The sequence below is a fragment of the Eumetopias jubatus genome, unplaced genomic scaffold (genome assembly GCF_037043125.1).
Source record: "Eumetopias jubatus isolate StellerSeaLion01/CBP00866 unplaced genomic scaffold, mEumJub1_p1.0 scaffold_8, whole genome shotgun sequence".
Lineage (NCBI taxonomy): Eukaryota > Metazoa > Chordata > Mammalia > Carnivora > Otariidae > Eumetopias > Eumetopias jubatus.
The window spans coordinates 116,708,802-116,773,594 of NW_028274814.1; the positions used below are offsets into that span (position 1 = coordinate 116,708,802).

The 64,793-nt window shown below is 41.4% G+C and overlaps 1 protein-coding gene across 1 annotated transcript; it reads right to left on the bottom strand.

Annotated features, from left to right (window-relative positions):
• Positions 1-29,861: 29,861 nt before the first annotated feature.
• NDUFA12 (NADH:ubiquinone oxidoreductase subunit A12) lies at positions 29,862-59,430 on the bottom strand. Its single transcript, XM_028105384.2, has 4 exons — positions 59,266-59,430; positions 58,085-58,167; positions 55,572-55,659; positions 29,862-30,144 (listed from the first exon to the last, which is right to left on the bottom strand). Exons 1-4 carry the CDS (start codon positions 59,349-59,351, stop codon positions 29,964-29,966), a joined length of 438 nt encoding a protein of 145 aa, XP_027961185.1. The 5' UTR covers positions 59,352-59,430; the 3' UTR covers positions 29,862-29,963.
• Positions 59,431-64,793: the final 5,363 nt, after the last annotated feature.

The following is a 64,793-nucleotide window of genomic DNA, read 5'->3' on the forward strand; positions in this document are numbered from 1 at the left end:
GCCTGTCTCGGGGCTTGATCCCACGACCCTGAGATCGTGACCTGAGCCGAAATCCAGAGTCGGACGCTTAACCGACTAAGGCACCCAGGCGCCCCCATAATTATTCTTATCACTGTCCTGCACAGCAGGTGCCCACTCTTACCTAGAATTAGCCTGGAGTCATCGTCACACTCGGGTAAATCTCTGTCTCATTTTTATGTCTCATAGACGAAGACGGCTAGCCCGATGTAATGGCAAGAGGAAGGATGTTAAGAGCCAGTCTTGGAGATGAATGCTGCCTCTTTAAATTACTGGCTGAGGAATTACTTAACGTCCCTGAGAGTCCATTTTCTCAGCCGAAGAACAGGTTCCCAACAACTTATTAAGGTAACACCATAAGCCCTGTAATACCTATTAGGTAAGCAGGTAATACGGAACAGATAATCCCTATCAAGGCGATACCTACTAGCATGTCTGGAGCAAGGGTCCCTGTTCCCCACGTGTTGGTTTCCTTCCCTCCTCCACGATTCTAGTCCTGCACTCTGCCTACCCCCATGTGAGCAGAAATTGCTGAGTTGCATTCATTCTGCTGTGTGGATTTGAGCTGTCAGAGGTCAACACCCTCCTTTCTTTTGCTAGCACTGTTACAATTTGCATCCTCTAGTTTTGTATGCCCCTCCTCTGAGACGCTCTGAGGACCTGGCTGATTCCAGAGGGAAATGTGAACCATTTTTATTTTACTAAGAGGAAAGCTGAGACACAATGCAAGATCAATGGTTTTTCCAGAAAAGTTTGAGAGAAATTCCAAATTTTCTTCCTTTCCTGCAGTCCTTCCCAGTGTTCGAACTGCTCCCTCTAGAAACCAGATGGCGGCAGCTGGTAATCAGGAACCCCTGCACGACCCCCAGTGTTCAGCAGGAGCCAGCTGGGCCTGGATTTCCAGTCATCACATCTTCTGAAACCCCCTCAAACTGCCTCTCCTGAGGGACGGCAGTTTTAGCGCAAGAATCCATTTTATTCTGAAACAATTACCAAGCAGGAGGCGTACCCAGCCTGTGGCACTGGACAGGAGTGAGTGACGTGCTGCCTCTGATTTATGTCCATCTGTCCCTTTGAGAAAATGCTCATTGCAAGGTGATGTTAACCTCTTGTATCAGCCTCTATTTTTAGCCTCCAAGTGAGCGATGAATCAGGCTATAATCCGACAGTGTGCTTACAGGCACACTTAAGGCAAATTAAATTACGGTGCCTCAGACATCACATACATTTCTAAAGACTAGAGCCAGAATGCATTAGAGCCTAAATTTTTTTCTAAAGGACCCATTATACATCATAAGGTCGAATGTGACTTTAAAGTTTCCTCCAATTTTATTTGTATTTACTTACTTGTTTATTAGATTTATTTATTTGTGAAAGAGAGAGAGCAAGCAAGGGGTAAGGGTAGAGGGAGAGGGACAAAAAGAACCTCCAGCAGACTTCCTACTGAGCGAGGAGCATGACACGGGGCTCGATCTCAGGACCCCGAGATCATAACCTGAGCTGAAATCAAGAGTCAGATGCTTAACCGACTGAGCCACCCAGGAGCCCCAAGTTTCCTCCAATTTTAATCAAGCCTCACATGCCCACGCAGCTTATTCCAAAAGCTGGAGCTAGAAATGATTTCTCTTGGATATTATTATGCTGTGAGCTCAGACACTGCTGGTAGAAACAATATTCTCAATCATTCAGATACATATGGAGCACCTACTCTATGACAGGTATTGTCCTGGCACCGGGGAGACAATGGTGAACAAAAGCAAGACATAATCCTTACCCTCGGGTAGCTGGTTTAGTGAGGAGATGGATGTTAACCAAATAATCAAATAAATAAATGGTAAGGACTGAGTGCTGAAATTACATTATTAGGTCTCTGATTCTGTCTCTCTCCATCCATCTCTTAGCTCTGCTGTCTTCTTCTTGGCTTCCTCTTCCAGCATCCTCTCCCGATGTGACTAAGATGACCACTTGCAGCTCCTGACTACTGTGGTGCTAATAAATAACGATCCCAGAGGAACGATTAACCCCCAAACTCCAGCAAAGTCCCAGGGAAGATGATTGGTTTGGTTGAGATCACATGCTCATTCCTATACTTGTATGGAGACTGGGAAAGGAATAATCTGACTGGCCAGCCCAGGTCCCATGTGTGCTCTCTAGGTGGGGAAGGGAGGGGCAGGGTTAGTCTCCTTGGCACCGTATGGCTGAGCAGGATTCCTACGGCATGGGAGAAGGTAGTTTCCCCAGTGAAAGAATGATGGCCTAATCGATGTTTGTCCACCAAAATGTCAGAGGGATGATGTTTAAAGTCAGTCAAGTAAAAGAAGAAAAGAAGTAGCATTGTAAGTTATGCTTTTTCTGTGTTGCATTGGGCTCCTCTGAGGCACACAGAACGTTAGAGAGAGGCTTTCAGAACCACCCAGACATGGACTCAAATCCTGCCTCCCTTACGTCTTAGTGGCCTTGGACAAGTCATCTACCTTCTCTAAGACAGTTTCTTCACTGGTAGCATGGGGATAATAATTCCACCTACATGAGATTGTTGGGGAGATAAAATGATACCATGTAAACAAAGAAGTACAGTGCTGGGAGAATTGGAGGTGCTTGGTGGATATGGGTATTTAGAAATCTCCCCGAGGTATCAAGTTGTACAACAAATATTGTAGACAGGCTCCTAACTTGTGGGGTGGAGGGAGGGAATGCTGTTTGGCGATAAAAGGAAGAAAAAATATATAAACAAATTAATAAGCATAGATTCATATTCTGAAAAGTGCTCTGATGGAAGTAAACAAGAAAACCACCAACAAAAAATCTGATAATGAGTGGAAGCCTCCTTTAGATAGGAGAGACCAGGATGGCCTCCCTAAGAAGGTGACATATGGACTGAGTCCTGAAGGCAGAGAGATTACTAGACGAAGAGTTTGGGGAGGGGGTTCTAGAGAGAACAGCAAGGGCAAAGGCCTTGAGGCAGGAAAGGGATGGGCATATTCAAGGAACAGAGGGAAGACCAGTGGCTGGAATGGTGAGATTAAAGAGGTAGGTGGGAAACAGATCAGAAAAGGCCTTGCAGGGCGCCTGGGTGGCTCAGTTGGTTGGGTGACTGCCTTTGGCTCAGGTCATGATCCCCAGGATCAAGTCCCACATCGGGTTCCCTGCTCAGCAGGGAGTCTGCTTCTCCCTCTGACCCTCCCCTCTCTCATGCTCTCTCTCTCTCTCAAATAAATAAATAAAATTTAAAAAAAAAAGAAAGAAAAAGAAAAGGCCTTCCAAGCCTTAGTAAGAGTTTCAAGTTCCATGCTCAGCGATATACCTGGTTAAAATTCTAGTAAGATCATTAGAATTATCCAGTAGAACATAATGGATAAGGGCATGTGAAGGGACACCAGCTAGGAGACCATTGTGATAATCTGTGATAGACAGTGGGGACGTAGCCTAAGGCAGTGGTAGCGGAGACGGGGAGAAATGCATGGATTAGAGATATGTTTTGGTTGCCTACAATCCAGGAAGCCCCTGCGATGAATTTGTTACGTGGGAGAGGAGGGAAAAGGAGGAATTAAAGATAAATCTTGACTCTGAGGTTTGAGCAACTACTTGGGCGAATGTGGAGGCATTTACTGAGATGGAAAAATCTTGGGAAGAAACAGGCTTAAGGTACTGAGTTTGAGGTGCCTATAGGGACCAGGTGGCAGTGGATTAGATAGTCAGATGAACAAGGCTGGGTCTCAAGGGAGAGCCCAGGGCTGGGGTACAAACCGCAAATCATGGGACTAGATGAGATCATCAGGAAAGATGGGAAGAAGGGGGAAAGCCCCAGCCCCCAGGCTCTCCCGCATGAGCCTTGAGACTCATAGAGGAAGAGTCAGCCAGGAAGAGAAGCCATGACCCAGGAGGGGAATGAGAAGAGTTGAGGTGATAGATAGTAAGGGAGAAAAATATTTCAAAAAGAAGGAAGCAGTCGACTCTGGTACGAGCTGTGAGAGGTTAGTGAAATGAGCTTTACATTTAGAAGGAAAAAAAAATCTACCCTTTACAGCATTGCTAGCAGACTGATCTCTTTCTAAAACAGATCTGATAATGTTACTCCCTTGATTACAAAATTCAGTGGCTCACCACCAACTCCTCAGCAAGACATATTGGCCTGCTTCTTCCCAGCTCGGCCTCCATCTGCTCTCATTCCCCACTCCTTTGCCCGAGCTTCCTCTGAGCAGCAACCACGGGCTGGTCCCACCTCTCTTACCAACACCGCGCTCTGGGTCTGTGCGGTTTCTCGGACCTGCGTGGACCTGCCTGTCTCCTGATGGATGTTGCTCCCCTGACCCAGCCCTGATTCTACCTCCAAACCATGTTGTTTGAGCCATTCTCTAAGATCTCACAAAAACCCCCTGCTTGGATCTCTAATACAGCACTCCTCAGGTTGCATTAGAATTGTTTCTCAGTTGGGGTACCTGGGTGGCTCAGTCGGTTAAGCATCTACCTTTGGCTCAAGTCATGATCTCAGGATCCTGGAATCAAGTCCCACATCGGGCTCCCTGCTCAGTGGGGAGTCTGCTTCTCCCTCTGCCCTTCCCCTTCCTCTGCCCCTCCCCTCCCCCCCATCCTCCCCTCCCCTCCCCTTGTGTGCGTGTGCACTCTCTCTCAAATAAATAAATAAAAACTTTAAAATAAAAAAAAAGAATTGTTTCCCGATTGATCTCACCCATTAGACTATGAATTTCTTTATAGTTGGGACTGTGTTTTGTGCATCATTAGTGCCCAGCATAATACCTAATCTACAAGAGATGCCTACTAGGTATTTGTTGAATAAATTTCCTAAAGACTATTATTTCAAATAGAAGTTCTAACAATCCTTAAAGGAAAAAAAAGCAAAGTTAAAATGTATCTTCTGAACCTGAATACACATACAAGTCCCCTCGCTCAAAAACTCATCTTAAAAGGTACCAACACTCCTGGCTGTGGGCTGAATTGTGTTCCTCACCCCCAAACCCCCAAATATGTTGAAGTCTTAACTCCCAATACCTCAGAACAGGACCTTATTTGGAAATAGGGTCTTTATAGAGGTAATCAAGTTAAAATGAGGCCCATAGGGTGAGCCCTAATCCAATATAACTGGAGTCCTTATAAAAAGGAAGAATTTGGACAGAGACAGACAGATACACACAGAGGGAAGCCACAGGGAGAATGCCATGTGAAAATGGAATATCTATAAGCCTAGGAGTACCTGAGGCTGCTGGAAGCTAGGAGAGGCCTGGAATGGTGCCTTCCCTAGCACCTTCAGAGGGAGCCCAGCCTTGCTGACACCTTGATTTAGGACTTCTGGCCTCCAGAACTGTGGGATAACACATTTCTGTTGTTTTAAGCCACCCAGTTTTGGGTACTTTGTTATGGCGCCCTGGGAAATGAATACACTCCCCAACATGGAGAGAGCCCAAATTTGCTTTGTCACTTTGGCACTCCATAAACTTAACTCTTTATGCTAAAGAATGAAAAAATATAGGAAAAAAAAAAAGAGCACTCTCCTCAATTTTGCCTAAGAGGGAATTGAAAAGACTCTCCAAAGACTTCTTTTAATCAGGTTTAAATTAATCTACATTTTATATTTTTAGTGATACTAAACTAACTCAATGCATTTTGATAATAATAATGTATGTGGAAACTGATTATATTAATTTGAATGCTCTATTTTTATTCAGTAAAAGAAAGTTAAGCATTTTCTTCTGCTCATTTTATAAACTTGGATGAGTCTCATTATTAAATAAAATAGTGTATTAAAGAAAAAGTTATGGGGGCACCTGGCTGGCTGAGTCAGGGGAGCATGCAACTCTTGATCTTGGGGTTGCAAGTTTGAGCCCCACACTGGGTGTAGAGATTATTTAAAAATAAAATCTTCAAAAAAAATAAAAAATAAAAAGTTATTTATAAAAACTGTAAAGGTCTGGACTGAAACAGTGAGATGGTAGATAGTTAAGTTTGTATCAACTTGGGGCGCCTGGGTGGCTCAGTCGGTTAAGTGGCTGACTCTTGATTTCGGCTCAGGTCATGATTTCAGGATCCTGGGATGGAGCCCCACGTCAGGCTCCACACTCAGAGGGGAGTCAGCTTAAGATTGTCTCTTTTCCTCTCCCTCTGCCCCCCCCACTCTCTCTCTCTCTCCCTCTCTCTCTCTCTAAAGTAAACAAATAAATCTTAAAAAAAAAAAAAAAGGTTGTGTCAACTTGACTGGATGCCCAGAGAGCTGGTAAAGCATTATTTCTGGATATGTCTGTGAGGGTGCTTCTGGAAGAGATTAGTACTTGAGTTGGTAGACTGAGTAAAGCAGTCACCAAAGCAGGTGGGCATCATCCAATCTGTTGAGGGCCTCTGTGAAAGAAAAAGGCAGAGGAGGGACAAATTTGCTCTTTACGGGAACTGGGACATCCATTTTCTCCTATTCTCAGACGTTGCCGTTCCTGGTTCTTGGGTCTTTGAACTCAGACAGTGGCTTTCTTGGTTCTCCAGCTTGCAGACAGCAGGACTGGGGACTTCTCAGCCTCCATAACTGCATAAGCCAATTCCAACAATAAATCTGTTATATATATCTTTATATATATATCCTATTTTTTCTGTTTCTCTGAGAACTCTAATACATATGGGGAGGTGAAAGTTTCCAGAATCCATGGGGAGATGACAGAGAAATTATCATTGACTGATTTGAATAGAGAAGAAGAAAGAAAAGAAGTTCATACTTTGGGGAGGCATTACTCACTCTAACCAAGGAAACAAGCCACTTTGAGTGTTTACAATAGAGAGAATTTAATACAGGGAACTGATTACACATAATGGGAGAGCTAAGCACCAAATAGGACAGTGAGGCAAACCTGAAATTAACAACCAAAGGAGCCACTACTGTCTCAGGCTGGAGCAGGTTTCTCAGTCTGGGCACTACTGACATTTTGGGGTAGATAATCCTGTTGTGGAGGGCTGTCCCGTGCCTCCTCATAGGATGTTTAGCCTTTATCTCTGGCCTTTATCCACTAGGTGCTAGAAGCATCACCCATGCAAGTTGTAACAACCAAAAAGTTTTCTGGACATTGCTAACTGTCCTTTGAGTTGTAGGGAGGGAGGAGCAGGGAGGAGGGGTAGACAGAAATGTTCCCGGTTGAGAAACACTGAGCTAAAGGGACGAAAGGAGGAGGTGGTATTACCAGAACCCAGGGTCATCCAGGGTCACCCAGGAAAAGCTGGAACCACGAGGCGGAGGGGTCTGTCCAGTGAGAGTTAGAGGCAGGAAGAAGAGGCCCCAGGCAGAAAGGGAAAGGGAGAAATACATTGGCTTCTCTCTTGCCCCTCGGTCTCCTTCAGGCTCATGCTGCCTTCCTGGCGTTCAGAGCAAATCAAAGGCAAGGAATGGTTCTGAGCATGCAGGCCCAGAATCAGGACAAGGATTACCTTAAAACTTTGATTCTAAATGAGGATAAAAATATAAATCTGAGGTCGAACTTTGAGACTGGTGCTCATTCAATGTGCCAGATCACCAGATGATTGCTGCACATTGTCCATAGGCATCTTATTGTGACACCAAAGCAATCCCTCACTTGTACAGGTACCTTCCAAGCCCCTGAAGGGCCCTAAGAATGTGTTCAAGACACTCCCATGTTCTAGTAAAATTTGTATCACACTTCCCGTCATGTGGGGTGGAATGGAGAGGGTGTGGATATTTTGAAGATCTGGTTAAAGGAAAGCTGAGGTAGGGTATCAGCTCTATCCTTGGACCTGAGCAACAGGGGCTCCTGTCCTGGGCCCCACATTTTAGAGGGCCTCTGGCTCTCCTCCTGCTGCACCCCTGCCCTTGAGATGAGATGCAGTGTCAAAGGGACATGCCCACTCAGAATTTATGCCCTCCCATTCTTGCCCATACTTTGAGTACCTCAGACCCTAGAATTCCCTGCCCAAATGGCCCTGGGCCTGCTTCCAGGATCTTCATGGGCCTCTCCCCTAAGTCCAGCCTTCTGAGAGTGGACCATGCTGTATGCAACCATACCTCTAGGTCCAAGAGGTGGCCAAGACATGGCTGGTTGCTGGAGGTTATGGATATATCCTGGATGTGTGGACTAGATTGTCACAGATGTTTGTGAGAGATTTCTCATGGTATGGAATGGAGTTAGGAATGGGAACAGAAGGGGGGTCATAAACAAGCAATAAAATCAATAGAAACCATTCTGACACTGAGAAGCACATTATAAGCCAAAATAGTAAATTGTTTCAAATTATACCCAAGTAGGAATTCATTAAGAAGAAGAAATACATTTTGAATAGAAGTAAAGAATAGGCTTTTATATTGTTTGATAATCTATTCTTGATCTAACATGAGATACTGACATTATAAGCCACCAGCACAATGGGGTTACCCTGAACAAACTGGTTAATGAGAGTCATCAGTTCAAAAAGTATCTAAGTTTAGTTCCTGTGCAAGAAAACTTGAAATGTGCATGAAATCTTACAGCTCATATAGGAAAGAAATTTGATAGAGGGTTTCCCAAATTTGACAATAATTTTAAAAATTTACATGACTTACCAATAACCAGCTGAAAAACCTTTTCTAATATAACAACAATAAAAAAAATATTCAATCACACTAAAGGAAAAACCGATTTATCTTTCAATAGAAAATGCTATTACAAAATCATTGTCATATAAAGAAGTATATACAGGATACCTGGGTACCTGGGTACCAGGAGTATGGGCCGCTCAGTCAGTTGAGCGGCCAACTCTTGGTTTTTGGCTCGGGTCATAATCTCATGGGTCATGAGATGGAGTCCCACATCAGGCTCCACCACGCTCAGCAGGACATCTGCTTGAAGATTCTCTCCCTCTGCCCTTCCCCCCCACTCTCTCTCTCTCTCTCTCAAATAAATAAATCTTTTAAAGCAAAAAGAAGTGTATACAGGTATGTCACAAAAAAATATAGAGATAAAGGTATTAAAGAGCTATATCAAGCTGTCAAATAATAAAGATTATTTTTCTAGATTTTTGTAGCATTTGTGATCTTTTTAAATTTTGTCATTTGCTATAATTTCTCTCCTCATTTTAAGTATTATTCAACTTCATACTTAATTTTTTTTTTTTTTAGAGAGGGAGAGAGAGCGAGGTGGGGGAGGGGAAGAGGAAGAGGGAGAGGGAGAGAATCTTAAGCAGGCTCTACACCCAGTATGGAGCCCAACATGGAGCTTGATCTCACAACCCTGTATCATGACCTGAACTGAAATCAAGAGTCAGGTGTTTGACTGAGGAAGGCACCCAAATGCCCCCATACTCAATTTTATATTCATAATTTTCCATTCTCTTTCCTAAGGAAGGAACCCACCTATCCCCAAATTGTATAAGCTTAGTGTCCACAAAATCTGAATCTTTCCCCAGCATCATAATTCATTATGAGGTGTTTGGGTGTGGAGCGGTAAAGTGAGAGTGTTGTCAAGAAATGACCTTGGTGCTTTGGAGTCAAAGACACAGTTTGGATAAAAGAGGACCAATAGCTTTATTGTTTTGCCGAAAAAAAGGAGGCTGCAACAGGATATGGCCTTCTAACATTACAAGCCCGCCCAGAGGAAGGGGCTGGGAGGGTATTTATTTATCTATTTATTTGAGAGAGAGAGAGAGAGAGAGGGAGAGAGAGAGAGCAGAGTCGGGAAGGGCAGGGGCAGGGAGAAGGGAGAGAGAATCCCAAGCAAACGCCCTGCTGAGCATGGAGCCGAACGCGGGGCTTGATCTCATGATCCTGAGATCAGGACCTAAGCCAAAATCAAGAGTCTGACCCTCAACAGACAGTCACCCAGGTGCCCAAAGGCTGGGGGCGGTGATGGTTTAAAGGGAAATACAGGATCGAGCCAGTTTGACAGGAATTGTGTGAGTGCTATCAGCCCCATTGTTTGTTTTCAGGGTGGTACTGGGTTCCTGAAACAAAAGGCTAAGGGAGGTGGGGAGGTTTGTGGAAGAGAGAGGGAAAAGGTTACTTTAAAATGGAGCTTAGCTGAAGCATCAGTGCAGCCATTTTGATTTTTGTTCCACTTTATCCTTGTAAGCGGCTTCCAGAGGGGCTTGGGGGTTTTGTCTGGGGAAATGGATAGAAAATTATCTGAGTGGGCAGCTCATCCTGACCCCCAAGATGTCAAGATGTATTATTGCAAGGTAAACGAATCAGCAGCTGCGACTTCCGGAATGCCATTTTCAGATGACTGAATTTTGTCCCCGTTTCTCCTTGTTTTTGTCCTGTAGTCATGGTGGCAGCTGATACTGGAGGGAGACCTGGGCAAGGGGCAGATGACTGTTAGCCTGACTCCACAGTTTCTCACACAGTAGAGAGCAAAGAAAGACAATGGTTAAAAAACAAAGCCAAAAAATAAACCAGCGGTCTATCAGAACGCGCTATCAATCCTGACAAAGAGCTGGTATCCGTTTGGGAGCCCCAAGGACAATCCCTGAAGCAGACAAAGCAGGGCTGGTTATAAAGCAACAGGAACCCAAGCACTGGTTTTGTTGGCAAGAATATAGGCAGCAGCACCAAGACCATTCTTCTCGTTGAACAAAGCACAGGGACTCATTCTTACTGTGTAATTTATTATTCCTTTTAAAGTGAAGACATTTCACCCTGAAGGGTGTTATGTTTCTGGGTGCTCACGTTTCCTCAGAAATAGTTACCAAGATTTGTGGATGTGATTCCTACCTGAATTGGTATAGTCTGGTAAATTGGAGGACTGGTAAAAGGTGGGCTGCCCTGGGCAATACCACCTGACCATTTTCCAGCCAAGTTCTTTTCATGGCTCAAAAACTTTGTGGTAAAATAAAGTGGGTTGAACACTGGCTTTTATCTCTTCTCCCTTCTGAAATCCCCATAACATCACTGTAAAAGAATAAAATAGGTCTAAATCTATAAGGACAAAAAGAATGAGAGAGAAGATGACAGCAGGCTGAAGACTCAACAACATCTGGAAGTTGTAGCCCTGAGAAGCGGGACTCAGCAGGGCAGAGAAAGCTGTGTCCGCAATACTGGCTCAGCTCCTATCACTTTAGAGCAGAGCAGACAGCTTCCACAAATTAATTCTGAATGTACATATGATGGGAATATTTTCTTTTATAAGGTGGATCACTTAAGTTAATCGGAAGCAAGTCAGTTGTTACCCAGATCCACTCCTTGGCCAAGAAGTGTTCTTTCTGGAGAGCCTGGGCTTGGGAACCAGACCTCGAGCAGAGGTAAAGGAGAAGCAGCTCTCTCACAGAGGCTGAAGGAAGGACAGAGCGGTTTCCCCAGGGGAGAACTGGGGGAATAGTAATAAAAGCTCCTAAGTAAACTCTGGGTCAAGCAGTGTTCAAAACACTTTATACACACTATCTCAATTAATTCTCATAACAATCGTGTGCTGGAGGTACCTGTATCACCTTACTTTACATATAAAAACCTGAGACACTGAGTTTAAGGACATTCCCCCAAGTCACCTAGTTAGTAAGTGGCAGGGCTACAGATGAGCCCAGTCTGGCCCCAGTGAGAGGGAGACATGGATCCCAAGTGGCAAAACCATTACTCGTCTACTACTGAGAGAGCCATGATTTATGTTCCAAAATTTTCATTAAATTGCATGGGCTGTATGCAGCATTATCATATTTCCAACAGGTACAATGTGGGACAAGAAAGTGATGTAATGCCAAGCTCGTTCCTTTTGAGCCCCAGCAGGATCCCTATAGATACAGGTCTGTGATAGTCTGAATAATGGCCCCCTCAAAAGATGTTGTGTCTCAATCCCTGGACCTACTACCATATATGGTGAAATGGACTCTGCAGGTGTGAGTGAATTAAGGATCTTGAGATGGGGATTCTCTAATCCTCACAGAAGACTCTGGGCCTCTTGTACTTCCACAGCACAGACCATGAGGTAAGGAGCCCCCAGACGAGACACCCCTCTGCAAATGCTACATCACTGTTCCAGTCACTAGCAAGAACTTGTTGACAGAGGTGAGTGGGCCCTCAGACAAATCTGTCCCTGAGCTGAGATATTAAGTGAACTTTGACGCTGATCATACACTATATTGGATACCCATATAAGAAGTAGTTTATAATCATAGGACGTAAAGTTATCCCATTAAAAACAGGATAAATATACTAAGGTATTTGCAGGGCTCAAATAGCGATACAAATGGATTTTGTTTGGGGATCAGGATTTCTACAGTGGCAAAAGACTGTGCTGCGGTTTTGAGGAGAGAATGATGAATAAAGTTTGGCTCGGATAGGTCTATAAAAAGGATGAAACCTTATTAGTCATGGATGGGAGTTGGTGTGTGATCAGCAGTCCACATGTTCTCTTGGTAGAAATCATATCTACCTGTGCCTAAGCTGGATTTATATTATAAATTTTTCATTCTAAAATGACCTCTGTAGCTGGGGGAAAGGGGGGGGGGACCCCACTGGGACACTTGAGTGAGCCGTCAGAGACTCGAGCAGGTGAAAGGAGCAAAGAACACGCGCCAGGAAGGTCGCTGAGCGAATCATTTGTCTTAGGGGTAGGTCAGTCACTTCAGGTCTCTAAAAGGACCGAGAACTCAGTGCGTTCCTGAGACAAGGAAAGCTAATTGGGTGTACACGTAAGAGTCATGAACCAGAAAAGGACACATTTAGTCACTGGGAGGCCATGTGACTACGACAGGAGCTAGGCTCAGACCTTGACTTAGAACAGTGATACCAGAAACATGAGGTACACGGTCACTCTCCACTCGTCGAACACGGCAGACGTCCCTAAGTGATCATCATACACTTTCTTGCTGAAGCCAGAGGCAGCCTCAGAATCCTTCTCGGCACAGATCCCAGAGAATGAATACTGACGGCTCAGAGTTGACCCACAAGGGCGCCTGGGTGCCTCAGTTGGTTAAGCATCTGCCTTTGGCTCAGGTCATGATCCCAGGGGCCTGGGATCAAGTCCCGCATCAGGCTCCTTACTTGGAGGGGAGCCTGCTTCTCCTTCTGCCTGCCACTCCCCTGGCTTCTGCGCTCTCTCTCTCTCTCTCTGACAAATAAATAAATAAAATCTTTTTAAAAAAACAGAAACGAGGGGCGCCTGGGTGGCTCAGTCGTTAAGCGTCTGCCTTCGGCTCAGGTCATGATCCCCAGGGTCCTGGGATCAAGCCCCACATCGGGCTCCCTGCTCCGCGGGAAGCCTGTTTCTCCCTCTCCCACTCCCCCTGCTTGTGTTCTCTCTCTCGCTGTGTCTCTGTCAAATAAGTAAAATCTTTAATAAAAAAAAACAAAACAGAAACAAAACAAAACGAAAAACCAATTTGCTATCCCTGGTTTAGAACAAGAGGTAAAGGAGCCAAATTTTACTTTGAGTACAATCCGCATTAATATCTATCTTGAGAGAGCACTAGAGAGGCACATTCAGGAGGACAGAGAGATCTGGACACGGAAAGAAGGGAGGACTTCCAGGGTCTGAAGCCAAGAGAGCACCGTGAAGTTGCAAAACATGATAAAGAACTTTAACTTTCCTCATGTCTCTTTGGCCTCAGTGGGGTCACGCGCCCATCCTGAACCAATCACTGTACTCCGATGTGTGGGGTTTACTGCTTAGTTCAAGTTAATCAGAGCCCACCTGTGGAGCCAAGGGCATTCCTGCCCAAGCTACATGCCTATGCGGGGGAGAGGTGGCTCCTGCGAGGTAACTGGGGTACTCTCACCATGAAGGAAGAGACAATGCTGAGGAATAAACAGGTGTTATTTACAGTAGGGTAGGATTTCCAAGGGTCAGGGTTGGAGGCTGTCTTAGAAGGGCAGATGAGGTATCTACAAAGTAGGTGCAAAGTGGCCTGACAACCAACGTAATCATGTGTGGGGATGAGGTAGGAAAGGCTTTCCTCCTCTTAGGAGACCTTTCTAGTTCTCCTAAGAATCCATACCTGCCGCAAAAATGAGGAAGCAAGTTTAGGCGGCAACTTAAGATGTCCCCAAAACTAGCAAAGGCATGAGCTTGAATTATCCTGAGCTAATTGGTTTCAGACAATTATCTAACGTCATATGAGGGAGAAACCCCGGAACCAGCCAGGAACTAGGTCCGTCAGCAAGTGCTTTCTGCAACTCGCGGAAACACCCCAGGTTTGCAATTTTGTTTGCCTGAACGTTTACCACCACCCCCGCCCCGCCCACCGTGGTTAGCAACAACTCCTGAAGTCAGAAAGATGCCGAGTGCCGGCCTTCTAAGAAAGGAAAGAAGAAGGAAACTGGGAGGATCGTGTCCCTTTTCTTTGTTCTTCCTGGAAACAGAAGATCTCCCAGGGAGAAGGGGATGGTGGCTTGGGGAAAAAAAAGGGAGGCTGGCTGGTTGCTTGGGACCTATGGAAAAGAGAAGAGGTGCGGAAAGGCAGTGATGAGAAGCAGCTGTGGAGGCTTAATGGGCAGGAAACCCATGGGTTACGGAGGAGAAGGAATTTGTAAATAAGAAGGGTGTCAAAGGAAAGAGAGGGAAGTCTGCTGTAGATTCTTCACAAATGGCATCAATTGGTTTAGGGATCTTTCAGCTGTAAGCATTAGAAAATCTTTCCCAAACTGGCTTAAACAGAAAAAGAATTTATTGGCTCACATATCTGAAAGGGACAAATGTAAAATGGACTCGGGCAAGATCTGATCTAACAACTCAAAGGATTCAGTTTCTGCCCTTTTCTAGTCTCTTCATCCTAAGGCTGGCTCTCCTCATTGTTGCAAGATGGGTACCATTAGGGCGGGGGGCGGGCAGGGAGCATTCTTCCTCGTTACATAGTCCCCTCTTATCTGGAGACGAGACACCCCAGTCGATGCCTGAAACTGCAGATAGTACTGAACCCTATATATACCATGTTTTTCCCTATACATACACACCTGTGATAAACTCTGACTTATACATTAGGCACCATAAGAGATTAACAACAATAATCAACAATAAAATAGAACAGTTATAACAATATACTGTAATAAGAGCTATGTGAGTGTGGTCTCTCTCTCTCTCAAAATATCTTACTGTCCTGTACTCACCATTCTTCTTGGGATGATGTGAGATGATAAAATGCCAGTGTGATGAGATGAAGGGAGGGAAATGATGTCGGCTGTGACACAGCATGAGGCTACTCCTGACCTTCTAACAATCCATCAGAAGGAGGATCATCTGCTTCCAGACCACAGTCTGGGGTAACCGAAACCTTGGAAAGTGATAAGAGGGAGGACTACTGTACCATTAAATAGGAAAGAAAGGACTCTGTGTCCCAGAAGCCCTGTCAAGGGACTTCTGATTGGACTGGCTTAGGTCTTGTGAGCAACTTTGAACCAATCACTGGGTCTGGAGGAAGGGAAATCAGGTTCTAATCAGAGGTGGCTGTGGAGTCCCTCACATAAACTCTTGATGGCTGAAAAATGGTGGGAGTGATGGTTTCCCAAGATAAATAGGATATCATTTTCATTATGAAAGGGAATAATGGCTGGAGAGCCGACAACCGGTTGCTGAGTATCAGATGTACAGGGAAAGGTGAAATGTATGTAATGTATATTCTAAATCAAAGAGAAAGGCAAATAGTGAAAGTTTCTCTCTTGGAAGCGGCTTTTGCTTAAAAAAAAAAAAAGAGAGAGAGAGAGAGTGTGCATGGGAAAGGATGACTGGAAAGAAGGCTCCCATGGTATGATTGTGGCCCTGCTCAGCTGACCAGCAGCTGTTCCACCAAATGAAATGAGACACAGGAAAACAACTCACATGAATAATCTCTGAAGATGGACCTCGATACCTGTACTTTACCCAATGTTCTTGGAAGGACTCATGGGGCACACCCTAAAGAGTGAGTTAATGTTCTGTTAAGTTCTTGTTTTATTCATTATCAAGGATGGTTGCTTCCTGAAACCCAGCACTCTATTAACATTCTGCGTGTCACTTTGGTTCAAGTAAGCCACAGGAAGATGGATCACTGTTCATTCCCTGAAGAATTTCCCAAGTTAGAGATATAATTAATAATGTTAGGGTAGCCCAGTTCAAAACTCTAGCAAGTTACATAACATGGAAGATAGAAAATAATGAGAACAATCATTCTTTTGTGCTTAGACGAGAATAGTAAAATAGTTTTGGTGGCATGATTATTCAATAAATTTTTTCTTACCTCCTGAGCTACTTGTCCTTGATTCATGCCAGGGGTCCGGCAGGCTGAGAGAGCCAATATATTTATCTGAAATAAGTTTCCAACTGGTATGTTGGAATATAGCAGTAGATTTCAAAGTTTGCCCGGTAATCAGGTAATTGTTTAAATAAACTATGACATATCTCTACAATGGAATTCTATTCATTCATTTAAAATGATGCTGTAGATGAAAATATGTTTGCATAATGCTCACAATATATTGTTGAGTAAAAAAAAACAAGTTACAAAACAACATGGAGGTTATAATTACACTTTTATAAAATACTAAAATATTTACATTTTTGCATAGAAAGAATGAGAAGATATCCTATAAGATGTTTCTAGTGGTTTTCTCCAGGTGGTGGGATAATAATGAATATTGTTTTTTTTTAATTTTAAGCAATTTTTAAATTTTTTATGAATATTCTTTTTGAATCATTTTCTTCTTGTTTATAATTGTCTAAATTTTCTACAATACGCATTTATTACTTTTGTAATAAGCAAAACACAGCAGGGGTGCCTGGGTGGCTCAGTCGGTTAAGCAACTGCCTTTGGCTCAGGTCATGATCCCAGGGGCCTGGGATTGAGCCCCGCATTCATCTCCCTGCTCAGCAGGGAGCCTGCTTCTTCCTCTCCCTCTGCCTACCACTCTGCCTACTTGTGTTCACTCTCTCTGTCAAATAAATAAATAAAATCTTAAAAAAAAAGAAAAACACAACAGAGATATTTTTAATTAAAAAATTATACCCACTACATCTGTAGATCTCTAATTGTCCTTATATTTTCTTCTTGAAAAATTTCGGTATTCTTCTTGTAAGCAGCGACATACCCTCTGTGGAATGAGGTAGGGGAAGAAATGCATACACGCACGTATAAATGAGTGAATGAATAAACACAGCACCAATTAGAGCAGTAAAGGAAACTCTGGGGAATCCCAAGGCTGACTGGCTGTTCCCTTACTTGGATTCAGTTAACATCTAAATGAGATCCCATCGTAGGAGAATAGTACCAGTCCCAGCCACACGGGGCATTTTAGTATTTCTAGGTCCAGAGGTGAAGTTTTCTTGCTCCCAGGAGTGATGTCTCAAGAGTCTGGATTCTCATACTCTAGTAAGGGATCAGTCACCTTCCCCTTCAAACCCCTGTGGAATTTTTCGTCTCATGATCCCTAGATCCTTCCAGTACCCCCTAGGTGGGGCGCATTTGGTATTGGAGGGAATGCTGTCACTGCTGGACCTCAGGGGCTCCTTGACCATTCATGCTGGGGTTTCAGGTGCTGTCCACTGCTTCAACCACCTTCTCCAGCACTGGCCCCCCCATATAGCCCTCATAAGTGGCCACCTTCGCTGCAGCCACTATGCTCCTCCAGATATGTTAGAGATCACTCCCTTCTTCTTGAGTTCTGAGCAGAGACAAAGAAACGCCCTCTCAACAGACTCCAGGGTCTAGAAATGCAAATATCCCACCATAGGGCTTTTCCCAAGTAGGGAAGGAGATGGACGCATCAACCTTCTTCCTCAGTCCCCCAATACCTCTCCTTTCTGCTCACCAGCCTGCTGGACTGGGGGACACAAAGTGACAAAGCCTATTAAGTAATATAAATGAGTTATCCACTAGTTGTCAAGCTGTAGTGGATTGTTGCCAAGGGTAATACAGGTCCCATGTTGAAAGGTTTATTTTTCAAGAGAAAGCAGAAATCTAGATTATTATGTGTAATCCCCCAATTTTTAAATATTGACAACTAGTTTATTTTTTTAACCCCAGTATAGGTTAGGAATTCTGTTAGGGATAGGTTAGGAATTCTGTTCAGCTGCTAGTAAAAGAGATGAGAAATAATATAGCTTAAGATAGAGACTTGATACTCTCTTTTGCTGACAACCTGCAAGTAGTTCAAAGGTGGGCAGTCCAGGGCTCTGGGCAGCTCCAGGAGGCCATCATGTTCAAATCAGCTGGCTTGGGGTTCTTTCTAGTGGTTGCTAGACTACACTGGAACTTGCATTCAAAATCCACTAGCTGAGTGTCCCTGGGCACAGCCATTTCCCTTTCTATGCCTCTGTCTCCTCATTTGTGAGGTGGGCACAAACAGCACCTGCCTCACAGCGGGGTTTTGAGAATTGAATGAGATACACACGGAAAGCACTCAGCACAGAGCTTTACAGAGTACTTAGCACAGCAACCCCCAGAATGCTGGTGTGAGACAGAATGAACCCATACACACTCTTTGATAACCTGGGCCCTTACACACTGTTAGGACAAAGCAAAATCCTGAGATATACAAAGAGAGTTGGACATCGGATAGATGAAAACTGAATTGCCTTATATTATGTAAGTGAGAACTCCTTTTCCTTTTTTTTTTTCGTTACAGAGCAGGAAATAACAGGAAAGTGAGGGAAGAGAGGAGAAGCAAAGCAACACAGTGGAGTGCAGGAGGACATTTACAAATACCCGATATTAATTTTGAGATTGATAATCTTTTTCAAAAATAAGACCATGGGTCACCCCAAATACTCTTTTTAAAGTTTGCCTGGCACAAAAATATCTACTGTAATTTTTGATGTTAAGTATGAGAAGGGGCTAAGTTCCATATTTGTGTTGATGCAGAAGAGCAATGGAGAGCATATATTCTATTGAGTGGACTAATTCTGAATATATTAGTTCAGCAGAAATGGGAATCCGGAGCCAGAGCTTAATCTGTAAGCACATAAACTGTACCCTTCCCTGAATCTTTGGTTAGATCATTGGGCTTTCTTCAAATGTGAAAGGAGCGGGGAGAGTTTGAATCCATTTTATCCAAATCTAAAGGTGCAAGAAGACCCTACCCAATATGTGAGTCGTGTGGCCAGCACCTACCCTCCCCGAGGCCCCAGCAACATTCCGCATGACCCTCCACAAAACCCGAATGGGAATCTTCCGACATTGCCTCTGCTTTTGCAATACTGAGAAGTCAGGAAAAGCTGGAGTTGGCTGTAATTCTAAAGGATGAATGGATGCTGATGGCGTATCCTAGCAACGGCTGAAAAGAAATCAACGTGAAGTGATGGAGGCCATGAGTAGAAGCAAAAGATCCGCTGAAGCACGGTCAGAAGTAACATGGCCTAGGTAATGACTGTCAGACCCAACCGTGCAGTCATAAGCTGACCTTTTGTTAGGACGCTGCACAGATAAAGCAAGAGCAAAAGGCTGAGTTAGGCTAATGGAGGCCTCATAAAAATGACCCAAAATAACAATGTTCAAACAAAGTCCAGGTTCGAAGCGACAACCTTAGCCAGAGAAAGCCATTTCATCTGTAGAAAACTGAAGGTCAGTGAAGGCTGTCAAATAAATCCCTTTAATCTAATTACAAATGACATTTATTCCTTTAAAGCCACATAGTATTAAATAAGACACTAATGATCATATCTCACAACAGTAAAAATTACTCTCTTCCATAACCCTTTTTATAAGTTTGGAAAGCACTGATTGTTAGCCAAATGCCACAGAAGACTACTAATGTCCTACTGCATTTGTCAGGGCTGTTTTTACTGCCAATAAGAGAAATTCATCTTGAACTTCACTTGAGCAAAAAGGGGACTTGTGGGAAGGAGGAAGTCATAGAATCAAAGGAAGACATCTGGGAATCAGGCAGCTCTCTGGGGCTCTCCAGGGCTAGGCACCATGGACCTCACACACCCGGGACCCTTTCTCCCTCTCTCTCTCTCTCTCTCTCTCTTTTTAAGATTTTATTTATTTACTTGAGAAAGAGAGAGCAGAGAGAGAGAGAGAGAGAGAGCACACGAGCAGGGGGAAGCGGGGAGAAGCCGACTTCCCACCGAGCAGGGAGCCCTACCTGGGGCTCAATCCCAGGACCCTGGGATCATGACCTGAGCCAAAGACAGACGCTTAACCAACTGAGCCACCCAGGTGCCCCTCTTTTTTTAAATTAATTTTTTAAAATGGAAGTATAAAAAAATATTGAAGTATAATTGACATACAATATCCTGTACACTTCTGGTGTATATCAGGGATCCAGTATTTTTTTAAAAGATTTATTTATTTATTTTAGAGAAAGAGAGAGAGCTGGTGAGTACGGGGCAGAGGGAGAGGGAGATAGAATCCCAAACAGACTCTCCGCTGAGCACGGAGCCCGACTGGAGGCTCAATCCCACAAATGGTGTTATCATGATTGGAGCTGAAACTGATGCTCAGCCAACTGAGCCACCTATGTGCTCCTCGATTCAGTATTTTTATCCATCATGAAATGATTCTCCACCATGAGTTATTACCACCTGTCACCATACAAAGTCATTACAAATCGTTGACTATATTCCTTAGGCTATATGTCACATTCCCATTACTTAATTTATTTTATAAATGAAGGTTTGTACCTCCTGATCCCCTTCACCTATTTCGCCAGCCCCCAACCCCTCCCCCTCTAATAACCAACAGTTTATTTCTTGTATCTGTGAGTCTCTTTCTGTTTTATTTTGTGTGTTTGTTTTCTAGATTCCACATATAAGTAAAATATGATACTTGTCTTCCTTCTGCCTGACTTATTTTACTTAGCAAAATACCCTCTTGGTCAATCCATGTTGTTGCAAGTGGCAAGATTTCATTCTTTTTTATGGCTGTGTAATATTCTATTATATACACAGTATATATATTTCTCTCTGCTTTTCTATGGGTGTTACCTTCTCTATGGCTTTCTTCTTGAGGCTAAAAACATGGCCACCTACAACCCTAGTGCTCTATGTAGTTTTGTGGCCCTGGTCAGACAGAGCACTTTCTCTACAGTTTTACTTAGAAAAAAAAACCCTAGAGAAGGATTTGGTTAGCCTGGCATGGGTCACACGTCTATCTGTGGGCCACCAACTGGGGCCAGGAGGATGGTCCTCGGATTGGCCAGGCTTCTGTCACATGCTTACTCTTGGTATGAGGATAGGAGGTGGGGTACTCTAGTTAGCAGGACTGGGATGGGAAGGAGACGTTCCTTGAAGGAAGGGGATGCTATTTTCAAAGAGAAAAAACTGGTGCTGAGCAGACAAAGAACAAATGTCGCCCACATTTATTGAAATAGTGAGGAAAGTCATTTTCATAAACTGCTAGTCTCTGTAGCCGGCCTAAGTTGTCTTGGCAAAGGCAAAACATTACAGAATCTCAGCTGTCTGGAATGTACTTGGATTTGGTTTGATCTTCCGCAATCATTTAATTAGCCCCCATAGGAGGGGGGACATTAGCTGTACATTACTGAAAATATAAAATATAAATTTCCCATTAATTAAAGGAAGATAGTATAAAGATAAAAGCTAATATCATAGTTATATTTTTAGCTTTGTTTCCAAATATGTTACATTTATTAAGGATTTTTTAATCAGTGAAATAGTAATTCAAGGGGCACCTGGGCAGCTCAGCTGATTAAGCATCTGACTTCGATTGAGGTCATGACCCCAGGGTCCTGGGATTGAGCCCCATGTGGGGCTCTGCATTCGGTGGGGAGTTTGCATCTCTCTCTCCCTCTGCTCCTCCCCCCAACCCATGCATTCTCTCAAATAAACAAAATCTTTTTAAAATAATAATAATAATTCAAAATTAAGTTTTTATTAAAACTTAAGGAAATACTGCATAAAATAACTTTATTTTTTAAAGTTTTTTATTTATTTTGAGACAGAGAGTGCGTATGCACATGCGCGTGCGTGCAAGCAGGGTTGGGGGAGTGGGCGGGTGTGTGCGGAGGGGCAGAGGCAGTGGGAGAGAGCATCTCAAGCCGACTCCATGCTGAGCTTAGAGCCCAACACTGGGCTTGATCTCATGACCCTGAGATCATCACCTGAGCCAAAATCAACAGTCAGATGCTTAACTGCCTGAGCCACCCAGGTGCCCCATAAAATAACTTTTAAAAATATCTCTAAGTCATTCTTGTATAATGACCTACACTTTTTATTAAGTTTTTAATTTTAATTCCAGCATAGTTAGCATCGTGTGATAATAATTTCAGGTAGACAATATAGTGATTCAATAATTCTATACATTACTTAGTGTTCATCATAGTAAGTGTACTATATAGTGACCTATATTGACACCTATTATAAGGTTTAGTTGAACTAGTATTTATTTGATTCTATTTATTTACAATAAATAATGGTAAAGAGGCCTAAAATTGATCATGCTTTTAAGAACTATAAATCAGTAAACTAAATTACCATTATTCTAGATTTTTTAAAAAAGATTTCATTTATTTATTTGAGAGAAAGAGAGAGTGAGAGAGACATGAGAGAGGGGGGAGGGGCAGAGGGAGAAACAGACTCCCCGCTGAGCAGGGAGCTGGATGTGGGACTCGATTCCGGGACTCTGGGATCCTGACCTGAGCTGAAGGCAAACACTTAACAGACTGAGACACCCAGGTGCCAGTATTCTAAAATTTGTTAGGTTTTGGGATCTTTTGCCTATGAGCCTATCAAAATAATTAAGGTATGTCCTCTGGAGATCCAGTATATAGCACAGAGCCTATAGCTAGCAATGCAATATTGCATACTTAACATTTGTTATGCAAGTAGATCTTATATTAAGCATTATTATCTCAAAAAATTATAATAAAGAGTTGGGAAGTGATGGGTATGTTTATGGCCTTGAAGATGATGATGGTTTCTTGGGTGTATACTTACTGTCAAGTTCATTGAGTTGTATACAATAAATATGTATAGCTTTTATACGTCAATCATACCTCAGTAAAGTGGTTTAAAAACAAATAAAATTAAAATTACCAAAAAATTAAGGTATGATAATAATAGTAATGACTACCATGTATCAGATGCTTTGCCTGACAACTCTGTGAGGAGGGTTTTATTATCAATATGCTATAGATGAGGAAACTGAGTTCCTAGAAGTTTGTTCCAAGCTACACAGCTAATAACATCTAGGGTGGCCTTAGGTCCACTCTAGAAACAATTACCTTTCCAATCTGTCACATTGCTTCCCTGACTAAGCATTGCTGGAGAGAAGAACAAAACTGTGCAGGGTGTTTGTTAATAAAATAGGAATCTAACAATCAAATGTTCTGAAATAATCATTGACTCATAAATTGTATGAATATGCTATAAAGTTGGTCAAAGAAGTTAACTTCTTAGATTCCAAAATGTTCTTCAAAATCAGAAGACAAATTTGCAGTGTGCAAAATGAGTGGCTAATTCTAGGGCCCTAAAAGATATCTCGACATCGAACTCAATGAGCAAACACACCAACAAGAAATGAAGGCAAGGCAGCCATTGTTCAGTCAAAAGTCAGGGAGAAAGTATGCTCTAAGGGACGATGAGGGAAAATATGAGAAGATCGTAGCTCTCTTCAACAATGGAAAATTAATTAAGGATTTTAATTAGGGGAGCTGAAGCAAACATAGTTATATGACAAATATTAATGTCCATCTCAATTCTCAAACTGAAAAATCCAGGTCAACCTGCAGGGCAAGCTGTCTCCAAATGCAACAGACATTTTTGAGATTCTCTAGTAAAGCCTACCTAAGTAAAGGAGGTCATCTGAGGTTGAATTTAAGTACATAATTCAAAATACAAAGAGGTTTATCAAAAGAGCTTTACATTTTTGTACAAAGTCTCAGTAGGATTGTATTTTTTCCAGCAGACAAGGCCACTTTTCTCCACTGGGGAATATTGATCATGACACCACTAGAGTCAGCTGGCATCACCAAGCTCAGATTAGGATTCTCCATGACAGATATCATTAATGCTGGTCAACAGTTTTCCTCCAGCCTTTGCTAACAGAACCTTTTTTCTTTTTTCTTTCTTTCTTTATTTTATTTATTTATTTTTATTTATTTATTTGAGAGAGAGAGAATGAGAGATAGAGAGCATGAGAGGGAAGAGGGTCAGAGGGAGAAGCAGACTCCCGGCTGAGCAGGGAGCCTGATGCGGGACTTGATCCCGGGACTCCAGGATCATGACCTGAGCCGAAGGCAGTCGCTTAACCAACTGAGCCACCCAGGTGCCCCCCTTTTTTTTCTTTTTTAAAGAATTTTATTTATTTGACAGAGAGCGACACAGCGAGAGAGGGAACACAGCGAGAGAAGGAGTGGGAGAGGGAGAAGCAGGCTTCCCACTGAGCAGGGAGCCCGACTCGGGGCTGGATCCCAGGACCCTGGGATCATGACCTGAGCCAGAGGCAGACGCTTAATGACCGAGCCACCCAGGCACCCCTGCTAACAGAACCTTACCTTTGTTTGCCTTTCATGTCTTTCAACAAGATTGAGTCCCTGTCTGGCCCTCTGGAGATGACTGTTGATAAATAAATCAAACTTGGTCATCTTATGATCCTTGTCAAATGACTGGCTTTGACATGGCCAAGGGACTGCTGGAAGTTTCTGGTAGGATTTTTGTCCTCTCAGAAAGGATATAAGACAGGGGCATCCCCCTTTTCCTGGTTCTGGATGTTGTGATCTTCGTGTGATGCCTAGAACTGCGGTAGCCATTTTAGGACTATGAAAGGAGCCAAATTAAGAGAATAAACCACCATACTGAGGATGGGAGAGTGGAGAGATGGGAAAAACCAGAGTCCTTGATAATGGTATTGAACCACTGAACTTAGAAACTACTACTTACTTAAGTCTAACTACAGATATAATATGTGTATTATTGAATGTCTTATTGATGGCACTTGTAGATTGGTTTTCTCTTTGGCCAAAGCTTCCTGAGATTCTCTGTGAGCCAGAGGTATCAAAATCTAGTATCAGGACATCCTGGTAAGATCAGAATCCAGCCCTCCCTAACAGCTGTCCAACTTCTGTGTGGTCTTAGAATGCTTAGGAATTTGCCATCCTCACCTACCTTCTCCTCCCTCCCTCCCTTTCCACTCTCCTCCCAGACCTTTACTCCATACTTTATCCGCCCTCAAGCCACATTGCACTTGCTTTCAGATAATGGAATCTGCAGAAGACTCAATTCAAACTATGTTAAGCCCAATTGCCAAAAGATGGAATAATCATATGGTGCTTGCCCAGGAGACAGAGTTGACTTTAAGAAGATCTATAGTAGGGTAAATGTCACTTTTTTATGTGCTGCAGATACAGGATTACTGTCAATAATCTATTAAAACGAAGTTTCTTAAACCCTTTTTAAAAATTGAGATAAAAATCATGTGGTATACAAGACACCATTTTGTAGTGTCTAACTTAGTAGTTCTTAGTATATTCAGTGTTGTGCAACCATCATCACTATCTGATTCTAGAACATTTCCATCACCTCAGAAAGAAACCGCTATTAGCAGTCGATCCCAATTCTCAATACTTTTTTAACTCACATGTCCAAACAGCCAAGAGTTTTGCTGAGTTGTTACTTATAGTTTGTATCATGAAAATAATATGATGGATTGTTTCATTCATTTTACCAATGCAAAATTATGTTTTAATATTGTATATTCTTTTTCAAAATACAGATGCCTCCCAAATTCTAATGACCAACACCCTCCCCCATGGGCATCCTCTCTTAGCCCTCATTGAATATTGCTCTATTTGATTAGATGATACTTGTGATACATATATATATTTTGTGTGGATGGCCTTTCTATAGCCAACTGCTTCTTCTGTATTTTTTTAACATTAACATTACAAATTTATTAATCCTACCTGAAACAGATAGCTTTTCATAAATGAGAAAATAATTTTTTGTGGAAACTTAATTTAAATTTCAAATTAGGATGCAGATTTTTCTGGCATGTAATTTTTCATCCTCCTTCTGTTGCTTTGAAAAGAGTATTATAAATCACCTAAAATTGTGGGGTTGATGCTTAGCCTTATTTAGTGATATAAAAATGATTGTCCATTTTTTTAGCAATTTTATTGCAGCTCAAAGTTCCAATACCAGGCAACATGCCACTGAATCTGCAAATCCACAGGCCTCTCCAACTGGAATCATCCATCACTTACAGGAATTTTAGAGACCTGGACATACCTCAAATGCACATGCAGGGGCTTCATGGAATGCATGTATCCACCTCAGCACAAACTTAAAAAAATTTAAATATAGCTATTTATTAGTTGATGGTAATAAAACCTAACAGACACCACTGGTCCATCATATACCCACATTTATGAATCAGAAAATTCATAATCAGGACTATATGTATCTTTTTTTAAGATTTTATTTATTCGACAGAGAGAGAGAGCACAAGCAAAGGGAGCAGGAGAAGCAGGCTTCCCGCTAAGCAGACAGCCTGATGTGGGACTCAATCCCAGGACCCTGGGATCATGACCTGAGCCAAAGGCAGATGCTTAACCGACTGAGCCACCCAGGCGTCCCAATCAGGGCCATATCTAATAAGAAAGATAGTGCATACCAATAACGAATTTCATTACTATAGAGAAACAATCAAGTCATAAGGATGTTAGATCATTGAGGACATTCAGTTGCAAGGGAAGAATCCTAAGTCAATCTAGCTTCAGGAAAAAACATTAGGGAAATGTATTGGTTCACAGAACTGAAAAGTCTACCTGAGTTCTAGCTTCAGACACCTCTGGAGCCAGGTGCTGAACACCGTCATCAGGAATCTGTCTTGTTCCCTGTCTCGGCTTCACTGTCCTTTGCACTGACTTTACTGTCAGGCTGCCTCCTTCCTTAGTGGAGCGCCTCCCACACTGGACACATATCCTCCAAGCTTCAGCTCTTACCCAATGAAGAATTCTATTTTCCAGTATTTCCAACTAATGTCCTGTACTTGAGTTTCATTGGCATGTCTTGGGTCACTTATTCTTTCCAGAATCAATCACCGAAGCCAGTGGGATACAATATTCTGAGAATTACAGAGTGGTGAAAAATCCGCTGACCCATATAGACTAAAAGAAGGCGAAGGATGGTCCCTGAGAGAAATCGGGATTCTCTGACAGAAGAAAGGAAAAGCAATGCTGGGCAAGCACAAACAGCAGATGTCTAGACATATGCTTTCCAGGAACCGGATCCTCTCTCTGACATATCCTGGTGAGTAACCCAGAACTAACGTATTGTGCAACGCAGGGGACACCGTTTACGCTGTATGCACATAGATGAAATGCGCAGCACAGCAGCACTTGGGTATCCCCCTCACTCTGGGACAGGGAGGCTGGATCAACCCCAGATATCAGCCTGGGAAACAACTTTTCAGAGGCCAGTTCTATCCCAGTGGGTTTGTTAAACAATCTACCATGACAAGTCCACTTGTGTAATTCCATTATCTGCTTAAGTCTCACACGTCACCTTTCTCGAGCCAGAGCTGACAAATGTGGCTGGATTACTGTGCACTCACGATGCAACCACCTTTCATACTCATGGACACTTGGCACCAGAATATGAATTAACTTGGTCTCGAGGAGGATATTATAGATGGGGTTTCTCCATGTGGAGGAGCATGATTTAAAGCACTGAAGCAGGCCTCAAGGTCTTTGCAAGCTGACCACACACGTGACTACAAACCCTTCAAATAATAACTGGTCTTTTTGGACACGCAGCACATCATGGCAACTAATGTATTTTTTCTTTTCTCTTAAAAATTGCTCAATGAACCTTTTTCGGTTTCCTATTCATAACTATTTGCATGCTTTGGTGTTATTCCCCATGAGGGCTTTTGCTTTCTGAAACTTCAGAATTTGCTGTTCAGGGCCACTGCTATTCAATTTCAGTTCCTATCTTACCTGCTACATTATGAAATCTGATCAGTACTGGTTTACTTCATTATGAACAGCAGAGCTGTTCAGCTCTCACGGTATCTGGATGATCGGGAGACTCACTGAAGTCAGAAACAAGTCTCTCCACAAGAGTCACAATGGAAGCCCACAGGATTTTGGAGCAAGGCCATGACCCCCTTCAGAAAGGTTACTGTTTTCCCTTTGAGAAACAACTTCCATTTGCTCTGTATGTTGGGACACCATGTATTATCTGATCCACCTACTCAAAGTTGACCATTTCCAGTAGAACTGTATCACTTCTTAGGTGGTAGGAGAGCTTGCCATGAAGGCATTTCTAGTTTGTGGGAGCAGATTTTCCCCACTCTGTGCCTTTAAGCCACCCTCTTCCCATACCCTGCTGCTACCAATCTGTCCCTTCCCTCTTGTGGAGAGTTGTTGGCTAATTAACTAAGAATGCAGAATGATAAGTCTAGCTTATAGATGTTAAACAATACTCACTAGCAGCTGCTCAAGTGCATTTCGATCTTCTCCCTCCTCATAAGGATGACACACATTTTCTTTTAATAGGTGCACCTCCAGCGTATCTGACCCAGAAAAGTATAGCAGCCTGAACAGAACTTCTAATTGCTCACAAGTCTGATCTATTCCCAATGGCATTAGAAAGCAATTTTGGGGCCCTGACAGAAAAGTTAGTAAAGTGGCAGATGGACAGAGCATAGGAAAGCCCAATCTAGCACAGGCCAGCTTTTAGTGCTTGGTTTTGCTCTTCGTTAATCAATCAGCAAACTGTCCAACATAGCACAATGCATACAGTATCTCCTGAGGGCACCGAATTTAACTCGATCCAGCTAAAGTAAGGGAGACTCAGCAGTGAGGCTGTGAGCACACTTCTGTGTCTTACGATCTGAGAATGTTTCAGAAGAATGTTTGGTGTATTGATTTCTTTAGCTCAATAGTTCACAATCTTGGCTGCAAATGAATTCATCAGGTGGGGAACAGAGTGGGGAGCTTTAAAAAATATTGGTGCTGGGAGCCTACTCTCAGAGATGCTGATTCAGTAACCTGGACCTCTTTATTAAAAACAAACAAAACACCCCAGAACTCTAATGTGTAGTCAATGATATTCTAGCTACTTCCAGATGTCCCTTAAACCAACTGTCAATTCTCTCTCTTAATTTTCATATAAGAAACCTGAGGTTAGCAAAGTCATATAAATGCCCTGAGTTTTACTCAATGTCTTGAGTTGAGATTTGGGAATTGAAGTTCATTTTCTCCTGTAAGACATCCAGTGCTCTTGAAAGCAACCGTATGGTCCCATAATCCCAGCATTTTTTTTCCTAACACTGTTAAATTGTCCTATGGTGGCTGCTAACCAGTACCCAAAGGCCACCTTCTCAGGGGCTCATGGAAACTGGCGACTAAAGGCAACGTAGCCTTATTGAGCTGTTTGGTCACTGAAGCTGCTAGCTCTCCCTCCAGAATGCAGAGGTGTGCCGCGTTACCTTTCATCCCACCCAGATACAACCAGGTCCGGAGGTCCCACATTTCCCTGAAGGTCTTTTGTCTACAACCCATTCTCTGGAACCAATCTGGATATTAAAGTTCTTTTGTTTGCAAGCAACAACAACAACAACACAACAACAGCAAAATCAATGACCCTAATTAGCTTAAGGAAATAAGAATATACTGGAATGGATCCTGGGATAGTTCACGGGTCCAAATAAACTGAAAGAGCCAAAATTCAGGAAATAGGAGATGTCTGATAACCTTCTCCTTAGAGAGCTACCATGAAAGCCATCCAGCTATGGTAACTCTTAGCTTCTGTGTCCCTCCATTTGTGTTGCAAATTCCCACGAGAAAATCTGTTGGCTCAGCTCAGCTTTAGGTCTTCTCCCCTCTTGATCAACTGTGTGAGGGCAGGTCAGGAAGCACAGATGTGACCACAGCGGCAAGGGGGGGCTGTAAACCAGGCACCACCCCAATGGAAGTCTACTTTGATGACCCATGTTTATCGGCTTCTATTTTGCCGTTCATGAACGATAAAGGTAAGGGCAAAAAGGCACAAAAGACATTGCTTAATCAAACAATTTTAATCGGGTGAATAGTAAGCAGTAAAAGTGCAATTGCATGAAGAGCCCCATATTCCACATGTTCAAACTGTTTTCCAGTGTCTTTACTTGTAAGGTGTTGAAGGTGGGACCCACTCTTGAATCTTCTTTCTAGTGGTAGAATAAGGTACATATTGTTCTGGAGTGCCACTCACATTGAACTTATGGTTTGTCCAGATGAATTTACGAGCAATAGGTGGTTTTGTTGTTGGAGGATCATCGGTCATACAGTGAAGCCAACGATGCCTTAAAGAGGAAAAGAAAGACAGTTACAAGAGGCGGGGTAGTGTGGTGGGAGGAGGGCTAAGTGGGCAGCTCTGGGGCTATTCTGTGGCTTGAGCTCAAATCTCCCTCACTTACAAGCTCAACTGCTATGCCTTGGCTTTTTCATCTGAGCATCCTGACTTCTGAAGGATGGCATAAGGATTAAATGCACCTAGAAAAATTCCTGTGCACACTAGGTACTCAACAATGTTAGCTATTGCTTTTATTGTTACTGGTATCTCGAGGACACTAGCAATTTTAAGATATACATTATTTTATGTGTCTCTAAGACAAAAATGCTGCCAATTAACTCAGGCTACTATTGATTAAAATATATATCCTACTTTTAGATGTAAAAAGGTATTTCAGAACTGATGCATACAGTATTGCTGATAGATGCGAGAGGCTGCTCTGGAGTCTCATTTTACTTAGGCAGCTCTGGTGATGAAGCTCTAGCTTAAAACTCAACAGGCTCCTGCTGAAGAAGAGGTCTCTGTTAGCATCTTAAATTCAAGCTCATGACCGAATGTTAAAGAACATACAATTTATTATATTAAGAACATTAAATCACAGCCTAAAGTTCACAGGTATTTCAGTTTTGAGTGTTTAACAAGTTAATTTCAAAGGAAGCTGGGTACATGGAGAAGAAAGGGAAGAGGCCAATGATGCTGCTGCTCGTGGCAGAGAAAGAAGGCACAAAGTGCACCGGACAAAGAGGAGAACTGAGCAGGAAGCCACGCCGAGTTTACATGGGACAGGAAGGAGAGAGAGCATTCATTCCAGATCCCCCAAGGCTGGGAGCTCGCTCACAAGACAGGATGATGTCATGGGAAAAGGGCGTGGGGGGAGGGAACAAGCAGAGAAATGTGGCTCCAAGAAAAAAAAGGGGGGAACTTCCCAGCTATAGAGAATAGGGCAAAGGGAGGAGGTTTCAGTAAAATAACTAAGACTACAGCTAATGAGAAGTTTATGATGCTATTTAAGTTTAAGAATATTTACAAGCAGTAATTGATAGATATAGCTAGGTAATTGGACCAAACCAAGAAGAGAGATGATAAATTATTATTACTCTTGCTATATTTTGTCTAAAGATGTATCATGACCTGCTAACATAATAAAGAATGAAGACGTCTGTACACACTGGGCTGGCGTCCCTCTTATATCCTCCAGCAGAAATGGGATTAGTCAAAGTGACCTGGACCAATACACCGCGATTATGAATGTGAACTCTGAACCTCCAAGATGATGGCGGTGAGACAGGCTCCACTAGCCACTCAAAGGAGGGATTAGTTGTCAAAACCAAGGTTGATGCTTCTCAAGGGGCTTTATGTAAGCTTAAGGCACAGTAGAAATATTTAACTTTTACCCTGCTGAGGCAGCTTAAGCAACTAATTTATTTGAATAAAATAATAGAAAAATTTATTCAAATAACTGCTGTAAAGACTCTTGAAGGTTAAAATGATATTTAAGGAATCAGAGTCTAAATCTTATATATGCCTGTTCAGTTACTTAAGTGAGGGACTGAAGATCTCATGGAGAAATAGAAACTGCTCAAGAAAACTAAAAATATTTTTTACCACAATACATAAAATCTGAAAATGTTTATCCAGCAAGGCTACAGGCAAGAGTAAGGAATGAATAAGCAATGATTTATTCTCATGACGGCACTATGAAGAGCTATAAGAAACAAGAAAATGTTTATAATCTGCTAGGCTGATGTAACCCTCTGTTGTTGTTATCAAATAAAGGCTAAGTAAATCATACCTTCTAGGTTTCCACACCAAAGAGCTTTGGCAAAACAGATTTTCAGCTGGGTCATACTTTTTTTTTTTTAATTTTTTTATCTTTTAAGTAATCTCTACACCCAAGGTGGGTCTCAAACTTACAACCCTGAGATCAAGAGTCCCATGCTCCACCAAATGGGCCAGCCAAGCACACTCAGCGGGGTCATTTTTATTCCAATAAATTAAAGACGCCAATGACCTAACAGCATTGTCTAGAAAACTATGTTGTAGCTGGCATTAAGCCCACTTCAATTTTATACCACCATTATTATCCTAAAGGACAAAATATAAAACTGCTTACACTTGGGGGGAAAAAAAAACTGCTTACACTTGATGGTAAAGTCAGTGAGAATACAAGAAAACTGACAGAAAGGGAAAATGTTATAAATTCAAAAGAGATCAATATTTATAAAGAAAATATATTACATTTTAGGAAATAATGAAAATATATTACATTTTAGAAAAAAACCCAGTATTCAAATATATTGAAGTGTGTCAAAATAACTGAAAACAAAGATATTAAATCACAATTACAACATAACTCAAATGGACATAAATCCCATCAGTGGTTGATCCTATTTTCAGTTGTTTAAGGAGAGTATGCCAAGGAACAGGGAAGGAAGACACTCCCCGTCTTTGAAAATATACTTCACTTTAATAGTCCCTCAGTGTGAGGCTGTCCGCCATTCAAAGTGCAAAATGGAGGGATTTATTTGTGAAGAATAAAATAGCCTAAAAGGAAATTCAAGAAATTAAAATATATGGGATGCCTGGGTGGCTCAGTCAGTTAAGTGTCTGCCTTCAGCTCAGGTCATGATCCCAGGGTCCTGGGATTGAGCCCCACATCGGGCTCCTTGCTCAGTGGGAGCCTGCTTCTCCCTCGGCCTGTTGCTCCCCCTGCTTGTGTTCTCTCTCTGACAAATAGATAAATAAAATCTTAAAAAAAAAATCACTGCAAATGAAAAGTTTTTAAGATTGGTATTAATATCCCAGATGTACAAAGAATTCATACAACTCACACATGACAATCCAATTAAAAAACAGGAAGAAGGCCTGAACAGACATTTCATCAAAGACATATATAGATGGTCAGCAGACACATGAAAAGGTGCTCAACATCATTAATTATCAAGGAAATGTAAATCAAAACCACAATGAAATATCATCTCACATCTGTCAGAATGGCTAGTATCAAAAAGACAAGAAATAAATGTTAGCGAGGATGTGGAAAAAAGAAAACTCTTGTTGTAACTGCTGGTGGGAATGTAAATTTGTGAAGTCACTATAGAAAACAGTATGGAGGTTCCTTGAAAAATTAAAAACAGAAATACCATTATCAGGGGCACCTGGGTGGCTCAGTCAGTTAAGTCTCTGCCTTCGGCTCAGGTCCTGATTTTGGGGTCCTGGGATCGAGCCCTGCATTGGGCTCCCTGCTCAGCGGGGAGCTTGCTTCTCCCTCTCCCCATGTTCTCCACCCCCCTGGTACTGATGCTCTCTCTCAAATAAATAAATAAAATCTTAAAAAAAAATATACCATATCATCCACTAATACCACTTCTGGGCATTTGCCCAATGAAAACAAAAACACTAATTCAAAAAGACATACAACTCTATGTTCCTTGCCACATTACTTACAATAGCAAAAGATATGGAAGGAACCTAAGCATCCATCAATAAATGAATGGATAAAGACGTGTTATATATAAACAATAAACAATGGAATATTACTCAGCCATAAAAAAAGGAATGACATCTTGCCATTTGTAACAACATGGATGAATCTAGAATGTATTATGTTAAGGGAAATAAGTCAGAGAAAGACAAGTACCATATAATTTCACTTATGTGTGGGATCCAGAAACAAAAAACAGAACAAAACAGAAACAGACTTATATATACATACAGAGAACAAATTTGTGGTTGCCAATGGGGAGGGAGTGGGGAAAATGGGTGAAACAGGTGAAGGGGATGAAGAGGCACACACTTCTAGTTATAAAATAAGTAAGTCACAGGGATGTAAAATACAGCATAGGGAATATAATCAATAAGAATGTAATAACCTTGTATGATCACAGATGGGTGGGCTGAGCATTTCATAATGTATATAAATGTCAAGTCACTATGTTGCACACCTGAAACTAATGTAATATTATATGTCAGTTATGCTTCAATTAAAAATAAATAAAAATAAAAATCTTTGGGGCACCTGGGTGGCCCAGTTGGTTAAGTGTCTGCCTTTGGCTTAGGTTATGATCTCAGGGTCCTGGGATCAAGCCCCATGCTGGGCTCAGTGCTTAGCAGAGTCTACTTGAGATTCTTTCCCTCTCCTACTCCCTCCCTTTCGGCTTCTCCCTCTGGTCATGCTTGCTCTGTCAAATAAATAAATAAGATCTTTTAAAAAAGGCACCAGAGGATGGAGAACAGCTTCAGAAGAAAATAATGGATGATTTGAATGAAAATACTCATTTCCCAGAAAGTCCAGAACTACTCCACCAAGAAACTGTTAGATAGAAGCACAGTCCAGGAAAAGGAGAAGAAAGGGCTGGAGCAGTTAAATGCATGAATGGAACAGGAATGGAAAGGTAAAGTCAGCCAAATGGCTGAAAACCTGCTAAGGACCATCCCCTTGCCTTATCTCCTTAGAGATCACACCTGGATCATGTGAACTGGGAAACTGAGCACAAGAGTGAAGCAGAAAATGGCAATGACCTTGTCTATCGGACAGAAGTTGATCTGAAGTGTGTCACTGATGATGCTGACTTCAGTGGATCCTTTCAAAAGTTCTGAAGAGGAAAATCAAGAAATAACCAGAAAATTGTGGGAAGAAAAGCAAACTAATGAACAGCTTACAGGACAAACAAGCCTCCAAACTGAGGAAGCATCTTTGCATGTGAAAATTCACAGCTTGAAAGTGAGATCCAGCAGCTGAAGCTCCAAATTACATTAAGAACATGTCATGCAACTTCAGGGAAAATTATCTGACGAGGAAATACACTGCTTAGGAATAAAGAAGAAACTTCCCAACATGTGTAGAAACATGAACTCCACATATCAGATTCACAACCTCTACAAGAAGATGGTGGAACGCATGGGCAAAGAACTGGAGAAAAACATTTCCTACTATAGAAAGGAGTTCCTCTTCCATGAGAAAAGAGCCCAAGAAAGCGGTATGGCAGTTGTGTTGATGGACAGAAAACTCAAGAAGCTAAGAAAAGAAAACGATCACAACAGGCCAACAGTTGCCAACATGAAGTCCAACTTCCACCCTTCCCCAAGTGGTCCCTTTACTCCTGTTGCTCCACCTGCAGCCCACAGAGGCCCAGAAGTGTCAGGGGGTCCCTTGGACCATCAGTCCTTCCAGGAAGGAGGAGGGTCATGCTCTGAGGGCCTACAGTCTGGAGTCACCCGCAGGTCTGTCTCAGCTCACAGCAGCCAGGTCCTGAACACCTACAACCATGGCACATCTGCATGTGTTTTCTTCTTTAAAGTGATTTTTGATTTATCTCTTTTTGGTTTAGCTACTGTTATTTAATTAGAGCTACAATTGCTCCTATTTCAAATAGAAAGAGCATTATAATTTTAAAATAGTATTTTTCAAATCAAGATTCATTTAATTAAAAAATGTTATTAATAACAAAGAAAGTTTAATTTTCCCTTTCAGAAAATTCCCAGAAATAAAATCTTACTAAATAACAGCAAATAACAATAACAAAAATCTAGGCAGTTTTGAATCTTTCCTCTCCTTGGATAATATACATTATTAATTATGGGAATCAAGGCTGGCTTCTCACCATAATGTTCATGTTTCAGATGTTTTCTTTTTTTTTTTTTAAGATTTTATTATTTATTTGAGAGAGAGAGTGAGCATGAGCGGGGGGAGAGAGAAAGGGAGAAGCAGACTCTCTGCTGGGAACCCAATGTGGGGCTCGATTCCAGGCCCCTGGGATCATGACCTGAGCCAAGGGCAGACCCTTAACCAACTGAGCCACCCAGGCGCCCCTCAGATGTTTTCACTTAACATCACTAGGCATAGAAATTCCAAAGATTTTTTTTCAGTTTTTCAAAAAATGGATATGAGGGGCATGTGGCTGACTTAGTCGGTAGAGCATACAACTCTTTATCTCGGGGTTGTGAATTCAAGCCCCATGTTGGGTGGAGAGGTTACTTAAAAAATAAATAAAAATTATTTTTAAAAAGTATATGAAAGACTAAAGAAAAATGTGATTGTTTTCTGAGGTAAAAATATACTAAAATATAATATATATATTATATTTATATAATATAAATATAAAATAAAAATATACACTAAAATGATTACTCTTTCCCACTTTAGTTTATGAAACATACCCATACACAACATTCAGTCACTTATTTAATACTAACGTAGGTACTTCATATTTTAAAACTGAGCAAACAGAATTGAAATGACTTTCCCAAGATACCACAGCACATACGCTACAAAGCTAAGGCTTGAACACAACTTCCCAATGGATGAAAAGAACCTTTTGGTCAAGAAACTTAAATTATAGGAGCGCCTGGGTGGCTCAGTCACTGGGCGTCTGCCTTTGGCTCGGGTTTTGGTCCCGGGGTCCTGGGATCGGGCCCCGAATCGGGCTCTCTGCTCGGCGGGAAGCCTGCTTCTCCCTCTCCCACTCCCCCTGCTTGTGTTCCCTCTCTCGCTGTGTCTCTGTTAAATAAATAAATAAAATCTTTAAAAAAAAAAAAGTTCATTACAAGACAATCAACTCAGGGGCATCTGGATGGCTCAGTCGGTTGGGGTTGGACGGCTACCTTCAGCTCAGGTCATGATACTAAGGTCCTGGGATCGAGTCCCACATCGGCTCCTTGCTCAGCGGGGAGCCTGCCTCTCCCTCTGCCTGCCGCTCCCCCTGCTTGTGTTCTCTCTCTCTCTGATAAAAACAACAACAACAACAACAAAAGACTATTCCAAATCTCGCTGGCTCAGCAACTGTTATTTTTAATTAAATGCAACATGAATCAAAGTCCTAATAGGGTTTGACAATTATTAATTCTAAGGATCAGCTGAAAGTCTACCCAAGAAAATTTTGAAAACTCACAACAATCAGGAAAGGATGACATTACCAGACCTTAAAGTCCCAAACATTAGACTGGTATAAAAACTAGTTTAAAAAAAAAAAAAAGTACAATAATACTAGAAAAAAATTCCTCAGACTAAAGTATATATAAGTCTGGCATATCAAATTATTGGGGAAACTAAATATTTCTCAACAAATTATGCTAGGATGATTTTGTTGGGGGAAAAAAACACAGATTTCCTAAACCATGTATCAAAATAATTCCAGACAGATTAATAATGCTCAGATAAAATGTGAGTGAATATATTCATAAGATAGTGATTATTTATAAAATGTGAAGCACCATTTCTAAGATTAACATTAAAAGCAAAGGGCCATAAAGAAAAAAAAAAGGTGTAATTCTATTACATAGAAACTGAAATGTCTATGTCTTAAAACTCTGCAAACAAGATTAAAGGATAAGGTTTTGGCTCCGGTCATGATCTCAGGGTCATAAGACAGAGCCTGCTTAAGATTCTCTCTCTCTCAATATACAAACAAACAAACAAATAAATAGTTAAAAAAAAAGTTGTTTCAGGAAAGAGAGAACTGTGACTTGAACCACAGTAACAGTGATGGAGGTCATGATCAGATGTGGGACCTACTCGGAAATTAAGCACAAAGAACCTGCTGACAGACTGGACATCACGAAGACTTGTGAGGATGACCCTTAAGTTTCTGGCTTGGCTAAACATGAGTCATCTAAGAGCTCAAAAACATTCTGCTTGATAGGTCTGTTCATCTATCTACATTGGACATTTGAAGATACTGAAAAAAATAAAATATACTACATTTATAAATGTGACCTAAAATGTTGAAAGGAATGTAATTAACTAAACTTGCAAATGGAGACAACTGTTCAGATTTTAATCCTTTCCATTAGAATTTATCAGACATTCATCAAACAAGAGAAAATAATTATTCTTTATTTTTATGCAAAAATGTTCAATTTACTAATCTTGTTATCCTATTTATAAATTGGACCTCAAGGCTTAAGAACAACTAGGTTTTAAAAACTGCAGCTGTAATTCTTTTTTTTAGATTTTATTTATGTATTTGTTAGCGAGAGAGAGAGAGAACACACACAAACAGGGGGAGAAGCAGGCAGAGGGGAAGCAGGCTCCCCGCTGAGGAAGGAGCCTGACACAGGACTCGATTCCAGGACTCTAGGATCATGACCTGATCCAAGGGCAGACATTTAACCGACTGAGCCTGGTTCTTGCAACTGTAACTCTTAACAGAGAACAATCTGATGATTACCTGAGGGAGGTGTGGGGGGATGGGCAAAACAGGTGATGGGGATTAAGGAGTGCACTTGTGATGAGCACCAGATGATGTATGCAGTGTTGAAACACTATATTATACACCTGAAACTAATATAACACTGCATGTTAACCAGTTGGAACTAAAACAAAAAGTAAAAAAGAATTGTGATAATAAAAATTGCAGCTGTACTAAACAGCATATTAATATTAAACCCAAATTTCCATTAATCCTTTATACACCAAAAGCCTCTCAGACACTAAAAACCTCAAACTGCCAAGTAGAATATTTAGTATAATGGGGGAAAGTCTGTGAATTTTAAGTGAGAAGAGGGGGATATCAAACAAAATATTATATGTAATAAAGATATATATAACATACACATATCTATGTATAGTTATTTATAATCACAAACCTTCTTCTAAAGAGGGTATGATTAATAAATTACAATCTGTTCTCCACACTGTGATCTTTTCAAAATATTCCTTCCCTATTCAAAAGTAGATCCTCAAATATTCATTCAATCAATGAATGAAATATTTACAGTGCTTGTTTCTGGGCCAAGGAATTAGAGTTTTGGGTTTTTTTTTTAAGATTTTATTTATTTATTTGAGAGAGAGAGAGAGCACGAGCGGGGGGGAGGTGGGGAGGGTGGAGGGAAAAGGAGAAGCAGACTCCCCGCTGAGCAGGGAGCCCAATGTCAATCCCACGATCCTGGGATCATGACCTGAGTCGAAGGCAGATTAACCAACTTAGCCACATAAGCGCCCAAGGAATTAGAATTTTTGTTTCCACCTCATATATTTCTGGATTTTCCAAGTTTTTCTATAACAATTGTACATTTTTATAACTAGAAAAAAATTAACAGTGATTGCACTGTTTTAATAACACGGAAAACTGCTTATAATACTAAGAGGTAAAAAAAACCTTGTATGATTATGAACTACTACATAAAAAATTATTTAAAAGGACTAAAGGAAATATGCCAAATGTTGACAGTGGTTGTCTCTTAGGGGGGGCTATATAGATTATCCCTGCTCCCTGCCAGATTCTTTCAACTTTTCTTATCTCTCATATTTTTTTTTAATTTATTTATTTGAGAGAGAGAGAGCACAAGCAGGGGGAACAGCAGAGGCAGAGGGAGAAGCAGACTCCCCACTGAGCAGGAAGCCCAATGTGGGGCTCCTGGGATCATGACCTGAGCCGAAGGCAGACGCTTAACCGACTGAGCCACCCAGGCATCCCTCTCACGTTTTTAAGTAGGCTCCATGCCCAGTGTGGAGTCCAACACGGGGCTTGAACCCACAACCCTCAGATCAAGACCCAAGTGGAGATCAAGAGTCAGACGCTCAACCAACTGAGCAACCTAGATCAGGCACCCCTCCCTGATCTCTCACATCCTTTTTTAATTTTTATTTTTTGTTTTTAAAGATTTTATTTATCTATCTGACAGAGAGAGACACAGCTAGAGAGGGAACACGAGCAGGGGGAGTGGGAGAGGGAGAAGCAGGCCTCCCGCCGAGCAGGGAGCCCGATGCGGGGCTCGATCCCAGCACCCTGGGATCATGACCTAAGCCGAAGGCAGACGCTTAACGACTGAGCCACCCAGGCGCCCCCTCACATCCCTTTTTTAAAATTAATTAATTAATTTGAGAGAGAGAGAGAGAGAGAGAGAGAGAGGCACATGCAGGCAGTGGGAGGGGCAGATGGAGAGAGAGCTAATCCTCAAGCAGACTTGTGTGGAGCCAGGGGCTCCATCCCACACCCTGAGACCATGACCTGAGCCAAAATTAAGAGTGAGACGCTCAATCAACTGACCCACCCAGATGTCCCATGATCTCTCATATTCTTAAGAACAAATTCCATTTAGATTCAACGGTGCCTATTGCCAAATCAAACGGACACTTCTCTATCCTGATCCTATGGAATCTCTCAGCAACAATGGATACGGCTAGCCTGTTCTGTTGAAATGCTATTCTCTTGCCTTCCTATGTTGCTAGCTACGTGTCATTCGTCTCTGCTAGCTTGACCTCTGTCCTAAACTCCAGATTTATATACTGGCTGTTCACTTGACATATTTATTCTCTGACAGGTATCTCAAACCTACTACTACATCCAAAAAAGGCTTCCAATTGCAACCCTCCACTCCCCCTCCCACCCTTCTCCCAGGATTCCCACCTCAATGACGGCACTACCACCTACCCAACCTCTCATGCTCAAAACCTCGGAAGCATCCTTGATTCCTACCACCCCCGAGCAATCCCAACTTGCAACCCGCTTTTCTACAAAGGCATCTAGAACATCAGATGCTAACTGAAAAAAAGCTGAGACAAGGAAAAGGAATTCTCACAAGAGCAAAACATTTAATTTAACCATGGCCCTGGAAAAAATCTTCAAGATCAAAATTATTTTCTGTTAAAAAAGGGAAATTTTCAACATATGCTATTATTTTTAAAAGAATGGATTTATGTATTAGTTCAGTAATTTAACCATTAATCTTAGTAAGAAAAACAATATACAAGGAGATACTGGCCGTACTATACTGAGGCAGAAAAGACGTTAGTGTAGAAATGAACATAAGGTGCCACCAAGTGGGAAAAAACTATATACACAGTAGAGCAAAATCTAGGCATGCCCTATTTGTTGGTTTTAACTTGATTTAAAGGATTTCAGGGTATAACACTTCAAACCACAAAAAAGCATCTTTGTTTCTCCTGATATAAGCAGAAACAGTAATTTTATTATTATGCATAAAAGAGCCCAAACTTTCCACCAATTTACTCTCAACATTTTATCTTGTCAAATTTCATGTAGTTACTTACTTGGTTTATTGGTCACTAATTCTATGCAAAAGCTAACTACCATAAAAATGAAAATAAAGACTTTTATGCATTACTATATAGATGGTGGCAATTAGCTCATTTAAAACAAAGATAAAATTAAGGACAATCAGAAGTGGTATAAAACAGTATTTGTAATCTACTGAAATACTTTGAGTATTCTGTTCAGTCAAGTTAAGCTAATATAAACTCCTGAAAAAGAAATTAAAATCTCACTGCTGATTCTATGAGAATAGAACTTCTCTAAGAGAATGAAGGTACTGTAAAAAGGAAAATAACAGACACTAAGAGTACAGTATTAGTCTACCAGCTAGTATTCACTGAGTTACTATAAACTCCAAGACAGCAAGGACCATATATTTTGCTTATCACTGTGAATGTATAAATCCATCAGTGCCCGAGACTTAATAAAGATTTGTTGAAGAAATGATTTGTAAGCTGAGTACTGTGCTAGGTTCTAGGCAGTCCGTTTTTTATTTTCAGGGTGCATGTAGCTCGACTGCCCATTCGGACATTCGCACCAGCACATACCCCTTGTATGTGGTAGCCCGAGCAGCCTTCCTGGCTTCTGACAGAGTCAAAGAAATGAAGGCCTTGCAATGAGATAAATAAAATGAACTCATTTTCCCACAAGATTTCTTTTTTTTTTTCCTCCTCCTCAGATTTCTAATGTTCCCACAAGATTAGGGAACGTCACGTGAACTACAGAAGTTTATTAAAGAAATTCCCTGATTCTATGAAGAACACTTGACACTTCTTTTAAGAGTGGGAGAGGGGCGGGGAAGGGCAGCGGGACAGTGAGAGACAGAGAACTGCAGGCCCCACACCCAGCACGGAGCCTGATGTGGAGCTCAGTCTCACAACCCTGAGATCATGACCCGAGCTGAAATCAAGAGTCGGACATTTAACCCATGGAGCCCCTCGGCGTCCCAACGCTTCACACTTCAGAAGGGAATCCTTCTCTAGGTGAGATTATGCAGCTACTGAACGGATTCATACACTAGCACAGGCCATCCCTGGCACCAGGCGACTCAGAGAGACAAGAGGACCGGAAGCACAGCTTGCCAGCTGGGCAACATCCAGCGTCCCTCTCACTGGGAGACTTCACAGTAGTTCTCGAAGGCGGCAGCTGCTCACCCAGCCATCCAGGACAGATTCTTATTTTTTTGGCTCCCTAGGTGACAAAGCACAGGCTCAAAGGAGATGAGAGCCATATCGGTGCAGGAGCTACCCTGACTTAAAGGCTTCATGCTCCACAAAAGCCAACATCTCCAGTAACAACTCCACAGCAGAGCTTCCGGATTCCCATTCTCACAAAGGACATACCAGTTCCGAGAGCAGCAATACTCAGGGAAGCCCAAACATAGCTAACTCACCAGGCATTTCTAATTCCTCTCATCAGATGCAATTTACCAATCAAGGATCAACTGTATCTAGCAACATACAGTAGTTCCCACTCCTCTGCAGTTTTAAGATCCCCAATGCCTGGCTCAAACTGTAGGTAGTACTAAACCTTACATATACTATGTTTTTTCCTATACATACATACCTGTGATAAAGGTTAATTTATAAATTAGGCATGGTAAGAGACTAACAACAATAGCTAATAGTAATATAGAACAATTAGAATATGTTATAATAAATAAGTTGTGTGATGGTAGTCCCTCTGCCCCCTGTCTCTCAAAATACTATTGTACTGTTCTCAATGATGTGAGATGATAAAACGCCTACATGATGAGATGAATGACACAGGCACTGTGACGTAGTGTTGGGCTACTATCAACTTTCTGACTATACATCAGGAGGATCATGTGTTTCCAAACCATGGTTGACCAGGGGTGACTGAAACCATGGAAAGCAAAACCGTGGATAAGGAGGGACAACTGTAGTTGATACAATCTAAGCTGGTTTCTAGGGTAACAAAGCTAGGCATTTAACAAAACATCAGATTCACTTAATCCTTTATCCACAATTCATGAAGTTGAATTGTATAGTACACTAGGTAAAATTACAATGAAGTCCTATCTCCATCATAAACATTCTATCTTGACCTAAAGACCAGTGTTTATCTGTCTACCCACCAACCCTAGTTGGTTGTCTAACAGGGACCTCATAGTTACACAGACAAAGTAGAATTCTTGATTATGTCTTCCAGTTCTGCATTCCCCATCCTACCCTGTCTTCCTCATCTCAGTAAATATACCATTAATAGTTCAGGTCAAAAATTCTCAAGTTACCCTTCACTCTCTTTTCTTTCAAAATTTAATCCATCAGCAAATCCTCTTACTTCAAAATCTATCCCTGTGGTAGGCAGCCTCTAAGATGGCCTCCATGATCACAGACTCTTGGTATGCACATCCTTGTGTAACCTCTGTGAGATAATAGAAAATGTATATACTGGTCTCTGCACCCAGCTCCTGGCACAAAGCTCCTAAAACTCTCATAATTTCCTAGTGGTAACACTAGGAGCATCTATACTGTTTTAATATTTGTCTTTGACTCTGATCCTGACACAGAGCTCCTAAAACCCTTATAAATTCCTAAGTAGTAAGAGCAGTAAGAGCATCTCTTGCTCTAACAAGGTGACTCTGGGTAGGCTCCTGGATGGTCCTGGATGAGGTTTGTCATCAGAAAGACCAAGCCATGATCAAAAGCTTGAAATTTTCGGCCTCACCCCCTAACTTCCTGACCGATCTATAGCTGACTGGTCAGATGCACAGGTGATAACCAGGGCTTGTGAGTGGCATCTGAACAAGAGGTAGAGAACGCACGCAGTCTTGTGCAAAGTGAACCTTACCTGTGGGATCTGATGCTAGCTACCTCCAGGGTTGACAGTGTCAAAAATGGGTTAAACTACAGGACACCCCGCTGGTGTCCGAGACTTACTTGCTGTGGGGTAAAAATCTCTACACATTTGGTGACCAGAAGTGTCAGAAGTGAAGAGTTTTGTACAAGTAGTAAAGGAGACTCACAAGAGAAACACACAGTAGGGAAGAATGGGGTTTTTCCCTAAGGAAGGAAAAGACTGAAGTTTTTTTCCCCTTTCATCCTCTCTCCACGAGTACAGGCTGCATTTACTGACTCACTTCTAATAACTAAAATACAAGTTGAGTGTAGAATGTCACTTCTGAGATTAGGTTTTAGAAAGGCTGTGGCCTAATGTATACTGTGTTAACTATACTTCAATTAAAAAAAAAAAAAAGAGAGAGGAGCACCTGGGTAGCTCAGTCGGTTGAGCATCTAGCTCTTGGTTTCAGCTCAGGTCATGATCTCAGTGTCCTGGGATCAAGTTCCGCATGGGGCTCTGCGTTCAGCAGGGAGTCTGTTTGAGGATTCTCTCCCTCTTCCTCTGCCTGTCCCTCTGCTCTCTCTCTAAAATAAATAAATCTTAAAAAAAAAGAAAAGAAAACTACTCACACACAGAAGGCTGTGGCTTCCATCTCAGGTGATCTCTTTACTTGCTCTCAGGAAGCCACATCCAGAGATGGCCTTGGGGAGGGGCCCACAGGAGTGATCGCAGAAGCAAATCTTGGGAGGTCTGCCTACAGCCTGTGAATGAATTTGGCAATGGATCCTTCCCAAATCAAACCCTGAGGTGACTGAAGGCCCAAATGGTATCCTGAGTGTAGTCTGAAAGGTCCTAAACCAGAGGCATCTAGCTAAGTTGCACTTAATTCCTTACCCACAGAAATTGTGAGATACTCTTTATTGTTTTAAGCTAAATTTGGCTTAATCTGTTATACAGTAATGGATAACTAATACCCCAAAACTCACAACCTACATTACTAGCACCTTAGTCCAGCCTCCAACATCTCTTGCCCAGACAACTACATACAACAGCTTCCTAAGTGATTAGCCTGTTTCCATACTGCCCCTTTCCTCATTCTTCACAGCAATGACAGAGATGCTTTAAAAATGTAAATCATAGGCAGTAATCTCTTGGACATCGCCCTTAGCAACATATTTATGGACATGTCTCTTCAGACAAGGGAAACAAAAGCAAAATTAAACTACTGGGACTACACCAAAATGAAAAGCTTTTGCACAGCAAATGAAACCATCAAGAAAACAAAAAGGCAACCTAGAGAATGGGAGAATATATTTGCAAATGATATATCCAATAAGGGATTAATATCCAAAATATATAAAAAATGTATTATAGAGCTCAACACTGAAAGACCCCAAATGATCTGATTAAAAAATGGGCAGGGGCACCTGGGTGGCTCAGTCAGTTAAGTGACTGCCTTTGACTTGGGACATGATCTCAGAGTCCTGGGAATGAGCCCCATGTTGGGGTCCCGGCTTGGCAGGGAGTCTGCTTCTCCCTCTCACCCTACTCATGCTCTCCTTCTCTCTCTCAAATAAATAAATAAAATCTTAAAAAAAAAAAAAAAATGGGCAGAGAGGCACCTAGGTGGCGCAGACAGTAAAGTGTCTGCCTTCAGCTCATGATCCCAGGGTCTTGGGATTGAGCCCCGCGTCAGGCTCCCTGCTCACTGGGGAGTCTGCTTCTCCCTCTGCCCCTCCCCCTGATTGTGATCTCTCTCTCTCTCACAAATAAATAAGTCTTTAAAAGAAAAAATGGGCAGAGGACCTGAACTGATATTTTTCCAAAGACACAGAGATGGTCAACAAATACATGAGAAGATGCCCAACATCACTAATCATCAGGGAAATGCAAATCAAAACCACGATGAGATATCACCTTATAACTGTCAGAATGGCTAGCAACAAAAAGATGAGAAATAACAAGTGTTGGTGAGGATATGGAGAAAAAGGAATCCTTGTGCACTGTTGGTGGGAATGAAATTGGTGCAACTACAGCGAAAAACAGTATGGAGGTTCCTCAAAAAATTAAAAATAGAATTACCATATGATCCAGTAATTCCACTACTGGGTATTTACCCAAGAAAATGAAAACACTAATTCAAAAAAATATATGCACCCCTATGTTAAATGCAGCATTATTTAAAATAGACAAGACATGGAAGCAACTTAAGTGCCCACCCATAGATGAATGGATAAAGAAGATGTGGTATACATATACAGTGGAGTATTACTCAGTCATTAAAAAGAATGTGATCTTACCATCTGTGACAACATGGATGGACTAGAGGGTATTGTGCTAAGCAAAGTCAGTCAGACTGAGACAACAAACACCATATGATATCACGTATAACAAACATACAAAACATACAAAAAACAAAACAAAAAAGTAAAAAGCAAAAACAGGCCCATAAATACAGAGAACAAATTGATGGTTGCCAGAGGAGAGGGAGATAGGGTGATAAGCAAAATAGGTGGAGTGGGTAAATAAATAAATAAAACAAGTATAGTAATGAATTATAACCCATTATTAAAAGGGGAGTTCATACTGACATAAATAAATGAGCAGACTGTAAGTTTGATGAGTAATATGTATAACATATAACTTCAAAGTACAACTACACAAAATGCTAATTAATTGCAAAGGGAAAACTTTAGAAAGGAAAAACCTGGCAGAGCCACTAAAACTTTAGAAAGGAAAAACTACCCTGAATTATTCAAGCGAGAGAACTTATCACTAATGGGACAAATCAAAATAAGGTGCCACCTAACAGAACGCAACAAGAACATGATATGGCTTCTGTGATATTCCTGCTCAAGACACAAAGCCTGAATCTAGTCGTGAGACTAGACTGATGGACCCACACTGAAGGTCTTTCTACAACATAACTGGCCTGTAATCTTCAAAAGTACAAAGATCATGATGGGAGAAAATATTTGCAAATGACATATCAGATAAAGGGCTAGTAACCAAAATCTATAAAGAACTTATCAAACTCAACACCCAAAGAACAAATAATCCAATCAAGAAATGGGCAGAAGACATGAACAGACATTTTTCCAAAGAAGACATCCAAATGGCAAACAGACACATGAAAAAGTGCTCAACATCACTCGGCATCAGGGAAATCCAAATCAAAACCTCAATGAGATACTACCTCACACCAGTCAGAATGGCTAAAATTAACAAGTCAGGAAATGACAGATGTTGGCAGGGATGCCGAGAAAGGGGAACCCTCCTACACTGTTGGTGGGAATGCAAGTTGGTGGAAACACTCTGGAAAACAGTATGGAGGTTCCTCAAACAGTTGAAAATAGAGCTACCATATGATCCAGCAACTGCACTACTGGGTATTTACCACAAAGATACAAATGTAGGGATCCGAAGGGGTACGTGCATGCCAATGTTTATAGCAGCAATGTCCACAATAGCCAAACTGTGGAAAGAGCCAAGATGTCCAACAACAGATGAATGGATAAAGAAGATGTGGTATATATACACAATGGAATATTATGCAGCCATCAAAAGGAATGAGATCTTGCTATTTGCAATGACGTGGATGGAACTGGAGGGTGTTATGCTGAGTGAACTAAGTCAATCAGAAAAAGACATGTATCATATGACCTCACTGATATGAGGAATTCTTAATCTCAGGAAACAATCTGAGGGTTGCCAGAGTGGTGGGGGGGTGCGAGGGATGGGGTGGCTGGGTGATAGACATTGGGGAGGGTATGTGCTATGGCGAGTGCTGTGAATTGTGCAAGACTGTTGAATCACAGATATGTAGCTCTGAAACAAATAATGCAATATATGTTAAGAAAAAAAAAGAAGATAGCAGGAGGGGAAGAATGAAGGGGGGGAAATTGGAGGGGGAGATGAAGCATGAGAGATGATGGACTCTGAAAAACAAACTGAGGGTTCTAGAGGGGAGGGGGTTGGGGGGATGGGTTAGCCTGGTGATGGGTATTAAAGAGGGCACGTTCTGCGTGGAGCACCGGGTGTTATGCATAAACAATGAATCATGGAACACTACATCCAAAACTAATGATGTAATGTATGGTGATTAACATAACAATAAAAAATTTTTAAAAAAGTACAAAGATCATGAAAATCAAGGAAAAGCTAAGGAACAAATCTAGAGTGAGACTACAGAGAAATGAGATCCATATGAAATGCACGATTAAATCCTCTGGCTATAAAAGACCTTGTTGGCAAAGTGATGAAAATGGAATGGGGTCTGAAGATTAGACAGTAGTGGTATACCACTGTTAATTTTCTGCCTTTGATGGGTAAACTGTGGTAAACTGTGGTTACATAGAATATCCTTGTTTGTAGGAATCACACACTTGAGTATTCAGGTCACCCCTTTGGCAACCTACTTTGAAATGATTCAGATACTTGTAACTTCTCAGAAAGTTTAGGACTGTTCCCAATTTTAAAAAATTGTAAAACAGATCACATCCTACTTTACCTTCCAGTGACTTTCAAAGAAACTTAGAAAAAAAGCCAAAAAACCATGGCTCACCACATCTACATGATCTAGGCTCTAGCTGTTTCTCCTACTTCATTACCTAAAATCTTCCTTTCACTCATTCCATTCCAGTCAAACTGGCCATATTGCTGCTCTTTGAACATAAGCAAATAAATCTCAACACACAGGCTTTTGCCCTGTGGCTCCTACTGCCTGGAGCTCTTTCCCCCCCTCCCCCCCGCCCCTTTCTCTGGCTTGCTCCCTCCCCTCTTCAAATGTCAGTTCCTCAAAGACGCCTTCCCTAACCTCCAAATAAAACAGCCACCAGACCTTCCCATTACTCTTTATCTCGTTATGAATGCCAGCTTCATGTTATCTTCCTTGCATTTATCATTGCCTAAAATATAGAACACATTTGTTTTTCTGCCTTCCCCGCAATGAGAGCAAAAACTTTGTTGGATTGCTGTTGTATTCCCAGGGCCTACAATAGTTCTTGGCACCTGATAGGCATGCAATAAATAGTCATTTGAATGAGTAACAATGATAAATTGTGTTTGTTATTCACTACTTTAAATATAAGATAATACCTGACTCTAATTAAAGATGAATCAACCCAACTTCAAATTTTTTCATGGATCAAAGGTAAGAATTCACAAATTTAGAATTCCACAGTTTATTACACTCAGCAAAGGGGGGTCTGAGAAACAAACAGCTAAACTTGTCCAACAGCACTTCTCCCTACATCATAAGACTAAGCTTCCCTTACAAACAAGGGTCATCAAAGGTACTCAGCCCTTAGGAGGATCCTCTCCACAAAGAAATTCAGCTTTATATCCTCAACTGCCCTCAGGCTCCTGCTGGAGTGATGTTTCTTCTACAGCTTTGAACCTCCTTTTTCGTGTGATCTCAGATCATATAAAAGAACTTGCTTGGCTGATTTTAGTACTTTTACCTTTTCAGATTTTTTACTACTTTATCATTTTAAATGTGTTTCATCACATAATTTAAATCAGTTCCCCCTTGCCCCCACCCTACAGTCTCCCAAAATACAGACCATGAGCACTGATGTAAAGATGAGTGCTTTGAAGGAGACAGATCTCAATCCATCTGAGATCTGAACAAGACAACCCACAGGCCTTCTCCATCCTCCCAGGACCAACCCTGCCCCCAAAACAATCAACTAAACAAATAACTAGGTCACCTTGCCTCCTAAAACCAAATTCCACTTTGAGACCTGGGACTCCAATAGTGCCTCTGACATATAAAATGTCCCTTCACAGAAAGTAGATAGCTCTTGACCTAAAATCACAGTCCCCCAGAACTTAACAGAACCATAGGCTATTACTGCCCATTAAAAAGAGCACAAGGGTGCCTGGGTGGCTCAGTCAGTTAAATGTCTGACTCTTAACTTTGGCTCAGGTCACGATCTCAGTCATGGTACAGAGCCCCACAATGAGCTCCATGCTCAGCATGGAGTCTGCTTGAGCCTCTCTCTTTCCTTCTCCCTCTGCCCCTCCCTGCTACTCATGTGTGCATGTTTTTTTTCTTTCTCTCTAAAATAAATAAATCTTTTTTTTTATTTGCTTCCAATCCAGGGAGAGTATATATATATTTTTTTAAAGATTCTATTTATTTACTTGTAGGAGAGAGAGAGCACAAGCAGGGGAAGCAGCAGAGGGAGTAGTCTCTCTGCTGAGCAAGGAGCCCGATGAGGAACTCGATCCCAGAACCCTGGGATCATGACATAAGCCGAAGGCAGACACTTAACCAACTAAGCCACCGAGGCATCCCTAAATAAACAAATCTTAAAAAACACATAAAAAGAGCACAAAATGCAGCCTCAAATGTAACATCACTGCTGCTTTCTCATGTTAAGAGCTCAAATTTTATTATAAAGACATAATCCAATACAGGCATACCTCGGAGAAATCGCAGGTTTTCCAGACTAACACAATAAAGCAAATATTACAACACAGCAAGTCAAATGAGTATTTTTGGTTTTCCAGTACATGCAAGTTATGTTTATACTATACTATAGTCTATTACATGTGCAATAGCAGTATGTCTAAAAAAAAACCAAAAACCAATATGCCTTTATTTAAAAATACTTTATTGCTAAAAATACTAACCATCATCTGAGCTTTTAGGGAGAGGTTTTTTTTTTTTTAAGCTTTTAGGGAGTTTTAATCTTTTTGCTGTGGAGGGTCTTGCCTTGAGGTTGACAGCTGCTGACTGACCAGGGTGGTAGCATGGCTGTGGCAATTTCTTAAAATAAGACAACAATGAAGTCTGTCACACTGATTGACTCTTCTTTTCATGAACAATTTCTCTGTAACATGCGATGCTGTTTGACAGCACTTACCCAGAGTAAAACTTCTTTCAAAATTGTGGAGTCAATCCTCTCAAACCTACCACCATTTTATCAAGTAAGTTTATGTGATATTCTAAATCCCTTGTTGTCATTTCAACAATCTTCACAGCACCTCCACCAGAAGTAAATTTTGTATCAAGAAACTACTTTATTTGCTCATCCATAAGAAGCACAGGAGGAAAGAGGCATAAGAAGTGTTTGGGAGAATAAAAATATCCTGTATCTTCATTTGGGCAGTGATTACACAGGAATGTTTATTGTCAGAAGTCATTAAAGGCACATTTGAAATTAGTTCATTTATTGATTGTAACTTATGCCTTAATAAATTGATTTTAAAACTTATAAATAATTCATCTGGAAAAAAGAAGCAACTCATCTGTTCAAGCTTAATCATGAGATTGCAGCCATTCAGTCACATCTTTAGGCTCTGCTTCTAATTCTAGTTCTGTTGCTATTTCTACATTTAATTCCATAGTTACTTTATCCACTCAAGTCTTGAACCCTCAAAACCATCCATGATAAGTTGGAATCAACTTCTTCCAAACTCCTGTTAATGTTGATATTTTGAACTCTTCCCATGAAAAAACAAATGTTTTCAATGGCATCTAGAATGGTGAATCCTTTCGAGGTTTTCTTTTTTCTCTTTAAAAATTTTATTTATTTGACAGAGACACAGCGAGAGAGGGAACACAAGCAGGGGGAGTGGGAGAGGGAGAAGCAGGCTTCCCGCCGAGCAGGGAGCCCGATGCGGGGCTCGATCCCAGGACGCTGGGACCATGACCTGAGCCAAAGGCAGACTCTTAATGACTGAGCCACCCAGGCGCCCCTTGAGAAGGTTTTCAATCTACTTTGCCCAGATCCATCAGAGGAATCACTGCCTATGGCAGCTCTAGCCTTATGCAATGTATTTCTTAAAAGAGACCTGAAAATCAAAATCACTCCTTGATCTGTGGGCTAGAGAATAGATGCTGTTAGCAGGTATGAAACAACATGAATCTCACTGTCCATCTCCACCAGACCTCCTGGGTGACCAGGTGTATTGTCAGTAAGCAGCAATATTTTGAAAGGCATCTTTTTTTCCTCAGTGGCAGGTCTCAACAGTGGGCTTAAAATATTTAGTAAACCATGTTGTGAACACATGTGCTGTCAATCCAGGCTTTGTTGTTCTACTGATAGAGCACAGGTAGATTAATCTTAATTCTTAAGGGCCATGGGATTTTCGGAACAGTGAATAAATACAGGCTTCGGCTGAAAATCACCAGCTCCATTAGCCCCTAGTAAAAGAGCCAGCCTATCCTTTGAAGCTTCAAAGCCAGGCATTAACTTCTCTCTAGCTATGAAAGTCCTCAATGACATTTTCTCCCCATAGAAGGCTGTTCTGTGTACACTGAAAATCTGTTGTTTAGTGTAGCCACCTTCACTAATTACCTTAGCTAGATCTTCTGGAGAACTTGGTGCTTCACCTTGCACTTTTATGTTATGGAGACAGTTTCTTTACTTAAACTTCATGAACCAAACCCTGCTAGCTTCACTTTTCTTGGGCAGCTTCCTCACCTCTCTCAGCCTTCAGAGAACTGGAGAGAGTTAGGGCTTTGCTCTGGCTTAAGCTCTGGCTTAGGGAATGTTGTGGTTCCAGAACACTAAAACTTTCTCCATATCAGCAATAAGGCTATTTCACTTTCTTATAATTCTTGTGTTCACTGCAGTAGCACTTTTAATTTCCTTCAAGAACTTTTCCTTTGCAGGGCGCCTGGGTGGCTCAGTAGGTTAAGCGTCTGCCTTCAGCTCAGGACATGGTCCCATGGTCCTGGGATCCAGCCCTGCATCGGGCTCCTTGCTCAGCAGGAGTCTGCTTTCCTCCTTCTCCCTCTGCCTGCTGTTCCCACTGCTTGTGCTCTCTCTCTCTCTGTCAAAAGGATGGATAAAATCTTAAAAAAAAAAAGAAAAGAAAGTAACTTTTCCTTTGTATTCACAGCCTAGCTAACTGAATGAAGAGGCCTAGCTTTCAGCTTATCTTGGCTTTCAACATGCCTTCTTCACCAAGCTTTATCATTTTCAGCTCCTGATTTAAAGTGATAGATGTGCAACTCTTCCTTTCACTTGAACACTCAGAGGCCTTCGGCGGGTTATTAATTGGCTTAATTTCAATACTGTGTCTCAAGGAATAGGGAGGCCTGAGGACAGGAAGACAGGGGAGTGGCCAGTTGGTGGAGCAGTCAGAACATATGCAACATTTATTAAGTTTACCGTCTTATATGGGTGCAGTGCACGGTGCCACAAAATAATTACAATAGTAATATCAAAGATCACTTGATTATGAGTCACCACAACAAATGCAGTAACAATGAAAAAACTTGAAATCTTGTGAGAATTGGGGTGTGTGGGTGGCTCAGTTAGGCACCCAACTCTTGATTTTGGCTCAGGTCTTGAGCCCAGGGTTGTGAGATCAAGCCCTGCGTCAGGCTCCATGCTGGGTGTGGAGGCTGCTTAAGATTCTCTCTCTCCTTCTCCCTCTACCCCCAGTGCCACCCCAATAAAAATAAAATGAAATACTGCCAAGAATTACCAAACGGAGACATAAAGTGAGCCAATGGTGTTAGAAAAATGGCACCAACACACTTGCTCAAGGCAGGGTTGCCACAAACCTTCAATTTGTAAAAAACTTATTATCTGATATGGAGAGCACAATAAAGCAAAGCATAATGAAACTAGGTATGCCTATTTCATGGTCTTCAAACAACATCACTGACAAGGGTCAATGCTCCTAATTAGTCCAAATAGCACATGAGAGGTTGAAAACTGATTATAGGTGAAATCTGACAAATGTGTTTTGCTTAGTTCACAATTTCCATTCCGTCCAATCAAGTAGCCTATTTAAATTAAATAAAATAAAAAATTCACTTCCTTAGTCACATTAGTCACATTTCACAGTGCCCTGGGCTACCTTAGTACATAGCACAAACATAGAACATTTCTATCATCAGAAAAATTTCTATTGGATAGTGCTGTATTTAAGCTGACAAATATTTTAAATTAACATTTAAAAAACAAGAAGTCTGGGCGCCTGGGTGGCTTAGTTGGTTAGGCGTCTGCCTTCAGCTCGGGTCACAATCCCAGGGTTCCGGGATCGAGTCCTGCATCAGGCTCCCCGCTCAGCGGGGAGTCTGCTTCTCCCTCTCCTTCTGCCCCTTCCCCTGCTCATGCTCATGGGTGCGCATGTGTGCTCTCTCTCTCTCTCTCACAAAAATAAATAAAAATCTTAAAAACAACAAAACAAGAAACCCCCCAATGAAATACACATTTCCACTTTCTCTTGAAAAATCGTATCTAGAAACCACTGGCTGAATTCTCAGCTGATGGAACTGGAAGTGATGAATAGCACTGCTGTCCTCTTTGACACAGTGTGCTTTTCAGTCTATAGTCCCCACTACTCCCTACTGTCTCACACTGTACTTCACTCACTCATGTTACATGCCTGGATTTCTAATTGAGTCTTCAGAATAGAAGTGAATACTCTTGAGATTATTCCAGTTTCTACTCGACAGAGCCCGAAACTGTTTCTGATGCTCAAGTTCAACTAAAACAAAACATCACGGTTACCTAACATACCCTAGTTCTAGTTTTTGGGGAAATTTTCTAGACTGACTGTAACAGATATCCAGAGTTTAATAACTGTGTATCAAACAAATGGCATTATTTTAGCAATCTATGAAATAGATATGAGTACTTTGCTTTGAAATATTTTATATAAAATTTGATAATTCAAGTAAGAGCCTTTAGAATTCAGTGTCAAAATAGGTATATTATAGGGGTGCCTGGGTGGCATAGCTCGGGTTGTGATCCCGGGGTCCTGGGATCGAGCCCTGCATCAGGCTTCCTGCTCAGCGGCGAGCCTGCTTCTCCCCCTCCACCGCTCCCCTTGCTTGTGCTCTCTTGCTCTCTCTCAAATGAATAAATAAAATCTTTAGGTATATTATAAAATTAGTTTTTAAAGAGCTAAGGAATTTGAGGGCTCTCATTTTACAGATGAGAAAACTAAGCCCCCAAAAGATTAAGGAACTTGCTTAAAGTCAAATTGCCAAATATTCAGTCAGAATTCTTTATGCTTTTTCCTTTACCCACAGCAGGTGATAATGTGGCATACTGTTTTTCCCAAAGACAGGCACACCATTATGTATGCCAACATATAATGTGATGTTGACATGCCTCCATTAAAAGGTAGGGTCTTTGTTCTCCTTCATTAAGCCTGGGCACAGTTTTCTACTCGCCTCAACCAACAGAATGCAGAAATGATACTGGATGATTTCCAAGACTAAGTCAGTTAAGGAAATAGGGCTTTTGCCAAGTGTTCTCTCTAGAGCACTTGCCTGAGGAAGCCCAGGCTACCTGAGGGTGTTCCAACCCAATGCCCCAGCTATGCCCCTAGCTGACAGCCAGCACCAACTGTCAGATACTGAATGAACATGCCTTCAGATGACTCTGGCATCCAACCTCTAAGTCTTCTACCTGACACTGCGGAGCAGAGATAAGCTATCCTGACTGCGTCTTGCCTGAACTCCTGACCCATAAAAACTATGAGAGATAAATACTTGTTTTAAGACACAAAGCTTTAGGGTTCTTTATTACACAGTCACCATACCTGGGACAGACGCTTTCAGAATACCACTGACTGTTTTATAAATAGATATTCAACAAATATTTGTGTAATGAAACAAATACTGCCAAGTCAAATAAAATAAAATGTTGACTTAGTTTACCATTCAGGGGGCACCATGCTTCCATCCACATCCCAAAATGTGTTTTTGCCATTCATTTCAGTAGTATATATAACCCATCGGTGACGGCCTGGGTGGAAAGATCAACATTTATAAAGATGTGAGGAAATAAAGACAACCTTAACAAAACAAAAACAAACAAAAATAAGCATAATTGTATAATATCAAAGAAGACAACTATTTTTTATTAATAAAAGACTTTTATGTGCTCTCACGTAAGAGAAAAGTTAGAGGAATAGCACCCTAGGTATGTTCGTGGAGGCATGTCTCAGGAAGTATATGGCAAGCTTTTATCAATAGCAGGGCAGCTACAAGAGCAAAATCCCTACACTGAGACTGAGACCCACTCTGTGGCTGGGGCTCAGGCATTTCCCAGAGTGGAGAACTCTTGCTTCTCCCCTGTCCTGCCAAGGGAGTAGAGGAGAGTAGGGCAATGTGTTCCTAGCTGTTCAGGGTATTCAGGAGAGAAAGTGCTCTTCTGAGACCGGGGCAGGAGAAATGTATTCACAGTAGTCATACTCAAATTATATGTTTCCATATAAATTATTTTAAAATGACCACCAGAGATCCTTTTGGAAATTGGTGATCATACATAATAAGCAAACATTATAAACAATGGTCAGATAATTAAGACAGCTCATGTCATCAAAACAGTATGGCAGCATTCTTTATTTAACAAATTTCTGTGGAATAGTTGGGGGCCTAATTACAATTTATAGGAATGCTTCTATTCTACTAAGTTGAGCAGAGACCTGGATTCTAATCAAGACTTTGTCACTTATTATCAGTGGATTTTAGATAAGTTTTATGAGCCTCAGTTTCTCTATTAAAAGTGAATGAATATAGGGGTGCTGGCTGGCTCAGTCAGTAGAGCATGAGACTCTTGATCTCATGCTGGGTGTAGAGATTATTTAAAAATAAAATCTTAAAAAAAAAGTGGATGATTATACCTATACCTTCAGGTCGCTATGAAAATTAAATATCACACACATACATCTAGCTTAGCACTGGGCAAAAAAGTGCATAATAAATGTTAATTCCTTCCACCTCTTCCTTACCGCCCCTACCTCCCAAACAGAAAATACTGAATTCATCCCTGTAATGTATTTTAAGCCAATAAACAAAAAGTAATCTGCATTTACTTTATAGAGTTTTCTTTTTTTTTAAGATTTTATTTATTTATTTGACAGAGAGAGAGAGTGCATGTGCATGAGAGAGCACAAGCAGGGGAAGTGGCAGGCAGAGGGAGAGGGAGAAGGAGGCTCCCTATGGAGCAGGGAGCCGGATGCAGGGCTCAATCCCAAGACCGCGGGATCATGACCTGAGCTGAAGGCAGACGCTTAACCGACTGAACCACCCAGGCGCCCTTTATAGAGTTTTCCTAGGTCAATACATAATCAACAAATATCAACTAATGCTATTTAAATATGACCTTATCTATTAAAGGAAATACAGATTTCTCAAGCACATCTAGGATCCTCTGGAGCCCAGGTACCTTTAAGGGGCCCCTCTGGCAACCCCATGGTGCTGAGGCATCTGCCTGGGCCTCTCCCTACAGCCTTAGGCAGCTTCCTAACCATCCTGAAGCCTTCTCTCAAGCCCTAGACCAAATGGAAACAATCAAGCTTTTTTCAGGGAAAAAAAAAATTCAAGATTTGCTTCTTCTGTTAGAGAAATCAATCTTGAGAATAAGTAACTAAAAGTAAATTACAATCCAATTAGGGAGGGGAATGTGAAGGCAGGAGAAAAAACCTTGGAAAAGGTTTCACAGAATTATTAGGCCGTGATGATAGAGATGGGCCTTAACAATCTCACAATATACATGTATCAAAATTTTAAATTTACATACTTAGACTCAGCAATTCTACTTCCAGGAATTTATTCTTTCAATACTTAAATGAATGTGGAGGTAGTTACAAGCGAGTCACTGCAGCATTGTTTCTAATAGCATAAGGTTGAAGGCAATCTAAATATCTATCAATAGTGAAGTGCTTGAAAAAAGAATGATTCTTTCATACAGTGGAATATTGTGTTGCTATTAAAAAGAATGCTAACTTTTTTAATAAAAAAAGACAAACAAAAATTCAAACAGAAGAATGCTATAGATACATCCAACTTACCACTATGGAAAAATGGCCCATAGTTTTAAGTAAAAATATTTCCATTTACAAGCAACATACATAACATAATCCCATGAAATTATAAAAACAATGTATGTTGTTTATGCAGTCATAAAGCAGCTCTTTGTATATTATGGAAAACAGAGTCAAATCAAGTCTCAGGGTGCCTGGGTGGCTCAGTCGGTTAAGCATCTGCCTTCTGCTTAGGGTCATGATCCCAGAGCCCCCAGATGGGGAGTCTGCATCTCTCTCTCCCTCTGCTCCTCCCCCCAGCCCCTGCTCTCTCTCTCAAATAAATAAAATAAAAAATCTTAAAAAAAAATATCAAGTCTCAATCTCATTCTCATTATTTATAACAAAAAATACTGTACTCACCAAAAAACTGCTTGTTGTCTTCATAGTATTTGTTTCCATATTTGTCTTCCCCCACTAAGGTACCAACCCTCAAATCATTTGCCCTGTGAATATCCAAAAAAATAAGAGAGAGAGAGAGACATTTTACGATTCTTTGTTCAAAGCACAAAATACAGTGAGTATAACAACTTTCAGAAACAAAGTCTGCAGGGCGCCTGGGTGGCTCAGTTGGTTAAGCGACTGCCTTCGGCTCAGGTCATGATCCTGGAGTCCCAGGATCGAGTCCCGCATCGGGCTCCCTGTTCGGCAGGGAGTCTGCTTCTCCCTCTGACCTTGCCCCTTCTCATGTACTCTCTCTCTTTCTCTCAAATAAATAAAATCTTAAAAAAAAGAAACAAAGTCCGCTGCATCGACTAGTAAAATGAGGAGATGTGGGGATGATCACTACTTGTATACTTCTAGCCTCCATCTTCAGGATCAAGCCAGCCACTGCTGAAGAATCAGCTTCAGGTAAGAACTCTAGAATCCCTGCTCATGTCGCCCCCAGTACCAGGTAGACACATAGAAAGATAGAAAAGATAGATCGACTCAACGGATATGCTTAAAATTACAAATATACAGATGCAATATCTTCAAATTACAAGACTACTTTTATCTATTTCTCCAAGGCCATGAAGCACTGGAGTTAGCAAAAACCCTCAGGAAATCACAAAGCCAAAGTATTTCATCTTAAAATGATTCGAATGTCTCCAAGGCTTTCATTTGATTCTGGGTCTCCAATTCGGTTCCCGCGGACGATGCTTCTCCTCCAACTGAACGAATGTCAGGACTAGTAGGGGCCGTTACAATCATCTCCGACAATGCCTTACTAGTACAGAGGAGGAAACTGAAGGCCAGTGAAGGTAAAAACTTTCCCAAGGTCAGAGCGTTGGGCAAAGCTCACTACTCTCCAGGAAGCCGGGCAGGGGTGCAGTCCACACGCCCTCGACTCTTAACATTGTCTCTACAGCTGGCTCTGATCCTGTCTCAGGGAGACTCCTGGACACACACTTCAGTCTGGGGAAGCAGGGCAGAGATTGGGCAGATTGTCCTTGACAAGAGCTGAGAATTCGCCAAGGGGACTCAAGCCCGGGACTCCTTCCAAGAAACCAGCTAACTCAAGCATAATCCCAGAGGCCAAGAGCATGGCTCTGGCCGCCTACCTGAAGAAAACCCGTAGATAGCCACGCAGGCCGCCGTGGCCGCTGACCTGCTGCAGCCCGCGTTTCAGGACCTGCAAGAGCTCCATCTTGTCCCGTAGACCCAGCCTCCCGGGTACGACGCTCAAAACGCACCCGGAGGAAGCGAACACTCGGCCGGCCGTACCGACCACGAAAAGTTCCCGCTCGCGCATGCGCGCGAGAAACGCGGGGATGGCTCTACGCATGCGCGCAGCTAGAGCTCCTCTGCGTGACCACTTCACGGTTTGCGGGAAAACGCTCCGCTAGTTTCCCTGGGAAGCGAAGGCACCGTAATTACTGTTTTTAGGGGCTCTATTTAAAGTGCGGGGCATGTGGTAGAGAGTTCACCCAGACTAGGCTTCCGTAGGTGGAGGTTTCTCCTTGAGGGACCTCAGTGTCCTCCTCTAAAATGATTGGCTTAGACTACTTCAAAAATCCTTTCTAGCGCCAAGATTCTTTAGAAACAAGATACCATTAACAAATTCGATATTGAATACATTCGATATGAGTACATATACTAGTGTAGGTAGGCGAGCGAGGAGGATGTATAGAAAAGTATAAGTTTAATATCTGCTCTCAGATTTAGTTGCAAAGTTAAAATTCAAAATTTAAACACTTAAAAATTTATTAGAAAACTAAATCGTGCGTGTTACTTAAAATTTTTAAATAATAAAAGATATTAAATGAATATTTCAATTTTCCACTATTTTATTTTACATAGTATGCTTTAAACTTGTTTTTGTTTCGTTGTGTGTGTGTGTGTGTGTGTCCTTCCAATTTATTTGACGAAAAAACTGGAGGTTTCTCCAGTAGTGTTCCACAGTCTGGATTTTGTTGATCATGTCCCTGTGTTCCTCTACCCCTGTATTTCCTGTGTATTTGTAATTAATTACACCTAGGTGCTTGCCCAGATTTGTGGGGGTTTTTTTATGTTGTTAGGTATATTTTATAGCTGATGATATCTTTCCATCAGGAAGCATACATGGTGTGTTTAACTTTTTGTGATTTTTAGCAGACATTGGTGAGCATTGCCTAAATTTCATTTTCTTCTTCATTAGTCATAATTGTTAAAGAGACACTTCCCTTAACTATCTGGTTCCTGATACACAGTTCATATAGAAAAGGCAGGATGGGTGCTTGGTTCTTTCAAGTATTCAAAATTATAAGTTGGTTCCCTAGCACCTTTTTTTTTCTTTTGTGGCAAAAAACCAACATAAAATGTACTATCCTAACCATTCTTAAGTGTATAGTAGTGTTAACTATATGCACATTGTTGTACGCCAGATCTCTAGAGCCTTTTCATCTTGTAAAACTGAAACCCTATATGCACTGAACCACCATTCCATTTCACTTCAGATAGTTGCTATAAGTGAAACCAGGCAGTACTTGTCTTTTTGCAACTAGCTTATTTTACTTAGCAAGATGTCCTTAAGTTTCATCCATGTTGTAGCTATGACAGGATTTCCTTCTTTTTAAAGGCTTAATAATATTCTATTGCATGTATATATCACATTTTCTTCCTCCATTCATCTTTTGATGGACATATTGGACATTTTAGGTTGCTTCTACCTCTTGGCTAATGTAAATAATGCTGCAATAAACAGGGGAGTACAAATATCTCTTCCAGATTCTGTTTTCCAATCTTTTGGATGGATCCCCAGCATATCTTGTGTTTTCTGCTCTAGACATGCTATCAGCAGCTATTTCTCTAAGGATCCCTTCCCTAGGATTTTTTGTCTGTTCAAATCTCAGCTCTGTCACTTACTAGCTATACTGGGCAAGGTGCTTAGCCTCATTTTACTCATTTGTAAAATGGGGTTAATAATATTACCTACATTATGGGACCATTGTGAGGATTAAATAAGAAGGTACATAAAATCCTTACCCCAGTGCCTGGTATTATTATAAGTACATGAGTTGGATAAATTGCTTCTTAATAATAGAAGAGGCATATGTCTAATTGAATAAATTTTTCAGACTACTTTGATTTCCTGTTCCAATTTTGATCAATTGTATTTAGGCCTGATGAACAGCTATTATTATTCATGCTTCTATATGAATGAGTCTTGGATCCTGCATATTTTTCTTTCTTGGAATTCTGTCATTTGTTTGCTTGTTTCTGTTTTGTTTGTTTTGGTAGGATTGAAGCTTTTTTTTTAATGTGTGTAGGAAATAAAATTTCCTTTTTTTAAATTTCCCTCTTGACTGATCATTTGCAGGGACATAGAATTCTAGGCTCAACGAATTCTAGGACATGGAATTCTCATAGAACTTTGAAAATATTGCTCCATTGCCCTCTAATATCTAATATCATTGGTAAAAATCTTTCTGCCAACCTAATGCAGTTGACCCTTGACCAACACAGGGATTAGAAGCACTGACCACCCCCCACACACAGTTGAAAATCCATGTATAAATTTTGGTTCCCCCAAAACTTAACTACTAATAACCTGTTGACCAGAAGCCTTACTGATAACATAAACAGCCAGTTAACACAAGTTTTGTATGTTACAAGTATTATATACTTTATTCTTACAATGAAGTAGGCTAGAGAAAAGAAAATGTTAAGAAAATCATAAGGAAAATAAATTTACAGTACTGTATTGTAAAAAATCGGCATTTAAGTGGACCCATGTAGTTCAAACCTGTGTTGCTCAAGGGTCAACTAGATTTATTCCTTTGCAAGAAACTTGTTTCTCAGATTTTTCTGTTTGTTTCTAAAAGTTCTGAAATTTCATGTGGACTTATCTTGGGCTTTTTCTGGTTGATCCTTGTTGGAATTCAATGCCATCTTTAAATTTGGAGATGTGTCGTTGTTAGTTGTAGATACTGTTCTTTTGATAATTTCCCCCTCCCATTTCTGGAATCTGGATAATAGCTGAACGTTTGTCCTTCTGGATTCATCTTCTGTATTTTTAAATTTTACCTGCATATTTTCCATTTCTACCTTTGCATTTTACATTCTGAGCCACTTCTTCACCTTTATGTACCAGTTCACTCATTTGTTCCTTATGTGGGTATGGTCCATACAGTCTTGATAGATTTTTTTTCAATTTCAACATTATTCTATTTGATTTCTTGATCCCTGGTTGCTCTTTTGTCATAGTACCCGGTTCTGATTTTTGTCATTAACTTGATATTAGTAGTATTATTACAGAGCCAAAGAAACCTAAAGGCACATGCAGAATCCAGATAATACTGTCCTCATGTGAACAAAAATATCGCCAGAAATCTTAATTCTGTTTTTTGCAATCTAATTTGCTGTTTAGCTCTTCCATTTTTTTTCTTTTTAAAAATTTAATACATTTAGTATACATACCTGGTCTAAAGAATCATATAGGTCTGCTTCCTGATCCGATTTCCAACTCCCAAAGTCAGTCTGAGAATTGTTTCAACCCTTTAACTGCTTATTTTGGTATTCACTAACATAATGCTAGATTACATTCTTATTTCTAGATTTTTAAAATTTTAGGTATTATCTGACTTCCCAACATAGAAGATGAGGATTTCGCTCTTTGACAACACCACACACACACACACACACACATATTCATGTTCCATTCTCCTAATAACAGTTCACTGAATTTTTTCGTACATATCTATTTAAAGGCCAATTTGTGCTTACAACCTCTGAAGAACTTATTCCCTTCTTCTAGATACAGGAAATTGTGGCATTCTGAGGGTCTAAGACCACCTAATTTTTTCTACTTAAGGATTATTTTCTATCAAATATTGTGAAATACATATATATGTATGTATTTAATCTTAAGAGTCTACAACTGAGCCTAAGCAAATACCATCTGTGACAGATTGTTTTCTAAAAATGGCCACAAAAAAATTCTGGTTCCCTACACTGTTCCAGAATTTTGCCACTCTCCCATTAAGAAGTATAGTCTAGGGGCACCTGAGTGGCTTGGTGGGTGAAGCCTCCGGCTCTTGGTTTCCACTCAGGTCATGATCTCATGGGTTGGGGGACTGAGCCCCAAGTTGGGTTCTGTGCTGCGCCAGGAGTCTGCTTGAAGATTCCCTCCCTCTGCCCTTCCCTCCACTTTACATGCATTTGCTCTCTCTCTCTTAAATAAATAAATCTTAAAAATAAGTATATTTTATCTTCCTCTGAATTTGAGAGGCCTTTGTGTCTGTCTCAATGAAGAAGAATGATGCCTTTGTTTTTTAAGCTTAATTTGAGAGAGAGCGAGCGAGCACACACACATGTGATTGGGGGGATGGACAATGAGAGGAGAGAGAGAATCTCAAGCAGACTCCTCAATGAGGGCAGTGCAGAGCTGATGCAGGGCTCAATCCCAGGACCCTGAGATCATGACCTGAGCTGAAATCAAGAGATGGATGCTTGGGCTCCTGGGTGGCTCAGTTGGTTAAGAGACTGCCTTCGGCTCAGGTCATGATCCTGGAGTCCCTGGATCAAGTCCCGCATCGGGCTCCCTGCTCAGCAGGGAGTCTGCTTCTCCCTCTGACCCTCCCCCCTCTCATATGCTCTCTCTCTCTCTCTCTCAAATAAATAAAATCTTAAAGAAAAAAAAAAAAGATGGATGCTTAACCGACTGAAGTCCCAGGTGCCCCAATGATGCTTGGTTTCTTAGTGCTATTGTCTGAATGTGTGCTCCCTCCTCCAAATTCATGTTGAAATCCTAACCCTCAAAGGTGATAGAAGGTGGGGGCTTTGGGAGGTGTTTAAGTCATGAGGGTGGAACCCTCATGAATGGGATTAGTGCCTCTAAAAGAGGCTCCAGAGAGATCCTTAGCTCTTTCCATCATGTGAGGACCCTGCAGAAGTCAGCAGCCTGCAACCCACGGTCAAGAAGTCACCTGAACTTGACCATACTGGCACCCTGATCTTAGACTTTTCAGCCTCCAGAACGGTGAGAAATAAATGTTTGTTACTTATAAGCGACCTGTTGTCAAAAACCAACCTCTGTGCTCCAGAGCCAAAACATAACACAAAGACAGAATTTGGAGACGAAGAGGAATGCTGGTTTTATTACTTTGCCGGGCAAAGGAGGCTGCAGCAGGCTAACACCTTCAAAACTGCAGACCTGCCCGGGGTAAAAGGCTGAGAAGTTTTATAGGAAAATACAGGATCTGGGTGGTTTTTTGGGTTTTGTTTGTTTTTAAAGATTTTGTTTATATCTTTGACAGAGAGAGAGAGGGAGAGAGCACAAGCAGGGGAGAGAGGCAGAGGGAGAAACAGGCCAGACTCTGGGATCAAGACCAGAGCAGAAGGCAGATGCTTGATCAACTGAGCTGCCCAGGCTCCCCCCGCCGGGTGGTTTTCAGAGGAATCTGGTACATGCTGCCAACCACGTTTAGTCATGTCTTCAAGGTGGTCTCATGACCAGCGCTGGGGCTGGCCATCTGAGTCTCATTACTAAGTATACACTGAGGTCAGCAAAGATGTTAGTATAGATACTGAGTTCTTGGAACAAAGGATTCTACAGAAAAATAAGCGAAGGGGAGGAGGAGGCTTCAGGAAGGAGGAAGAGAAAAATTTG

Excerpts from the sequence above, each read along its gene's own strand:
- NDUFA12 (XM_028105384.2), bottom strand. The coding sequence starts at position 59,351 with ATGGAGCTCTTGCAGGTCCTGAAACGCGGGCTGCAGCAGGTCAGCGGC. Across the intron at positions 58,168-59,265 it reads TATCTACGGGTTTTCTTCAG|GGCAAATGATTTGAGGGTTG; the intron begins GTAGGCGGCCAG and ends GGATATTCACAG. Across the intron at positions 30,145-55,571 it reads AGCATGGTGCCCCCTGAATG|GCATCGTTGGCTTCACTGTA; the intron begins GTAAACTAAGTC and ends TTCCTCTTTAAG.